Source organism: Corylus avellana, chromosome 1 (genome assembly GCF_965113065.1).
Source record: "Corylus avellana chromosome 1, dhCorAvel1.hap1.2, whole genome shotgun sequence".
NCBI lineage: Eukaryota > Viridiplantae > Streptophyta > Magnoliopsida > Fagales > Betulaceae > Corylus > Corylus avellana.
The window spans coordinates 24559937-24632025 of NC_142490.1; the positions used below are offsets into that span (position 1 = coordinate 24559937).

General features: G+C 35.1%; 5 protein-coding genes and 1 long non-coding RNA gene across 6 annotated transcripts; 2 read left to right on the forward strand and 4 right to left on the reverse strand.

Annotated features, from left to right (window-relative positions):
- Positions 1 to 8972: 8972 nt before the first annotated feature.
- On the reverse strand, positions 8973 to 9497 carry LOC132169532 (pectinesterase inhibitor-like). The gene has a single exon (XM_059580556.1). It carries the CDS (start codon positions 9495 to 9497, stop codon positions 8973 to 8975), a length of 525 nt encoding a protein of 174 aa, XP_059436539.1.
- Positions 9498 to 28048: 18551 nt separating this feature from the next.
- On the forward strand, positions 28049 to 29530 carry LOC148588157 (uncharacterized). Its single transcript, XR_015909816.1, has 2 exons — positions 28049 to 28132; positions 29251 to 29530. It is a non-coding gene; the product is annotated as an uncharacterized LOC148588157 (long non-coding RNA).
- A 2446-nt stretch (positions 29531 to 31976) lies between these two features.
- On the reverse strand, positions 31977 to 32741 carry LOC132162362 (phenylalanine N-monooxygenase-like). The gene has a single exon (XM_059572602.2). The coding sequence runs from the start codon at positions 32739 to 32741 to the stop codon at positions 31977 to 31979; it is 765 nt and encodes a 254-aa protein (XP_059428585.2).
- Positions 32742 to 45865: 13124 nt separating this feature from the next.
- Positions 45866 to 46864, forward strand: LOC148588158 (uncharacterized). The gene has a single exon (XM_088514428.1). The coding sequence runs from the start codon at positions 45866 to 45868 to the stop codon at positions 46862 to 46864; it is 999 nt and encodes a 332-aa protein (XP_088370554.1).
- A 4187-nt stretch (positions 46865 to 51051) lies between these two features.
- LOC148588159 (uncharacterized) lies at positions 51052 to 51576 on the reverse strand. The gene has a single exon (XM_088514870.1). It carries the CDS (start codon positions 51574 to 51576, stop codon positions 51052 to 51054), a length of 525 nt encoding a protein of 174 aa, XP_088370996.1.
- A 10456-nt stretch (positions 51577 to 62032) lies between these two features.
- LOC132173083 (pectinesterase inhibitor-like) lies at positions 62033 to 62608 on the reverse strand. The gene has a single exon (XM_059584658.2). It carries the CDS (start codon positions 62562 to 62564, stop codon positions 62034 to 62036), a length of 531 nt encoding a protein of 176 aa, XP_059440641.2. The 5' UTR covers positions 62565 to 62608; the 3' UTR covers position 62033.
- Between the last annotated feature and the right edge of the window lie 9481 nt (positions 62609 to 72089).

A 72089-nucleotide genomic window follows, 5' to 3' on the forward strand; every position in this document is an offset into this window, starting at 1 on the left:
AAAAGTAATTGCTAATAAGGTCAAAGTATTTGTAAGGACTTTTGAACTTTTATGGACGAAAAATGTCATGGCTAAAAAACTTTTTTTATGTTTTTTTTGCAGTCGTAAAAGGTGACACAGTAAAACATGATAGCTAAAAGAATATATGAAAGGATATATAAAAGGATACAATAAAAATGAGGAAAAGAGAACCAAAAACAAAAAGTTGAAGAAATGGCACAACCTCCCTAATACTTTGATATTTTAGAAATATTTATTCATGGAAAAGATAATTACAGTATCAGAATAGGAGATGAAGGATGGTCTTTACAACAGTGTTTTTTAATTTGAGTTTCTTTCCTTTTTTTAACATTAATTTGAGTTTCTTGTTAGACACTAATGTTAATTTTACCATAGATAAGTGTTTTTTTTTTTTAGGAAAACTGCTGGATCAGGTGTTTGGCCACCTATCTAAATACTAATTGGTATTCAGTGAGGGAAGTCAACTTTTTATGGCATTCAAAAATGCACCCCGCATGAAATGTTTTAAGAGTCGTCCAAGTCAACAAAGTGACATTGTTGCACCGCAACAGAAACTTTCATCTATTTTCGAACAACCCAAAAGGCCAATACATTATTTATTTTGAGACAAAGGGAGAAATACATTCCTATGCTTGATTTGTGTATGGTTTTCAATATAAGAACTCTATTTACAGGAAGACGATTCATAGCCTTCATAAAAACGAGCATGCTCTAGCTTGATATGGCTGCCTTGGCCTTTCTTTTCATTGCTCCTTTCCATGCTCTTGATCCTTTGCCGATGACAGGGATGTTACAAGATATTGCACTGTTCAAAGTCTTTGTCTAATTTTATAATTTTTTTTTTTTCACTGAACAGGTTATGGTGGGGCTGGATATGTCACATCTTGTATTCATGTTTTTAAGGGTTAACTACTTTATTAGTACTTCGGTTTACACGTTTTTATTTAGCTCTTTCTGTGTGATACCTCACCTATAGGAAAATGCAAAATCGATACCTTGTTAATTTTCGTCAGTCTAAATTAACAAAATTCCACGTCATCGCCACGTGTCACTCCTAAAATATGCCACATGTCACCCCAGACCAGCCTTGGGGGTGGCTGGCAAACCCCATTAGCCAAAATGGGGTGGCCGGCCACCACATAGAACTTTCAACTTTTTAATTTTTTTAGGTTTAGTTTATTTTATTATTTTTATTTTTTATGACACGTGGCATATTTTGGGAGTGACACATGGTGATGATGTTGAATTCTGTTAATTTAGACTGACGAAAACTAACGAAGTATCAATTTTGCATTTTCCCATAGGTAAGGTATCACATTTGGCTGTTTTGAAAACATAAGAAGGAAAAAAAATAAAAACGTGTAAACCGGTGTACTAATAAAGTAGTTAACCCTCTTTTTAATTTAATGTAAATTATATTTTGTTCAAAGAAAGTGTGGAATGCTTGTATGATATAGAAGTTTAATAGCAAATTTGACATTAGCAATTATATAAACAAAACCAAAAATTTAATAAATAAATTAAATATTAGGGTTAAATGCATTTTTAGTACTTGCGCTTTAACGTCTTTATTTTTTCTCACCTATGGTTCATTTTGTATTATAGATGATACCTCATTTATGGATAGATATTGAGATGGTACCACCGCCCATCTTCCGTTAATAAAACTAACGAACTTTCACATCAAAACAATCACAATGTGACATGAGTCATATGCATCTACAAAAATCGTGTTTTTTACTGACCAACCATTTCTGACGTGTCAATGGTACTGACACGTCAAAAAACCCTTCTAACATGTAATTTTTGATGTGTCTCAACGGTTAAGAGGGCGCATGTCAAAAAATTCAAGTTTTTGACGTGGCATTTTCACCACGTCAAAAATTTTTGATGTGTCAAAAACTGGAACGTCAAAAAAAAAAAAAAAATTTGACGTTCCAGTTTTACCACGTCATAATTTTTTTTGACGTGTCACACCATTTGGCACATCAAATATATATATATATATATATTTTCATTTATATATTTTCTGAATTATTTGGGTTTATACTAAAATTTACGTATTAACCTGATATCCAATACATTCAATATATGTCCAATATACATTCAATTTATTCAATATACATCAAGTATCCAATATCCAATACATTCAATTCAATTCAATCCAATCCAATACATCAAACATATCCAATACATCCAAGTAATCAAATACATCTAATTAATCAAATACATCCAATTAATCCAATACATTAAGCATGTCCAATACATCAAACATTTCCAATACATCCAATTAATCAAATACATCAAATATATCCAACCCCATTTCAAACATATCCAATACATCCAATTAATCAAATACATCAAATATATCCAACCCCATTTCAAACATATCCAATACATCCAATTAATCCAATACATCCAACCCAATACACATATAAAATTCCAATTCAATTTGCATATGCATACAATACATATGAAATTCCAACACAAATTAATTAAACAAAATTCCAACACATATACTACGTTCCAACACAACACAACACAAAACAAAACAAATATATACATCGAAAATACGTTCCAACACTACAAATATCTACATCGAAAATACGTTCCAACACAACACAAAACAAATATATAATCAAACTATTTCTATACTATCTGCTACAAATATACAACACATATAAGTTCCAACTAGTCTCAACAAACATATAGTTTGATCTAACCATATACATAGCAAATAGTAACAAAATATATATAAAACTTAACAAACAGTGTTGAGAAACCACGTGCTCAGTCCAGGTCAACATAGTCATCTCCCAACGCTTAATCTGCATTACCTGCAAATGGGTTGTGAACCAATGATAATCAATAAAAAAATTCAAAGCACAGATATACAGTGATGCAAATATATGTTAGTTTTAAAATGAACCACAGAAACAATGTGTTGCTAACTGAGACTTTTGTTGAGACACAATTCTAATAGTTAAAGTGATTGATGCGGGCTATAGTCATGTTAACTGAAGAATAACAAAAATAACACGAATATAACATTACCTCTGTCGGGCGCGGATCCAGAGGTCGACGCGAGCATGGCCTCAAGCTGACGGAAATGGGCCTCAAAGATGGCATCTTTCTCTACTATCTGAGTTTTTTGTTCTTCAATCTGTTTGGTCATCTCATCCATCGCATGTCTTTGTTGTGTCTACTCCTCTTCAAGTTCTCTAATCATATCCATCATCTGTGAGAACGAGGAGTTTCTAGGGTTCTGCGACTGTGTCTGGGACGATATATAGTATGAATGTATGTTGTCCCGCACCGGTAGAACATTCGGACCCACCTGTCGGACCCTGCCAGCGTACTCAACCTTATTTCCGTGCATCTGAGCATACACATCATTCGGGGTCCACCATACCGTCCCTTTAGTCACGCTCGACGTCAATGCCGGGTTAGTGGATATCAATTCCTTCATCCTCTCATGTACGTTAAATAACAAGTTAATATCTCATATAAAGAAGGTTAATCATAAATAATTTATCAAGTAATTGCACATCTCTCCCTGACCACATCATTTGAATAGTCACCGTCCTTCTTCGTGTGTGTCGAGATGTAAGCTTGCGCTCGAGTAAGAGTACTGCCCAAAGATAAGGCTTGCATATATATATATATCATCAAAAAAAAAAAACATAAACATACGGTTAGATACGTATATATATCTATATATATGCGGTAAATAACACAAATACTTCTTCATGTGTCGCCCTAGCAAAGCTCATCGACCCGGTGCAATGAGGTGTGTTGTTTTTCGCTCGCATTGCCTTCATGTAGGCAGCATACTCCTACATAAATACCATTTTTAATATGTCAGTCCTAACACAATTACAATTAATGAAACTACACTACACAATTACAATTAATGAAACTAAACTCGTGACCTACCTGATTCTTCGGGTCACACCATTTATCCAACAACACATCCAAGTCATAGGCGTTGTATTTCGAAACGGCATCTTGACCCATTCTCGCCTTCACGGTGTTAGGAGTATCTCCCGGCTGAATTTTTATCGCGTCTTTCACTAAGTGTCTCCAACTCGTTAGCTTCACGCCCATATCTCAGAACGCGTCATTTTTTATCGCATCGAGATTGTACTCAAGCGGGATGTAGAAGTCCGCCTGCACAAGTTAGAAAAGTAAGGCGTATAATTCACTCATTAACAGTGTTTAACATAATGAAATACACAAGCTAAAATATAACATATATTTTAACCATACCATCAAAGCGTCCCATATATCCTCTTTCGTACAGGGCGGTACTTCCGTCCAATCGTCTCGTAATCTAACATAATTCCAACTCCTTATGATGTTGCCGGTCGTCCTTCGAAATTTTATCCCGCTAAATCCTACGGGCTGCCATGCTCTATTGTACTCGCACACGACCTTTTTCCCAATAGGGGGACATCCCACGTCTTGTTCGATGGTTTAATGGTCACCACTTGAATATGGGTGTGCCCGTACGTCTCGACCGATGCCTAACACATTAATAATTACCGATGTTAATTATTTGGAATTCAATAGTAACTACATAACTTACATACGTATTCAATATTGGTATTTGAAGCATATATACTTACTTATTGTCCAGAGCTGGCGACTGCCCAACACTTCTGGAGCAAGGTCATCAGGCTGCGAGTCATGCATGGCACCTATCCCATCATCCACGTCCGCCGGTCCCTGTGTCTCGTTATCCTCCGGTTGCGATGGCTCACTGTAGTTCAAACTTGTGTTCTTGTGGGGAGGGAATAACTGCTCTACATGGCCATGTGAACATATCCCTAACTCGCTCATCGTAGGCGGCAGACTAGGCATATGATACTCTTGCTCCTTGTCGTATGGAGACAGCTGAGACTTATACCCCATCTGGGACCCTTCCACATGCTCTGGAAGTACTGGTCTATACCCCTAGTCATCTACCTGTGAGGACCTCCGTCGTCCACTCTTCCCCTTGATACTCATATCAACCTGTGAAACGCGTCACGCACCTAATTAATTATGTATACAATAAATAAAATATACATTACAATTACCAATCAATGTAGAAAGAAATAACAAAAAAGAAGTCAATTAATGTGAATTACATATATAATTTTATTTTTTTGAACCACATACTTTGGTTACTGGGACCCTAATTAAATAAAATAAATCTAGGTTAGTTAGTTAGTTGTTATTTTTTTTAGTGCATTTATTTAATTACATCGTTTCAATTTTTTGCTTCTTTTTTTTTTAACAAATAAACACTTACATTTAGCTTTAATTATAACATCTACATAATCTAAATTTGCAAAACCTAAACAAAGTTAAGGATATTTAAATGCATTTGTTATACATGGGGACCCTAGATAAAATAGATCTAGCTAGCTAGCTAGGTTATTTGTTGTTATTTTATTTTATTATTTTTTTTTTTTTCGTTTTTTATGACATTTACATAATCTAAATTTGTAAGACCTAAATGAATTTTTTATATATGGGGATCCTAGATAAAATAGATCTAGCTAGCTAGGTTATTTGTTTTTTTTTTTTTTTTTTTTTTTGTTTCTTATAACATTTATGATTTTGTTATATATGAGGACCATAGATAAAATAAATCTAGCTAGCTATGTTATTTGTTTTCTTTTGTTTTTTCCTTTGTTTTTTTTTTTTTAAAAAAAAAACATTTACATATTTATTCTAAATTTTCAAAATCTAAACAAAAATTAAAGTCCAAAATGGATATGCATTTGTTATTTGTTGTTGTTGTTGTTGTTGTTGTTTTTTTTTTTTTTTGGGTTTTGGTTTAAGCAAGTTTTGAGGTTTTTTGGTTTTGATAACGTGCATTTACAAAACCTGCACAATAAACCTAAACCTACACAAATTTTAGGTCTAAATCTAAATACAAAAACTTGTACAAAAAAAACCTAATTTCAAAAAATTTACGTACGTAATTTTGCATGCATGCATGCATGTATGCAAATACATTAAATAATATTCCCACCATACAAAACATATATCTCAAACAAATAAATTAATTAGCTAATATAACTACATCAATAATATATAATAATATACACTGTAAATTATATATTTATTTAATTTATTTAATAACGCACTGTATATATATATATATTCCTGATTTGGAGAGGCCGGAGAATCGCCGAAGGGAGGGCTCGTGACGGTCGGAGGGAGGAGTGGCGGTGACGGCCAGTGAGAGAGAGAACCACTGAGAGAGAGAGCGAGTGAGAGAGAGAACGGCCGGTAGCGAGCTAGCTAGTGAGAGAGAGAATGCGGGTGAGAGAAAGAAATGTGGAAGGGAGGGCTGTGTGAAAAACGGCCGACGGTGAAAAAAAAGTGGCAGAGGGGAGGGCTGTGGCGCGCGCGGGGGAGAGAAAGAAAGAGAGGGAGGAAAAAAAAAAAAAAAAAAAAAAGGAAAAAGGAGAACCCAGCTAGCAGCTGGATGTGCACCTTCCCGAGGAACTTCTTGACGTGTCAACACAGGACACATCAAGAAGTTCTTGACGTGCCACATGTGGCACGTCAAGAATTATAAGCCTGTATTTTATTATATTTTATATTTTCTGTTCACATCTCTTATAATATATACTTTCCTCCAACAATATTTTGTTTCTTTATTCACTTTTAATATGTTTTTTTCGCAGTCCAAGTTCTTCATTTCTCCTTGCCTAATATGGAAAGAATATAATTTTTTTTTTTAAAAAAAAAAAATACTACATTAACTCTCATTTTATAAGGTTAAGTATTTAAATTATTTTATTATTAACATATAGTTTAATTGCATAACAGCTATATATATAAGGAGTGCTACATATCCCAGATTTTCTTCTCAAAAGTTAATTCTCAAATGATGTGTCACCATTTTATGACGTGTCCACATGTGACACATCAAGAAATTATTAAAAGATAAATTTTGAATTTTGAATTTATATCATTTTTTTTTCTCTTATATAATACATTATATAAAATCCATAATACATAATATACTTAAAACTAATTAGAGAACAAATAAATTAATATTCTAGATGTACAAGTTATAAAATCCATTTTTTCGTGAGGGCTCAATAATTCACTCACCGAGAATCAGATTGAGCTTCCAGGCATTTCCACCGTAGGATCAATGAAAAATTGAGATAAGTGAAGGACTCGCCGAACACATATTTTGTGTTGGCCGGGTTCATGTAGGGTTTGCGGGTCTTATAAAATAAATGTATTATGTATGTCATATTTTTTAAAAATTAATATGGCTATCATATTAATATTACTATAATGATTTATGCATAATGATATCATATCATATTAATATGGCTATCATTTCATTTCATACTAATATTAGTGAAATGTTTGATTTATATATGCATGATAATATTAATTTATACAATACGTATATACCAATTAAAATTAATTTACTACCTAATTAATTATACAATATGTATAATTAATTATACAATAATATGCATGATAATAAATTTTTGACGTGTTAATGGAACACGTCAAAAATTTTTTACGTGCCTTTTCTGCATGTCAATAAATTTTTGACGTGGGATTTACACATGTCAAAAATTATTGACGTGTCATAATGGCACATCAAAAATTATTGACGTGGCATTTAGACACGTCAAAATTTTTTGACATAAATACTATATTGACATGTTTATTTAGCCACGTCAAAAATTATTGACGTGACAAGCATGAGTTACTGTTTGCCACGTCAATATAGTCCCTAATTTTTGTAGTGTGCCCCAACAAAAAATTAAAAAAAAATAAAAAATAAAAAATAAAAAATAAAAAAAAAGGTGGCTCGAGCAACGCATTTGGGAAAAATGGGGTTGGCTGACCACCCCCATTTTGCCCTAAGGGGTGGCTTGAGAAACACCTGGCCGGTTTGAGGGTGGGTGGGCCACTAGCAACTTGCAAAATGGGGGTTGTCGAAACCAACTCCAATAGTTTTCGGGTGGCTCGACCACTCCTGTTTGTCTTGAAGTAGTTTCAGACACCCCAGACCGGCCGTATGGGGGTGGCCGAACCACCCCCATGACTTTTAGGGTGGTTTAGCCGCCCCCATGGGTAGCCCTCATACAAAAACATTTTGGTTTAGGACTTTTAGTGGTGGCCGAACCACCCCTAAAGATGTTAAAACTTATGTACCAAAAAGGCATTTAACCCTAAAAATTATTAGTAATGACTTCAAGGTTGTTAATAAGCTATCATCAGCCTGATAATAAGCAACAACTTTACATCCTTAATGATAAATTTTGTTTTGAGTACTGAAACTATTGTCAACGACCCTAAACATTATCAGCAATGACAAAAGTCGTAGTTGTTGGATCGGGCATTTGACCATCTTATCTGAAAACTAATTGGTGTCTAGTGAGGGAAGCCAAATTTTTTTATGGCATTTGAAATCACACCCCGCAATGCATGTTCTAAGAGCCATTCAAGTGAGCAGAGTGGCATTTTTATACCTCAACAATCACTCACTCAACATGACTCTCCTGCGACTCGAATCCATGACCTTGGCTTTGATACCATTTGTTGGATCGGCCCTTTGACCATCTCATCTGAAAATCAATTGGTGTCTAATGAAAGAAGCCAAAGCCTTTTAAAACATTTGAAATCGCACCTCGCAAGGCATGTTCTAAGAGCCATTCAAGTGAACAGAGCGGTATTGTTTTACCTCAACGATCGTTAATAACGTCAAAGCATTACCTAAGACTTATTAGCAATAAAAGTCATTAGCGACCGCTTGTGTACTTTTAACGACGAGTCATGCTAAGGACCTATATTTTTGTAGAATAAAAATCAAGAGAAAGGAGAACCAAAAACAAAATGTTAAAAGAAATGGAACAACCTCCATAATACTAATAATTTAGAAATATTAATTATTCATGGAAAGATAATTATAGTGATCAAAAAAGGAGATGTAGAATGGTCTTTACATCATTGGAAAACCTGGATAGCAATGTATTTTTTTCAGTCAACTCTGGTATGTCAAACCTGCTACAATAAACAGCATTCTGATTAAGATAATCCACACTTTGGAATGCCTTATCATACTTCCCCTGGTCAAAAGATGGGAGACCCTGCTCTTTAATTTTGTAGAGGCTTATGTTATAACCATTGAAACACGCTGAGCGCTCTGCCCATGTTAAATAGCCAGATGCATGGTTCAGCAAGTAATAGGCCACTCCTGCAGTCTCATTTGTTTTGGCTAAACTTAATTCCAAGGCAATCCTAGAAAGGCCCTTAAGATCGGCAGTCGAAGTCCGAGGATCCGACTCCAAAGTTGAGGTGCAAACGTCGGGAAAGGCGCTGCTGCTGCAAGTTTTGGTTATTAGGGCCTTGCCAGTCTCTTCGGCAGCTGTCCCACATTGAAAAATTGCTACTAAGATCACAAGGAGGGGGAGAGAAACACCAAGTTGTTTAATGCCCATTTTTCCTGCACAATGAAGAGCTTATTGCGAGTTTCTTAATTTGCCCGTCTTTTTATACTATCAATGTGAACTAATTGTGGCTCCTTGACCATATTTGTGGTCAGTTTTTTTGGCCCAATTATTGTGGGAAATAAATACAGCACTTTAAGAAAATCCTAATCATTTTTTCTTTAATTAGCTTATATCCACACCTACCTTGTTGCTATTTTTCATTATTCCAATATATTTAACTGACATGACATGCTCAATCTACTTTTAGATCAATCTTAATTAAAAAAAGAAAACAAATTTAATGGTGGATTGAGCATGCCTTATCAACTAAATATGCTAAAAAATTACTGAAATAACGCAAAATGGCATTTCTCTTCCTTGACATTGTAGATATTAGTAGGCCCACAACCAACAACAACAAAACTCCCCAACCACCAACAAAACAAGACCACATGGCTCTGGTGATGCCCCAAAATTTAAAAAACCCTAAAAGAAATGCAACCTTTTGAAAAACAATCGTTAGCATTAACCACTTTCATAATGCAACTATTACTTGCGAATGTTTTAAAAACTTTTTATTTGAAAAGCAACCAAAAATCTAAATTTTAGATTTTGATCGAACCTTCAACCCTAAACCATCGAACGTTCGACCTTAACCCTAGCACGGACGTTCAAGCCTGGACCACACGAACGTTCGACCTGTAATGTTAAAACCGTTGGCTAATAGTACACTGAACGTTCAATGATAGTTTAAAAAGCAATTTTAACCCATTATCGACATTTTTAGCATTTTGCACACCCCTTGTAATATCCGAAAACTTAAGGGACTTCATCATTTCCATAGTTGCAAAAAAAAAATAATAATAATAATAATTCTAAAAAAAATTGCCTGATGTGTGGTGGGGGATGACTCAACCCCACCAAAACCTCTCTGTTTTTTTTTTTTTTTTGGAAAGTCCACATACCCCCCTCAAACTTTAACCCAATTGACAATGTCCCCCCAAACTTTTAGTTGTGGCAATGTCCTCCAAACTACCAAAAATTGTCAATGTTCAACCTAATGGCGAAACTACCCTTAGTAAAATAAATACTAAAAATACTAAAACTTCTAAAAACAACGTAAAACTTAAAATATATATATATATATATATATATATATATATATATATATATATATATATAATAATAATAATAATAATAATAATAATAATAATAAATTAAAAAAAAATTATTTTTTTATAAATATTGAAAATTTTCTCTCTTTTTTTTTTCAAAATTTTGTTTTATAATTTTTTTTTTAAAATAAAACTTCTGTTTTTAAAAAAAATTAAAAAATTTCGTTTAAAAAAATTAAAAATTTTCGTTTTTTGAAATAAAATTAGAAAAATATTTGTTTTCTAAAATAAAAATTCCCCTTTTTTTTTAAAAAAAAATATATGTTCAAAAAAAAAAATCGTTTTTTAAATTATAATTTTCGTTTTTTATAAAAAAAATTATTTATTTTTTGAATTTATAGGAGTATTTTTGTCTTATTGAGAAATTTATAAGAGTATTTTTATCTTAGGAAAATATAAAAAAGCCTCACAAACTACCAGCCATTTACAATATAGCCCCCAATGTTCAAAAGATACTAAAGTAGCCCCCAAACTACTAAAATGTATCAAAAAGACCACTTATTTTTTTATATTCCTATAACACCCATATTCTTGTAACAAATAAAATAATAAAATAATTGTAAAAAAAACACAATCAAATATTTTTTGAAAGAAATAAATAATTAATCAATGTAATTGGCCTAAATTACAAATTGCTTCATGCCGTATTAAAGTAAAATGAATTTGGTAGTTTGGTGGCCTACTTTAGTACTCTCTTTTTTTTTTTTGGAATATCTTAAGAACCATATCTTTGATTTTACTTTAATACAATATGAAGCAATTTGTAATTTAAGCCAACTTCATAGTTTGGGGGGCTTTTTTATATTTTTTCCTTTTATCTTTTTGTTAAACTTAAAGCATTCCCAGCAACTACTCGATCATTTTGCCTAAATTTAAGGATTCAAATTACTTTTTTTTTTTTTGACATGTCTGTACAAGAGGGGGGATGGGGATTCAAACTAGTAACCTCCGCTTCATTAGGCGTGGTCCCAGCCAATTAAGCTACCTCTTGAGGATGGATTCAAATTACTTTTTACTTCCCTATGCCAATTTGCTCCCCAATAACTTCCCTAAATGCTTCCTTATATCATTAAAATATTATATTTTTATTTTACTTTTTTTATATTTTATTCCTTTAATTTATACTTTCTCTCTCCCTCATATTTTCTTCTTTCTTTCCGATGCAGCAACCCATTTCTTCTTCTTATGATTTCTTCCTTTTCTTCTCCTCCCAGCAAGGAAACTAATGTCCTCACTCCTGTCCCTATGATCCTCTTGCACCCAACCACCTCAAATTTCTTCAATTTCCAACACCCCTTCACAATAGCTATCAACCCCATGTCGTCCAAGTCCGCCAAGTTCTTTATCGACAGCGACTCCAGCCCTTCGCACAGCGTGACCCCATCCAACTGTGACCTAATCGGCGTGCACACGTCTTGATGCCTTGTGTCATTGATTTGATTTATGGGTTTCTTTGGTTTGATTTAATTTATGGGTTTCCAATTTTCGCTGCCCACTGCACGACGACGGTGGCTTAACCACCGTTCTTCAGTCTCTCTCTCGGCTTGAACAGAACGCTCACCATTCTCTCTCAATCTCGAACTTTCTCTCTTTTCAGTCTCCTCTCTACCTTGTGTAGAACATGGATGAAAGTTGAGAGGTTGAAGAAGATGGAGTTTTTGGAGAGAGAGGTGTGTTGAGCAATGTTTTGCAGAGAGATGGCGTGTTGACAGGAAAGAGAAAGAGTTTTTTTTTTCAATTTAATAAACCTTTGGATCACTACAGTTGAACCCAATGTTTTGGTTTCAAGTGTAGCATCATGGTTTAAGGAACCATATAGAGAATTTGCTGTGGGATCTTTTTTGCTATTTTTTAACATATTTCCTAAACTTAGGGAACAGACTCCCTTAACTGAGAATGCTCTTAGGGTGGACATTAACACTATTAGGTAGTTTAGAGGGTACATTAATTGTCACGATTGAAGGCTGGGTTTTAATCAAAAACTCAACTATCTTCGGCTGTTAGCATTAGATAAGAAGAAAAGAAAGAAAGAAATAGAATAGGCGAGAGAAAGTAACCCAGAAGAAAAGAGGGGGAAGGAAAAGGGAGAAGAGAAAAAGAAAAAGAAAAGGAGAGAGGAGAGAGGAGAACCAAGAGAGAGACAAAGTAGAGGAGAAACAGGGGAGAAAAGAGGGAGTAGAGAAAAGAGAAAGAAAGAAGAGTGAGAAGGAAATCGGTTGAGGTAAAAGCCTCTTCTTCCACGGTGAAGATTTTCTTGTCTTTAATGTATTTGATGACTTTATAAAGCAATCTTAGTGTATTTTGGTGTTTTGGCCATGGGAAAGAGTGGGTGTTCAAAATTTCTTTGGGATTTTTTATTTCTTATGTTTTGGGTGCTTTTCTTTTGGGAGATCTAGTGGAGAGATACCGATTGGGAGTGACTCCTTGATGATTTTGAAATATACAGTAGATGTAGAACTGAAATTCTGCCTTGGGTGATTGGAATTTGAGTCTATACTTGTTGGTATTTATCTGATTGTGTTGGGTTGTCACTTTGGGCCTTTGGGGGTTTCACGTGACCTGAACATAGGCTAGATGATTTTCCTTTGCTCTGTCGACAGTATTATGAAAAGGAAACCACATACACTTTTAAGGGCTTTACACACTTGAGTTTAACTGAGGATGATTGAACATGATGAAGAGGAAGGAAAAAGGACATCAATATAAAATGAGAAGAGAAGAAAAAGATAAAAACATGGAAAAGAAGGAATGTCTTTTATTGTGGACGTGTAGAAAAAGAAGGATTGAGGAAAAATAAGAGAATGGGCTTAAAAGCAAAGTGAAAGGTTGATTTTTAGGAAGTTATTGTTTAAAGAACATGCATTTTGTTAGTTTTTTTTTTAATTGAATGAGGGGAAAGGGTTACAAGGGATATTTAATTGTTAGTTTAGGTATTGATATTTAATTGTTTTGCTTTGAAGGACAAGCAACATAGATTGAGGCGTGATAATCTCCACAATAGTTGTGCATAAAATTGAAATGAGTAGAACTGATTAATCAAGGTTTTAATGAATTCAACACACCCAAATGCAAGGTTTTTAAAATAAAATATGTAAACTCTAAATAAAGTGTATTTGGGTGTATATACGGTTAAATTATCAGTTATCTCAAAAATTTAAGCTGGTAGAAATAGATAAATTTAGTCACTTAATCGTTAGTTTAACACTCCCCCTCACGTGTGGACTCAGACTTCCTTTTAGTAGGTGATGCCTAACACGTGAAATATTTAATTTAAATGGAGGACGAATTGACAGAATCAAGGTTCGATCTCAGGACCTTTGGCTTCGATACCATGTTAAATTACCACTTATCTCAAAAGTTTAAGCTTATAGGAAGAGATAAATTTAATTACTTAATCATTAGTTTAACATATACATGTGCATATATCATATTATCATTGATTCTCAAAAGAAATGTGAAATTTTAAATAAATCATGCAATGATGCATAATGTGATTATTGATATGTTGGTGCATTCATGAGATTTATATGTAAAAGTTATATATGCGAATTGCATAGATTGATCTGAAAAGGCATTCGTTTACCAATGTGACATATGATAATTTTATGATGAAATATGACATTGAGTTTCAAGAAGTGGATTTTGGCACGTTATTTATGATTTATGAAAGATTAATATTGACTGTGAGCACCTTGATTATTATTTGAAACTCCCTTTGGCATAGTAAGAGTTATAAGCTTGGTACCGAAGCTAATCCTTATATAAGGACATCGACGTACAGTTGGGTCCCAAATTTTGGGATCATGCAACCATGTGTGCTTTAGAGGAGAAGCAACATGGCAATTGGTCATGGGTGGATCCCTTATGGAAATTATACGGGCAATCCCATGGCCAGAGACTCCAAGGGTGCCACTTCTTCTTTCCTTAGAAGAGGTTTCAGTCCCAATATGGGGACCGCACAACCCAGTTAGACGGGGCGAAAACATTTGACAACCATTGTATGACATTGGCAGATGGTTTTAATATATTTTGAATCATTGCATTATCTTTATTGCTCACAGTAAGAATGATTACCTATGTGTACAATTGATTTTCATGGTTACCGAATGTCATAAAATATAATACTTCATATCTTGTTTTGGAAAATATTGAGATTTGTTCTGTTAAGTTATGTGCATAGTTTCAACTAGTAAATGACTCGACATCACTCCCTTGATTAATTATTTCTACTTACTGAGGTTGTTCATAATATTATATTTACACTTTTTCAGAGATAGCAAAGGCTTAATAGCAGTTATCCCGAGGAAAATTGAGGATTTTGAAGCTTAGCAAAAGACTGCTCATCCAGTGAAGAACTAGGCAAAACGTTAGTTTGAAAAATCCTATGCCTTTTATAATTTAATCAAGTGGACGAAGCATTCTTGAATGGCTAGCTGATGATTTATAGAACATATTAAAGAATACAGATGCCATGGTTAACCTATGGGAAATTTTAAAGACAGATATTTGTGGAAGTGTTATAAAGAGACAAATAGGCTTTATGAACCATTGCAGGATCGGGGCATTACACCCCTCCCCTATAAATAAGACCATCCTTCAATCCTCAAACCTCACCCATCACCCCTACACCTCAACCCTAAACCTAGAGTGAGAAAGAGATTATAGAGAGCGGAAGAGATTTTGAAGTTGTTGGCCATTTTCAAGTTAAACCCCTTTGTACTAAGTTGGATTTCATGTTGTTCTTATAATTTTCATGCTTGAGTCCAAACGTTCGACCATGAGCCCGAATGTTTGGACAATGTCCAGAATGGGCAATAGGGTTTTATGACCCTTTCTATAGTTTGCCTCTCGTTAGGAGTCTATGTGTTTTCAATAGATTTTCTAGTAACACTAGAATATGTTTCAATATAGCAGGAACTTATGATTTCAGAGGATTTGAACGAACGTACGCGGTAAGAAAATACTTATGACTGCTTTCCATAAAAGCCTGTGATATGTCAGGTGACTGAGCATGTGTATGGTATGAGCCTATTTACTTTTCATAAAATTGGGTATGTCTAATTAAACGACTAACGATATGCATCGTATGATACACAGGTATCTACGGCATAATAGTCATGGATTTACTATATAAGCTTGATTCTATGGTCAAAGAATGTGTGTATGTTATATGGGTCTTGAATTCAATGATTGTTCGTGACCGGTGCAATCATGTTTGATTGGCAGGTCACTATAGATAATAAGTTATCAGCAACAAATTATCGTTGATCGGCGACAGCATCTCGTTCTAAGTTTTGAAGTTATTAGAGATGACCCTAAACATTATCATCAATGACAGTCATCGATGATATGGTCAAAGTATTTGCAAAGACTTTAGAACTTTTAGCTACCACAATGTCATGGCTAAATAACTTCTTCTTTTTCTTTTTCTTTTTTTTTTTTCTTTTTTTTGTTTTGTTTTGTTTTGTTTTGTTTTTTTTTTTTTTTTTTTTTTTTTTTTTTTGCAGTCGTAAAGGATGGCGTAGTAAAACCCGATAGCTAGAGGAATATGTGGAAGGATAAAATAAAAATCAGGAAAAGAGAACAAAAAAATAAATAAATAAAGAAATGGCACATCCTCCATAATACTTTGATATTTTAGAAATATTTATTCATGTAAAAGATAATTACAGTGATCAGAATAGGAGATGTATGATGGTCTTTACATCAGTGGTAAACCTGGATAGCATTGTATTTTTTTCAGCTAACTCTGGTCTGCAAATGGCTCTATCTATTATTCATTGTGAAGGCAAAGAAAAGATGATGCCAGTGAATCAACTGATTGACTTGTAATGTTGTTTTGTTTAGCCAATGAGAAAGATGATTGGAGAAAGGCTTTCTAAGAAGTCCTTAAGGTGTGTAGTCTGTATTGGCTTAGGATTTCATCCTTTGTCTTTTACCATTAGAATCATCTACTAAATCATGCATCTTAAAACTTGTATGATTATGATTTTTTACTTCATTTTTCATTCATCATTTTGTTTTGTGAACCTTTTGCAAAGAATACCTTCAAAATATGATAAGGATTCTCAGCAGGAAATTGCTAGTAAGTGTAATTCATTATGCATCTTGTTTTCTGTTCTAATATATAAAAGGTGAAAATTCCGAGCACTTATCTCTACATGTCTGCCTTCTTGATTCAAATTTCTCACTGTTAACAATTGTTGTGCATTCTACTCATTTAAAAATTTTATTGCCTTTTATTTGAGTTTCTTGTTATGCACTAATGCTGTAATTATCCTATATAATTGTTTTTTTAGGAAAACTGTTGGATCAGGCGTTTGACAAACTCATCTAACAACTAATTGGTGTTCAGTGAAGGAAGCCAAAGCCTTTTATGGCATTCAAAAGCACATCCCGCAATGAATGTTTTAAGAGCCATCCAAATTAGCAAAGTGGCATTATTGTACCTTTACAGAAACTTTCATCTATTTTGGAACAACCCAAAAGGCCAGCATATTAGTAATATATTCCTATGCTTGATTTGTGTATGGTTTTGAATAAAATTAAACTTTTTTTTTTTTTTTTTTTTTTTTTTTGAGTGGGAAGTATTTACAGGAAGACGATTGATCATAGGCTTAATAAAAACGAGCATGCTCTTGATATGGCTGCCTTTGCCTTTCTTTTCACTGCTCCTTTGCAAGCTTTTATTATTATTATTATTATTATTATTTTCACTGAACAGGTTATGGCCTGCATGCCTGGATATGTTAAATAAGGTGTAGTGATGAGTGTAATTTATGTTACATCTTGTATTCATATTTTTAATATAATAAATTATATTTTTTTCAAAGAAAGTGTTGAATACATGTATGATATAGGATTTTAATAGCAAATTTGACATTAGCAATTATATAAACAAAAACCAAAAATTTAATAAACTAATTAAATATTAGGGTTAAATGCATTTTTAGTACATGCGCTTTACGTCTTTATTTTTTCCCACCTATGTTTCATTTTGTATTATAGATGATACCTCATTTATGGCTAGATATGAAGATGCATGGTACCATCCTCCATCTTCCATTAATAAAACTAATGGATTTCCACATCAAAACAATCACAATGTTACACTTGTCATATGCCCCAACAAAAAATTAAAAAGTCGCAAAATAATTAAAAATAGAAATATTTTAAAAAAAAAAATTTTAAAAGGTGGTTCGAGTAACCCCTTTTCGGCAAAATGGGGCTGGTCTAAGTGGTGGCAGGAGCAACCCCTCACCAAACCCCAAGGGTCCTTGGGAGTGGTTCGACCACTTGCAACTTGCAAAATAAGGAATGTCCAAACCACCAGCAATAGCTTTGAGGTGGCTCAACCACCCCCGTTTGGTAGGGAGGGGTTTCAGATACCCCAGGCCAGCCGATCTGAGGGTGGCCAATTGGGGTGGTTCGGCCTCCCCCACGGATAAAACAAACAAAAAAATTTAGGGTTTAGGACTTTTAGTGGTGGCTGAACCACCCCTAAAGGCCTTAAAACTCATGTACCATAAATGCATTTAACCTTCAAAATGATTAGCAACGACTTCAAGGTTGTTAATAAGCTATCACCGGCCTGATAATAAGTGACAAATTTACATCGTTACTGATAAATTTCATTTTGAGTTCTGAAACTAATATCAACGATCCTAAACATTATCAACAATGACAAAAGTCCTCGCTATTGGATCGGGCCTTTGACCTTCTCATTTGAAAACTAATTGGTGTCCTGTGAAGGAAGTCAAAGCCTTTTATGGCTTTTGAAATATCATCCCACAATGGATGTTCTAAGAGTCATTCAAATAAGCAGAGCAGCATTATTGCACCTAGGGGTGTTATGTGAGCAAGCCGCTCGCGAGCAAGCTCGGGATCGGCTCGTATAAGCTCGGCTCGTGCTCGACTCGATTATTAAATGAAACGTTTTGTGAACACAAATCCTAGCTCGAATATTAAATGAAGCAAGCTCGGCTCGACTCGGTTAGGCTCGTGAACAAGCTCGTATAAGCTCGTGTGTGTGTGTGTCTATATATATATATAAACTAAGTAATACATAATTAATTATAAATCTCATAATTATTAAAATCTTAAAATTGCATTTATATTTAAGCGTTAGAAAATGAAAAATTTAGACCCTTCGTGATCAAAGAGAGAGAGAGAGAGCAATCATTAAAAAGAGCCCGATTCAATTAGAGCAGACCCAAACGAAAGAAAGAAGAATCAAGCAGAAACTATTGAGGGAGATTGCGAAAGGCAGAAACTATTGAAGAATCAAACAGACCCAAACACTATCACTACCTGTCTGGTGAGCGAGAGTGAGAGAGTGGGAAATGAGAGTTCAGGTGGAAGATGCGCTATGACTAGTAAGGGAGATTGAGAGAGAGACATTGAAAAAATATTTTTTTGTTGGGGGCGTTGTCTCAATGCAATCTGATGTCCCACATTGTTAAGAAAACATCAATCCCCAAGTTTGCTTATCTATAAAAGGATGCATATCCTCTCCCTTTGAAACCAAATGCATTGTTGTATTGACTCAGGCTCCATACTCGACTAATCAGGCTAAGCAAATGCTCATATGCAAACTAACTTCTTAAGCCGTTTAAGAGTACTTAAAGTTTTTTTTTTTTTTTTTAAACAAAAACATTAAATATAAGAGCTAGCTCACGAGCTGGCTCGGCTCGACTTATTATTAGCTCGAGCTCGATTTTTTTGGCTCGCCCTTGAGCTCGAGCTCGAGCTCGAGTAAAATTTAAACGAACTAAGCCTGAACAAAGGAAGCTCACTCAAGCTCGGCTCGTTTACACCCCTAATTGCACCTCAACAATCACTAATAAGGTCAAAGCATTTCCAATGACTTATCAGCAACAAAAGTCATTAGCGACCACTTTTGTACCTTTAACCGCGAGTCATGCTAAAGAGCTATATTTTTGGAGAATAAAAATCAAGAGAAAGAAGAACCAGAAAAAACAAAAAGTTAAGGAAATAACACAGCCTCCATGATACTGATTGTAACAATCTGATATAGCGGAAAAACTGTAATTATCAATACAAAAAAAATACTGTTAAAATACTTTTCTTTATACAAAAATACCCAAAGCTATGTCGTACCAGGCATTTATACAAATCTATCCGACAGTCTAAACTCTAGACAAAACTTAACCAACTTGGAATCTCTGTACATCTCAATATGAATCTCTAATCACAACTGCATAATTACCTTGATTTTCCATTCCTGCAAGCACTACAAAAACTGTGAAGTAGTGAGTCAATTGATTTCCGACAATATAAATCATTGTTGAATCATATATATATAGCAAAATGCTAGACAAGTTATAAAACCACAAAAATCCGTATTATTGGATATCAATATCATACTCAGTAAGTAAGAATACTTACAGTGGATTACATGAATGGATCATCAAAGGTAATTACTTGAAACCCGTTCTGCTGCAGTTGGTCCATACCCATAACAATCCCTTCACTGACTTTCTCTCTCTCTCTCTCTCTCTCTCTCTCTCTCGCCTAAACTCTCTTTCTTCCTCTTCAGCTCTCTGTCTTAAATTTCCCATCTCACTCTCGGTTTCTCTTGTGTTCTTTCTTTCTTGTAGCGCTTGGTCTCGCCCTTTCTCTCTCTGTTCTGAGTAAACACTCTTAGAAAGAAGAAAGACCGAGTAAAAAGCGGAAGAAGGAAGAATATATGCAAGAGATGGGAGAGGAGATGAGTGGTGAAAATTGTGAAGGAGAAGAGCTCTATTTATAGGAGAAAATCAAACACTATTCTACCTTCAATTTACAATTATACCCTCATTTTACTATTTCACCAACCCTATACTATTCCACCAACCCTATACTATTCTACCAACCCTATACTATTTCACCAACCCTATACTATTCTACCTTCTTATTCTACCATCCTTATACCTACCATTTACTATCCTATTATATCACCAATTATTACAATCATACTCCAAATTATACCAATCAATCATCAATTATCATATCTCTTAAATCTCCCAATAAAATAATCAATATAAAATCATCATCATGATATAATAACCTCAAATCAATATTCATTCCAATAATATTCATAAGATCTAATAAGTTCCTCAAGAATAAATATTATTACCTAATATCATCAATAAATATCTCAACCTCAAAGTAAATGCCATTACCTAATATGAATATTAATATAATCATAGCATCAATTTAATATCTCTAAAATAAGACTTTAAAAATCTGAGGTGCTACAATCTTCCCTCCTTATTAGAATTTCGTCCTCGAAATTAAAGACCATAAATTACCACCTATCTTCAAATTGAGCAACCCAAATTAAAAACAAATCATACTTGAACCATAACTTACTCAAGTTACTATAAAAAAATTTTAAATTCAATCTGTTCATAAATCATAACATATTCCATACCCAGGCGATGTGAGACTCTACAAGCACTCTTCTTGGGCACCAGTGTCACCGTTGGCAATCCTCAGGGAATTTCTTCATTCTCGACCCTTAACTTTTGGCCCTTATACATTTCATTGTGTCTTAACTGACACCATTATAATATAACCCACTTTTGGCATCACCAACGTGTGTCCACTAGCGACCCTCATAGGCTTGTGCACACTCCCACCATCTCAGGCTGGGTAATGTTTTGATACCATTTGTAACATCCCAGGGAAAAACGCTAGCCACATCTGCGCTATTACCCCAAAAGGACTAGTCAATTTGGAGCTTCCCTAGAATTCATTATAAAACCCAGTTTCACCTAGTAACTAAGCAATGTGGGACTTAGCACCCATGACCATCTCTATAAACTACCCACTCAATGTGGGCTTCTTCTCATCATGCAGTGCTTCAATACCACATGACCTGGCGTTACTAGGTGGCTCTGATACCATTTTGTAACAATCTGATATAGCGGAAAAACTGTAATTATCAATACAAAAAAAATACTGTTAAAATACTTTTCTTTATACAAAAATACCCAAAGCTATGTCGTACCAGGCATTTATACAAATCTATCCGACAGTCTAAACTCTAGACAAAACTTAACCAACTTGGAATCTCTGTACATCTCAATATGAATCTCTAATCACAACTGCATAATTACCTTGATTTTCCATTCCTGCAAGCACTACAAAAACTGTGAAGTAGTGAGTCAATTGATTTCCGACAATATAAATCATTGTTGAATCATATATATATAGCAAAATGCTAGACAAGTTATAAAACCACAAAAATCCGTATTATTGGATATCAATATCATACTCAGTAAGTAAGAATACTTACAGTGGATTACATGAATGGATCATCAAAGGTAATTACTTGAAACTCGTTCTGCTGCAGTTGGTCCATACCCATAACAATCCCTTCACTGACTTTCTCTCTCTCTCTCTCTCTCTCTCTCTCTCGCCTAAACTCTCTTTCTTCCTCTTCAGCTCTCTGTCTTAAATTTCCCATCTCACTCTCGGTTTCTCTTGTGTTCTTTCTTTCTTGTAGCGCTTGGTCTCGCCCTTTCTCTCTCTGTTCTGAGTAAACACTCTTAGAAAGAAGAAAGACCGAGTAAAAAGCGGAAGAAGGAAGAATATATGCAAGAGATGGGAGAGGAGATGAGTGGTGAAAATTGTGAAGGAGAAGAGCTCTATTTATAGGAGAAAATCAAACACTATTCTACCTTCAATTTACAATTATACCCTCATTTTACTATTTCACCAACCCTATACTATTCCACCAACCCTATACTATTCCACCAACCCTATACTATTCTACCAACCCTATACTATTTCACCAACCCTATACTATTCTACCTTCTTATTCTACCATCCTTATACCTACCATTTACTATCCTATTATATCACCAATTATTACAATCATACTCCAAATTATACCAATCAATCATCAATTATCATATCTCTTAAATCTCCCAATAAAATAATCAATATAAAATCATCATCATGATATAATAACCTCAAATCAATATTCATTCCAATAATATTCATAAGATCTAATAAGTTCCTCAAGAATAAATATTATTACCTAATATCATCAATAAATATCTCAACCTCAAAGTAAATGCCATTACCTAATATGAATATTAATATAATCATAGCATCAATTTAATATCTCTAAAATAAGACTTTAAAAATCTGGGGTGCTACACTGATATTTTAGACATATTTATTCATGGAAAAGATAATTACAGTGATTAGAAAAGGAGATGTAGAATTGTCTTTACATCATCAGAAAACCCGGATAGCAATGTATTTTTTTCAGCCAACTCTGTTATGTTAAACTGGCTACAAATTACAATAAACAGCTCTCTTATTAAGATCATCCACAATTTGATATGCCTTATCGTACTTCCCCTGGTCAAAAGATGGGAGACCCTGCTCTTTCATTTTGGAGATGCTCATGTTATAACTACGAAAATAAGCTGAGTGCTCTGCCCACACTACAAAAATCGTGTGTTTTTTTTTTACCAACCATTTCTGATGTGTCAATGGCACTGACACGTCAGAAAACCCTTCTGACGTGTTATTTTTGACGTGCCTCAACGGTTAAAAGGACGGATGTCAAAAAATTCAAGTTTTTGACGTGGCATTTTCACCATGCCAAAAATTTTTGACGTGTCAGAAACTGGAACGTCAAAAAAAAAAAAAAAATTTGACGTTCCAGTTTTACCACGTCAAAAAAATTATTGACGTGTCACACTGTTTGACACGTCAAAAATATTTTTTTTTTCATTTATATATTTTCTGAATTATTCGGGTTTATACCCAGATTTACGTATTAACCTGATATCCAATACATTTAATATATATATCCAATATATCCAATATATATCCAATACATTCAATGTATATTCAATATACATTCAATTTAATACATTCAATCCAATACATTTAATATACATTCAATATCCAATATCCAATATCCAATACATTCAATTCAATTTAATATTTACATTTACATTATCCAATACATTCAACTCAATTCAATCCAATATCTACATTTAAATTATCCAATACATTCAATTCAATCCAATATCTATATTTATATTATCCAATACATTCAATTCAATCCAATATCTACATTTACGTCCACTATCCAATTAATCCAATACGTCCAATTAATCTAATTAATCAAATACATCCAATACATCAAACATCTCCAATACATCAAACATATTGAATACATCTAATTAATCAAATACATCCAATTAATCCAATATATCAAACATATCCAATACATCCAATTAATCAAATACATCAAACATATCCAACCCCATTTCAAACATATCCAATACATCCAATTAATCCAATACATCAAACATATCCAATACATCAAATTAATCCAATACATCAAACATATCCAACCCCATTTCAAACATATCCAATACATCTAATTAATCCAATACATCAAACATATCTAACCTCATTTCAAGCATATCCAATATATCAAACATATCCTATACGTCAAACATATCCAATACATCCAATTAATCCAATACATCGAACATATCTAATACATCCAACCCAATGCACATATAAAATTTCAATTCAATTTGCATATACATCCAATACATATGAAATTCCAACACAGATTAATTAAACAAAATTCCAACACATATACTACGTTCCAACACAACACAAAACAAAACAAATATATACATCGAAAATATATTCCAACACTACAAATATTTACATCGAAAATATGTTCCAACACAACACAAAACAAATATACAATCAAACTATCTCTATTCTATCTACTACAAATATACAATCAAAGACAAATATACAACACTATAAGTTCCAACTAGTCTCAACAAACAGATAGTTTGATCTAACTATATACATCAACATATAGTAACAAAATGTATATAAAACTTAACAAACAGCGATGAGAAACCACGTGCTCAGTCCAAGTCAACCTAGTCATCCCCCAACGCCTTATATGCATTACCTGCAAATGAGTTGTGAACTAATGATAATCAATAAAAAAAATTCAAAACGCAGATATATAGTGATGCAAATATACGTTAGTTATAAAATGAACCACGGGAACAATGCGTTACTAATTGAGACTTTTGTGGAGACACAATTCTAACAGTTAAAGTGATCAATGCAGGCTATAGTCATGTTAATCGAAGAATAACAAAAATAACACAAATATAGCATTACCACTTTCGGGCGTGGATCCAAAGGTCGACGCAAGCATGGCCTCAAGTTGGCAGAAACGGGCCTCAAAGATGGCATCTTTCTCTGCTATCTGAGCTTTTTGTTCTTCAATCTGTTTGGCCATCTCATCCATCGCACGTCTTCGTTGTGTCCGCTCCCCTTTAAGTTCTTTAATCTTATCCGTCATCTGTGAGAACGAGGAGTTCCCAGGGTTCTGCGACCGTGCCTGGGACGATGTATAGTACGATTGTATGCTTCCCCGCACCAGTAGAACATTTGGACCCACCTGTCAGACCCTGCCAGCGTACTCAAATTTATTTCTGTGCGCCTGAGCATACGGCTCATTCGGTGTCCACCGTACCGTCCCTTCAGTCACGCTCGACATAAATGCCGGGTCAGTAGGTATCAATTCCTCCATCCTCTCATGTACGTTAAGTAACAAGTTAGTATCTTATATAAAGAAAGTTAATCATCAATAATTTATCAAAATATATATCGGTGAGTACTTACACATCTCTCCCTAACCACATCATTTGGATAGTCACCATCCTTCTTCGTGTGTGTCGAGATGTAAGCTCGCGCTCGAGTAGGAGTAGTGCCCAAAGATAAGGTCTGCATAAAAATAAAAAAAATAAAAATCATCAAAAAAAAAAAAAAAACATAAACATACGGTTAGATACGTATATATATCTATATATATGTGGTAAATAAGACAAATACCTCTTAATGTGTCGCCCTAGCAAAGCTCATCGACCGGTGCAGTGAAGTGTGTTGTTTTTTGCTCGTAATGCCTTCATATAGGCAGCATACTCCTACACAAATATCATTCTTAATATGTCAGCCCTAACACAATTACAATTAGAGTAATGATAGAGGTTACGCGGCGTGCGTGAACAGTAACACACGCCGCTGACGTGGCATGTGCCACGTCGTAACCCCTATTTAAAAAAAAAAAAAAAAAAATTTCAAAACCAAGCGTCAAAACCAATCCCCGCAATACCCATTTTTCATTTCCCCCCATTTTCTTCCCAAACCCATTTTCTCCCCCCAACCGGCACATTGGTTCTCCCCCACCGTGCGTCTCCCCACCTTCACCGCCGCCAACGAACCCATCTATCAGCTCCCGCCGGTTCTAGTTCTCCCCCACGAGACTTTTCTTCCCAAACCCGTTTTCTTATGGCAACGAACCCGTCTTTCGGGTGTTTCACATTTTGACAATTTTTTTTTTCTTTGGAGTTTAGCTGGGCTGTTCGTGATGTGAGGGTGGTGAGCTCCACTAGCGGGGCCACGCAGGTGTCCCCGAAGACGTCCCTGCAGAGCTGGATGAAACAGATAAGGCGAGGATCCATAAAACTATACATGGATTTTTGTTTGTATGTTTTTCTCTGCACAAAACATGAATTTATAGCCCAGCTTCTCTCTGCACCCAACACCACAATCTTTGGGTTTTTCATTTTTTGTGTGTTTTTAGCTCAAATCTCTGTTTTAGTAATGAACTCTAGTCTCTTGCCTACTATGCACACCTTGTGTTCGGCAAAATGCCTAACCAACATTTTTGAGATATGAATTTCAATTTATGTTTTAAAATGCTCTTGCTAAATACCTATGGTGTTTAGTGGTGCAGGGGACTCAGCCGCATTTGTTATTCTGGTTAATATTTGGAGGGTTTTTCTTAAACTAATGCTATCCCTAGCCATTAGTATAGCTTGAGCCACTGTTTCCAACTTTCCATCTGATCCCATAGGCTGGTGTTACGGTTTAAACTCTGAGATTCCTTTTCCCCAAAAGCCAAATTTGCTAATGCTTCAAATTGACTTTATGGTCTTAGAAACTAATTGTAGTGCTGATGTTGTAAACTGCCCTCTTATTAGAGCTTGAATGGTATGTAAGGAAAGCCCCTTTTTTTTCAACGACTTAGACGTCAGTTTTAATCCATGGCCAAAGAGTTCCCTGCTTCTTGCTTTGTGGCCTGTATAGTAGAGTAAATTAAAGTAGATTCACATGGTATCCTTTCCTCAATCAAATTACATGCTGAGTATTTTCACTCAATACCTTGTGCTATTTTGCTTTCTTGGAGACATGATTGTCAATCCCTCTTGCTAACACAAAAACTTCATGACTATTGAGAATGGTTTTGGGCTTAGTAATATTTGATTTTGTTGTTTCTATGTGATTATAAGAATGCTGTTTTTTTTTATTATTATGCGACTGAATTTGTTGTTGTCCTAAACTGTGAAAAAACTGAAAAATCCCTAGACTGTTGATGGTTGGAGATGATGTAATCACTGTATTTTTGGGTTATGACATTACCATTGAAATTTATAGACCATAGGATGAATCCATCAGAAAAATTCTTCAATTCTTGATGAAGATGGCAGATTTGGTGTAAATACTGAAAACTTGTTGATGAAAATTAGCAACAAGAAATCAAGATAGAAAGAAATAAAAGCAAGATGATATAAAATGGACGAGGTCAAAAGTTAAAGAGAACAATCTTGTGGCAAACTGAGCAAAATCTAAAAGACTCAGTTGACCACATTGAATCAATGTCATCTAACAATTTATCTCAAGTCACATCTCTAAATGATGTATTTCAAACACTTCCTACTTCACGTCCCTTTTCCTTAGTCCATATAAAACTCTTCCCTATTTGCTAGACATCTCATTTTCCTTGAAGAAATATGTCTTGCTGCCTATCTCTGGAATTTTTATGAATTGTTTTATTCTATAGTTTAGAACATTGGTCTTGTAAATGGAAGAAGTTAGAACCAGTGTACAGAACCATTGTGTATTTTACTGGTAATTCTTTGCAACACATAAATATGAACAAATGCATAATATTCACTGTACTTTTTATATTTTCTTTCCATGTTCCGTCATATATATCTCGATCTTTGGCTGGCAGCTATGACAATGAAGTTGTAGCTATATTTGCTTGATCTTTACTTTTTACCTCTATATAAAGGTTAGTTTTTGTTAAATTCCAGTATGCTCTTTTAGATTTTTGTGGTGTTGTATTTACTTCTAAAAAGAAGCTGTCTCTTTTAAAAAAAATAATATGGCATAGTTTTCCAATTAATAGTTTTGGCATTTTGATTTGTTTTACAGAAAAACAAAAAAAAAAAAAAAGTTTTTTTTTTAAAAAATGGTAGGGTATACTTGGCTGGTTAATGTTTTCCCACTGATGTTTTGTTGCTGACTACAAATATGTTCTTCAAGACACTGAATACGGGATCCCTCTTCTATGCCACTTTGAATGCCATAGCATACTTTTACATGGTAAGCGGCTCACCCTAATGCTATTTGAGTCATTCTCTATGTTCACCATATTTATTTTTGTTTGCAAAAATGTTATTTCTTTCAGGTTTGCTCTTGTTTAAAGGCTAGTTTTTGTTAAATTCCAGTATGCTCTTTTAGATCTTTGTCGTGTTGTATTTACTTCTAAAAATAAGCTGTCTCTTTAAAAATAATAAGCGAAAAGATCAAACAGATTAGTATTGTGCTTTGATTTTAATATTTTTAGCCCGTGCAGTTGCAAGTGGACTTGACTTTTCTTCTGTTGAGATAGTTTCCGTAAAGCTACCTGGTATTAGAACTATGTTTTGTTTGGGGTTAGTGATGGTTTACTTCATTGTACCTTGCTTTGGATGCTCAAAATCATTAAAGAATACACAAACAAAAACAAAAACAAAAAAAGATAGTAGAAAATTTTGAACGTTTGTGTATTGTTAATGCTTACTAAAACATGCAGCACTTCTAAATATGATACTTGATTCAATAGAAATGTGGTGTGTCATGTACAGTCCATCATAATTGTTTACTTTTGATCAAAATCGGAGGTAACCCCTTGAATTTATTTCCTTACCCCCCCATTAAGGAAATAAAGTGTTTTAGTGTTTTATTGGTTTGACATGTATGGATGCAAATTTGTTTGCAGGTTGGCCAAACAAGGTATTGTATTAGATTTTTCTAGTGTACCTTCTTTGGTTACTCTATCAACTAAGACGGTTATATATAGATATTATTGCATTTGTTTGCATTTCTCACTATGATGATGAATGTCTCTATGATGTTTCTTAGAAATAAGTTTTTTTTTTTGGAGCCTAGATGAAAATGTTTCTAGTGGGTACCATACGACTGAATTGGGGCCAAATCCTGACTTATGTGGTGTTCAGACGTAATATTTCTAAGTTTGTTTTTGCAGAATCTATGCATGTTTGTAATGCTTATGTATATTTTGCATAATGATACTGAAGATGAACTGAGACTCTAGTATTGTGCTAGTTGGTGTTTTTTAATTAGCTTGTACATATGAATAGAATATGTCTGCATTATCAAATAGCAAAAATTACATTTGTGTGGGCATTGATCTCTAATTGTTTGATGTGTATGATCAGGAGGCATACCGAGATGTTGAAGCAATTTAGAGTGTGGCCATACAAGGAAGGACTATTGTTGCTCTTTTAATTTTTCACTTAAATTTGATTGTATCGTTGTTTGTTAGTGAATGAATCCGTTCACCCCTCTTTGATGTAATTGCTTATTTTGAGAAGAATATACAATCGTCTTCCAAGAGTTGTTGAGGGTAAATTAGAAACAATATGACCAAAATTTTTGCATAGGATCAGAATTCTAAAGTTTATTGGCCATAAATAGTATATTATTTTATGAAAATAGTATGCTTTTCTTTAAAGGGAAAAATGGGTGGTTTTTCGATCTTAGTTATGAGTTCATGTTGCACAAAGAAAGTGGATTTTTTCTTGTATGCATGAAGAAATTTTAATTTTCATGACTTAACATGACTAGAAGGCAGTCTCTTAGCACAATACTGTCAATACATATTGGGTGATGGAAAGATTGTGGAATGAAAAGAAGGTTTCATCAAGTAAATTCACGCTCCAGGAGCTCTTGCTTCCTAGAAACTGAAGCACAACTCACTTGTTGGATACATTTCAAACACAGTAATGCCTACCCATATTCAATGTATTTCCAAAGCAAACCTAAATTGTAATTTTGACAATATATCGTGTACTTGAATTTGACAGTAGGACTTTTGACAATATTCTATTGAGATGCCACAAGTAAAAAAATTCACTAGCTTGAACTTTTCTTAATACAAAAGACTAGTCTAGGTGCTAATACAAAACATTTTCCCCAATCACATACACATATATACAAAGAGTATTACACAACGAAACTACTTTCGATTAAAAAGAAAACTTTGTTGTGTGCTTCTAGGCTACATGAAAAGGCGGAATGCCGACAGCTCAAACTCTCCAAGAAGCTTGTTGTCATCAGCCATTCCACGCTCGCCCTGTAGTACCTTGATCCTCACCTAAGTTTGGTTGTCAGCTGTCGTGGAGAAAACCTACAATAATAGAAGCATCATTCAAGAACTTAGCATCCTCAATAATAAAAATATGTAAAGTAGACCGTTAAAAAAGAAAATCCACAAAACAAAAATGGTTCAGTAAAACCAAAGGCCAGCCAAAATTAAAAGCTTTATCACAACCAAGCCAACCATGGCTTCAACGAATGGATTCCCCTATGAGGATTTAAGAAGTAACTAAGATGAGAAAATCAATTTGCAATCTAACATCTCCCCTTCTAATGCATAATCATATCAACACGACAACTCTAAACATTGTCAATTAATGAAGTAAATCATCCAGTGCATAGTAGTCTTGCTTAACTAAAATCATAGGAAGAAAAAAACACTAGATCAAGCCACACACTACTTGCTCTATCTCTTCGACTTAATACAGTTACGCAATGCAACAGAAGCTGGTCAAAGATGTAGTTTTATCTAAAAAGATTAAAAAGCCCATACTATGAAATACAATTACCTCTGGCAGTTGAAATCATAAACATTGACACAGCAGATCACACAAATACAGGATTCCTAACAGAATTCCAAAGAATACACAAGCATGCCCTCCTAAATATGAATTTTGCAATATCAAGGATTTGCATAACAAACAAGAATAATAACCCCTCACTAAAGTCAGAAACTATCTAAAAAAACATTATTATAATTTGTGGTTGTTAAGGCGACACGATGACTTAAAATGAACATTCCCACACAATTTAGTTCTCACTCTCTGAGCAGATTCTACAACCCTCTTCACTTCTTCAAGTAAATTATAATCTACACAGAATATTCCAAAACAGAAAAGTATTTGTATAAACATGTAAGAAAAGTAGCAACCTTCATCAATCAAGTTATAACATACTCACTAAGATTTTAAGAAAATAACAAAGAATTATTTCAACCCGTTTAGAGACAAAATAATGAGCTTCTCCAAGCAAATTATAAGCCACCCATGAAAATGTATCCAAGCCTATAAAAAGGGTATTGAATCTGACACTAAAGGAGCAATAGTGCCAACCAAAGTGCCAATCCTTCCATTGTAGCTCTCCTATAGGACGCAAACAAACTGATTCTGCATAATGTCGAAACCAAAAATAAATTTGATTAAAGGCGTCAACAAGGAAAATCAAAATAAGTAAAGCATCATCACCATGCTTTCCGTCACAAACATAGATTATGAATAAATAAAAATAAAAAAATAAAAAATCAGAATACAAGAACCCAAGTACATGTTGATTTACGTTTTAAATATATCAAATACTGAAAATTAACACCAAACCAATTAAACAAAGCCCCCAAAATAAAAAATCTTATTCTCTTTTCATTCACCGAATCCATTACGCATTAACAAAAGAAGGGATTTTGGCAATCCTGATTATCAGATTTTGCGATTTTAAAAATTATTCTTACTTTAAAGGGGAAAATGCATTTTACCTCCCTGAAGTTTCAGGAGTTTTTCAATTTGAACCCCAAAGTTTGAAAATTGACAATATACCCCCCTGAAGTTTCAAAAAGTTTTAATTTGAACCCTCCGTTAATAGTTTCCGTCTAAATGGATGGAAGTGGTCCCACGTGCGCCTCACGTGACATATTAAGCCATTTTCTTCCAATTTTGCCCTCAATCTAGATATCAAAATTACGAGATTACCCTCAAAGGTTTTTCTTCTAAACTCACGTACTGCACCTTCTCTTCTTCCCAAAGTAAAAAAACTTTCTCTTCCACTCTCTCTAACACACACTGAAAAACATTTCTCAGGCCAGCCGCAGGGTTCTGGCAGTTATACGGGTTGAGGTTACTATGGCTGTTATTAAAATACCCAACTTTTCTTGTCGTCCCGTTTCTGGTTTGTTGTTGGCTTTCTGTTTGGTTCTCGAAAAAGAATGAGAGAGGAGAAAATGCAAAATTGCCGTGATTTGAGCTTTGATCTCCTCTACTGATAGAGCTAGTTCCCCGTTGGAATTCTTTGCCAAAATGAAAGCGTCAAGCAAGTCCTCAGCCTCCTTCTTCTTCCCATCACTCCATTGCTCGCCTCTCTCATCGATGATCGGTTCTTCATAGCTGCTAACAATTCTCATAGCCTCACTCACTATCTTCTCATGACCATCTAAGTCTAGCGCTCTTAAGCATGGGATGTAATCCGACACAGCAAATGCATAAATATGATTGAGTAAGCTCCAAAGTGAAGTGAACTGGTTACAAACGAACCGAACAAGATTGTCGGCTTCTTCCGTCCATTTATTAAGTAGCCAGTGAAGTGTTTTGGAGTTGATTATATTGGAAGCCACCACCTTTCTCATCTTCTTCCATTGATCTTTCATAAGGCCATGTATCCACCGGAATGTTGGCTTGTTTGGGCCTGGTGGGAGTGGCCTTTGCTCACTGTTTCTATGGAATTTTGACTTGAATTTGAGAAGAAAGATGGAAAGGAACGTAGTAAGAAAGATGAAGATAATGGTTAAGGGAACATAGTCATTTTCTAAGGTGGAGTAACCATGCAAATATCCCCAGTTGGCCATGATATGCCAACGTACGGCTCTTTCTCTTTCTCTAATTAGCTCGAAAAAATGAGAAGGTATGAGAAATAGAAAGAGGCATTGGCATATATATAGCAAAGCTTAGAGAATGACACTTTCACATGCATGTCAGTAAGCCGTGGGGTGATGGAGCATGCATGCATGTTTCTAGTTTTCTTAATTGGTTTTGTTAACGTGGTATGCCTTGAAACCAATCACAGCAAGTCAAATGCACCAATTATCAACAATAATAATTAATTAGCTCCAAATTCTTTACCCTCTAGCTTGTTGAAGAAAAAGAAGTGCAATCACAGAGTATGAAATGAAATCCACACTCCTCTGTTCTACCCTGTTTCTGCAACCAAAAGCAGAGTGATTCTTTGTCATCAATGGATCATGTGCTAGGAACTATGGGGTGTCATTATTTACATGCCTCAGAAAGATTATTAGTTTTCAAGTAAAATAATGTTGTTGTTGGTATGAATGTGATCTTCTTGGACCATGTGCTTGGACTGGAAACTTTATCCCCTAGAACCGGATCATCAAGAAGAAAGCATTGGTCCATTGGTGGGTTAGCGAGGGGTTCTTATCCTCCAAGACTGGCGAGGAGAAGGAGAACGATTTGTTCCAAGAATTTATCGACAAAGGCATCATCGAGTGCATTTCCAAAAAGCGCAGACCAAGCTTAGAACTTTACAAGATGCACCCGTTAATTCGGAACGCTGTAATTCAGCTTGCGAAAGAAAAACGATACATTGGCTTTCACCTAAATGGAAATCCAATTGCAGATTTATCTGACAAGAGTAATGCGAGGAGGGGAACAAATGGAAATCAAACTGCAGATGTCTCTGACAAGAAGATTCAGAGTGGATGCCTGGCAACAACACAAGATGGATATTCGTCACTTCGGGAGTTGACTTATGGCTTCCGTCTGAAGGAGGAGAATGTTCAAACTCTGTTTAACGTAAACGAGCCTTACGTTGATTTACGTTGATTTGGAGCTACTCTGTCATTTCTGGGCTTGCAATGGGCATGGAAGGGATTTCTTCTCAAGCGTACGGGGCCAAGCAATGGCTGGCATCTCATGGAGGCATTTTGGTTATCTAATTAAGCATTTGGAAGCATTTCCTCTCACAGCCAGAACCTAGCGGCTGGCCTGAGAAATTTTTTTCAATGTGTGTTAGAGAGAGTGCAAGAGAGAAATTTTTTACTTGGGAACGAAACTCTCTTCTTATTGTCGTGCAGTACGTAAGTGCAGAAGAAAAGCCTTTGAGGGTAATCTCATAATTTTGATATCTAGATTGAGGGCAAAATTGGAAGAAAACGGCTTAATATGTCACGTGAGGCGCACGTGGGACCACTTCCATCCATTTAGACGGAAAATATTAACGGAGGGTTCAAATTGAAACTTTTTGAAACTTCAGGGGGGTACATTGCCAATTTTCAAACTTTGGGGTTCAAATTGAAAAACTCCTGAAACTTCAGGGGGGTAAAATGCATTTTCCCCTACTTTAAATTATGTTCGTGAACTTTTACAAATCATATATTTGACCAGTGTCAAGCACCACCAAACCATTCTACCGCTTTCCCCACCTCCACCATTTTTGTTACATCTTATTAGATTTTTAGTCCTAATTTCTTGAGAACACAAACTAGAAGATTCTTTGAATGGGTCTCACCAATTATGCATCTTTTCAATAAAACTTTCTGCACAAACAACATATATTTAAATCCAATGATTTACCTTTATTCTTCCACCTCTCTCCTTTACTCACTTGTTCAAGATTTTTTTATTTTTCTAAGCATGTAGTTATCCCAAAAACCCATTCGAATAGTCTTAATTTCTGTCTTTGTTTAATTCTGTAACAAGTCAATCTTAGTTCTATGACCGGTTCTTTGTTAGTCAGGCTTTTCATTCTCTTTCTTCCGCTCATTCACTTTCTTCTTCAGGTTCTTCCACCTGCTTTGATACCACTGTGTCAAAACAGCTGCCTTCTAAACATTGTTGATGTTTCAAGCAAAATTATTGAGTTTTAATTTTTTTGGTAGGCTGCATGGGCTTGTGTTTGAAACCAGCGAAAATCCTTTCTTCTGATCAAAGCACTAGAATTTAGAGACTCCACCTTGGCCTTTTCTTTTATTAGTAAAATTCAGGGGCAAACTTACTTGTTGCTTTGGGGGGACGAATGTCCCCCCAAAGTTTTTAAAATTTCCCCCAACGTATATGGTTTTTTCAAGTTTGTCCCTCTAAAATATTATATTTGTCCCCCCAAATAATATTTTTGTTCCAATTTGCTCTCCTCTAGTCCTCTTGGCTCTTCCAGCAGAGAAACCTACAAAGCTCCTAGTCTTTTTATGAGGTCATAGACAAGATAGCATAACAGGCTGCAAGTGCAGTGACAGCTTTTCTTAAGTTGCAGAGAGAAGTACAAAACTTTTAAAAAACAATTCACAAAAAATCTAACTTTGTAACTAGTTTTCAAAAATAGAAGTTTTTAGATAGGAATATTTAACAAAAGCTAACCTTTATATAGAGGTAAAAAGTAAAGATCAAGCAAATATAGCTACAGCTTCATTGTCATAGCTGCCAGCCAAAGATCGAGATATATATGACGGAACCTGGAAAGAAAATATAAAAAGTACAGTGAATATTATGCATTTGTTCATATTTATGTGTTGCAAAGAATTACCAGTAAAATACACAATGGTTCTGTACACTGGTTCTAACTTCTTCCATTTACAAGACCAATGTTCTAACCTATAGAATAAAACAATTCATAAAAATTCCAGAGATAGGCAGCAAGACATATTTCTTCAAGGAAAATGAGATGTCTAGCAAATAGGGAAGAGTTTTATATGGACTAAGGAAAAGGGACGTGAAGTAGGAAGTGTTTGAAATACATCATTTAGAGATGTGACTTGAGATAAATTGTTAGATGACATTGATTCAATGGGGTCAACTGAGTCTTTTAGATTTTGTTCAGTTTGCCACAAGATTGTTCTCTTTAACTTTTGACCTCGTCCATTTTATATCATCTTGCTTTTATTTCTTTCTATCTTGATTTCTTGTTGATAATTTTCATCAACAGGTTTTCAGTATTTACACCAAATCTGCCATCTTCATCAAGAATTGAAGAATTTTTCTGATGGATTCATCCTATGGTCTATAAATTTCAATGGTAATGTCATAACCCAAAAATACAGTGATTACATCATCTCCAACCATCAACAGTCTAGGGATTTTTCAGTTTTTTCACAGTTTAGGACAACAACAAATTCAGTCGCATAATAAAAAAAAAACAGCATTCTTATAATCACATAGAAACAACAAAATCAAATATTACTAAACCCAAAACCATTCTCAATAGTCATGAAGTTTTTGTGTTAGCAAGAGGGATTGACAATCATGTCTCCAAGAAAGCAAAATAGCACAAGGTATTGAGTGAAAATACTCAGCATGTAATTTGATTGAGGAAAGGATACCATGTGAATCTACTTTAATTTACTCTACTATACAGGCCACAAAGCAAGAAGCAGGGAACTCTTTGGCCATGGATTAAAACTGACGTTTAAGTCGTTGAAAAAATAGGGGCTTTCCTTACATACCATTCAAGCTCTAATAAGAGGGCAGTTTACAACATCAGCTCTACAATTAGTTTCTAAGACCATAAAGTCAATTTGAAGCATTAGCAAATTTGGCTTTTGGGGAAAAGGAATCTCAGAGTTTAAACTGTAACACCAGCCTATGGGATCAGATGGAAAGTTGGAAACAGTGGCTCAAGCTATACTAATGGCTAGGGATAGCATTAGTTTAAGAAAAACCCTCCAAATATTAACCAGAATAACAAATGCGGCTGAGTCCCCTGCACCACTAAACACCATAGGTATTTAGCAAGAGCATTTTAAAACATAAATTGAAATTCATATCTCAAAAATGTTGGTTAGGCATTTTGCCGAACACAAGGTGTGCATAGTAGGCAAGAGACTAGAGTTCATTACTAAAACAGAGATTTGAGCTAAAAACACACAAAAAATGGAAAACCCAAAGATTGTGGTGTTGGGTGCAAAGAGAAGCTAGGCTATAAATTCATGTTTTGTGCAGAGAAAAACATACAAACAAAAATCCATGTATAGTTTTATGAATCCTTGCCTTATCTGTTTCATCCAGCTCTGCAGGGACGTCTTCGGGGACGCCTGCGTGGCCCCGCTAGTGGAGCTCACCACCCTCACATCACGAACAGCCCAGCTAAACTCCAAAGAAAAAAAAAATTGTCAAAATGTGAAACACCCGAAAGACGGGTTCGTTGCCACAAGAAAACGGGTTTGGGAAGAAAAGTCTCGTGGGGGAGAACTAGAACCGGTGGGAGCTGATAGACGGGTTCGTTGGCGGCGGTGACGGTGGGGAGACGCACGGTGGGAGGGAGGAGTCACGCTGGCGCCGGTGGGGGAGAACCAATGTGCCAGTTGGGGGGAGAAAATAGGTTTGGGAAGAAAATGGGGGGAAATGAAAAATGGGTATCGCGGGGATTGGTTTTGACGCTTGGTTTTGAAATTTTTTTTTTTTTTTTTAAATAGGGGTTACAGCATGGCACATGCCACGTCAGTAGCGTGCGTTACTGTTCACGCACGCCGCGTAACCTCTATCACTACTCTTACAATTAATGAAACTACACTCGTAACCTACCTGATTCTTCGGGTCGCACCATTTATCCAACAACACATCCAAGTTGTAGGCGTCATATTTTGAAACGGCATCTTGACCCATTCTCGCCTTCACGATGTCAGGAGTATCACCCGGCTGAATTTTTATCGCGTCTTTCACTAAGTTTCTCTAACTCTTCAGCTTCACGCCCATATCTCAGAACGCGTCCTTTTTTATCGCATCGAGATTATACTTAGGTAGGATGTAGAAGTCTGCCTGCACAAGTTAAAAAAGTAAGGCGTATAATTCACACATTAACAACGTTTGACATAATGAAATACACATGCTAAAATATAACAGATAGTTTAACCATACCATCAAGGCGTCCCATATATCCTCCTTTGTACGGGGCAGTACCTCCGTCCAGTCGTCCCGTAATCTAACATAATTCTCGCTCCTTATGATGTTACCGGTCGTCCTTTGAAATTCATCCCACTAAATCCTACGGGCTGCCACGCTCTATTGTACTCGCACACGACCTTTTGCCCAGTGGGAATATCCCACGTCTTGTTCGATGGTTTCATGGTCACCACTTAAATATGCATGGGTGCGCCCGTCTCGGCCGATGCCTAACACATTAATAATTACCGATGTTAATTATTTGGAATTCAATAGTGTTAGTTTACATTGGTTGGCTCATTCGGTTTACATGTATGGAGTTTAGGAAGCTATTTCCAGAAACCAGAAACAAGTTTTTGAAGGAGGGGTCCGGACCGCCAGAAGCAGGGTCCGGACCCCATTTCCAGAAACAAGTTTTTTCAAGCAGGGTCCGGACCGCCAGAAGCAGGGTCCGGACCCCATTTCCAGAAACTTGATTTTTCGAGCAGGGTCCGGACCGCCAGAAGCAGGGTCCGGACCCCATTTCCAGAAACTTTTTTCAAGCAGGGTCCGGACCGCCAGAAGCAGGGTCCGGACCCCATTTCCAGAAACTTGATTTTATGAGGCCTGTCCGGACCCCAGATCTTCCCTGTCCGGACATGGCTGATTTATTAGGTTTATTTGTCGATTTAAGCTACGTGAGCTTGCTATTTACAACTACGTATTTTATTTAGCAAAATTAGGGTGCTTTGATAGAGAGAATTTGTTCTAGATTATTGTTGAAGAGAAAATACGTGAAGCCAATCGGAGTTCCGGTGAAAGGAAATCTTTTAGAAGAATCGTGCCAGATGTTCTGGAAAGGGCTACTGAGGTAGAAGTCAAGTGGGTCACTTGTCGTGTGCAAGGAAGAGTCAAAGGTTTTGTTATTCTTCTTGTATTCCTTATTCTTCTATATAGTGAATTGATTTCCTGGGTTTGGCTGCCCCGGAGAGGTTTTACATTTAGAGAGTTCTCTAAATGGTTTCTTCTTCGTAACCAAATTTCTGTGTTCTTGATTGCATATTTCATATCAGTATTTGGTTGATCGTTTAACTGCTAAGTTAGATCTGCGTTCTGGTTATTTTCTGTTAAACACCTAGAAGTGTGAGTAGGTGATAATTGGAGTCGTTTTAGAATTTTCAATTGGTATCAAAGCGGGTTCACTCTGTGAAGGAATTATTTTTCCTGAGTGTGATCCAAGACTCCATATCAAATGTCTCTTACGGTTGCTCCTAATTCTCTTCCCGTCTTTGATGGAACAAATTATACGCTTTGGAAAATTCGTATGAGAGCTTATTTTAAATCCATTAATGTTTGGCATATTATTGAATCTGGATGGACACGTCCAGACAAAGCAATAGCTGAATGGACAACGGAAGAAAAAACTAATGCTACTGCGAATGACAAAGCTATAAATGCTATTTACATCTCTGTTTCTAATGAGGAATTTTCTAGAATTTCTAGATGTGAAATAGCTAAGGAAGCTTGGGAAACGTTAGAAATCACACATGAAGGAACTAAGGTTGTTAGAACTTCAAAAATTCAAATGTTGGTTTCTCAGTTTGAGGAGATTAGAATGCAGGAAGATGAAACTTTTCATGAATTCTATTCAAAGCTTAGTGCCATTAGAAACTCTACCATTAATTTGGGAAAGAAAATGGATGATGCTAAAGTAGTGAAAAAAATCTTAAGATCCTTGCCTGAGAGGTTTATTCCCCAAATTGCTGCTATACAACAGAGCAAAGACTTAGACAATATGAGAGTAGAAGAACTTGTAGGTTCCCTTCAGACTTTTGAACTGATTCTACCCAAACTCAAGAAAACTAAAAACATTGCTCTTAAAGCAAAAAATGTTAAAGTCAATTCTTGTGGGTCGTCTGATGAGGATTCTGGGGATGATGAAGAATTTGCCCTGTTTGCTAAAAAATTTAGAAAATTTTTTAGACCCGTGAAAGGAAGGTTTAAAAATCGTGACTCAAAAACTCTTGTGAAACCTAAAGGTGAGTTTAGGAATAATCCACGCAAGAACTTAGAGAATGATCAGAAAAATAAGTTCTCTAGGGGACGAAAATGTCATGAATGTGGGGGTAGGGGTCATATTCGAATTGAATGTGCTAATCTGAAAAAAAATCCAAAGGTAAAGCTTTCAATGTCACTCAGAGTGATGAATCTGATGATGAAAAATCCGAAGAAGATGTTGAAGGAGGAGTAAATTATTTAGCTTTTACTGCTTCTTATGATAATTATTATGAGACTGTTAACTCACCTCACATGATAAATGAATCTGAAATTGAATCTGATGATGAGGTGGATTTACAAACTGCTTATAATAACTTGTTTGTGGAATGTGATAAATTGAACAAGCTGAATAGGAAAAATCTGAAAGAAGCTGAACTTGAGAAAGAAAGATTAATGAAATCTATGGATGAATGTTTAGCTATTCGAAACACTTTGACTTCTGAAAATCTCATGCTGATTGCTAAAGTGAAATCTCTGGAAAAGAACTTGAATGATTCGAATGATCATTTAAAGAAGTTTTCTAGTGATAAATTGAATCAAATGTTAGGAAATCAGAAACATTCACATGATAGGACTGGATTGGGTTTTAATAAACATGTTAATGCATCTTCTTCAAATGTTGCAACCCCTTCAAAAATCATGTTTGTGAAACCTAAAATGAAAAATGTGGAAATTGAAAATTCTTGCTTACCTCAAGAAAGTTCAGAAGATGTGACCAAGAAAAATAAATTGAAATTCAAAGTTCCAGTAAGGACTAACTTCATTCCTACTTGTTTTCACTGTGGTGTCAAAGGTCATACTCGACCAAACTGTTTTCAAATTAGGGCTCAACAACCATGGTCTCAGAAGAATTTCCCTAGAATAGATGAACCTGGAATTGGAAATCAACTAAAAGTTTTAACTGCTCAAGTGAAACTTATTAGTGAAAAGTTAGTTGTTTTGTCAAATTATGTTGATATAAAAGATATGTCTAATTTAATTGACAAAAATGTGCAAGTTCCTCCTCAAAAGGAACAGGTCTGGGTTAAAAAGAAGGATCATCTATGTCTTGTTGCTCATACTGCCTTAAGTGTGCTTAACTCGTGTTTGTGGTTTCTGGATAGTGGTTGTTCAAAACATATGACAGGTGATAAGTCTCTATTCAAAGAGCTTAAAGAAGGCAAAGGAGGTGGAAGCATCACTTATGGAGATGGCAGCAAATCGAAGGTGATTGGTCAAGGAATTGTGGAAATTTCCGGTGCCCCTACTCCACAAGAAGTACTGTATGTTGAAGGTCTCCGGGCAAATTTATTGAGCATCAGTCAATTTTGTGATTATGATTTAGTGGTCCAGTTTTCCAAGAAAGAATGCAGCATATTTGACTCTCAAGGAAAATGGTTGATGGGAGGAAAGTGCACTGCTGACAATTGCTATTGTCTCTCCTCAAATTCCCAAATAAAATGCAATAAGGCAACCCTGGACACTGGAGAATTGTGGCATCAACGGTTGGGGCATCTAAATTTTCATGATCTGGTCAGAATTTCTAAGACAGAAGCCATAGCTGATCTACCAAAAATTCATCAGGCTGATAAAGGAAAGTGTGGCCCATGCCAATTGGGGAAACAAACTAGAACTCCTCACAAAAAGATCTCAGGTATTGTTACCTCTCGAAACTTAGAGCTTCTTCACATGGATCTCATGGGCCCTACACGGACAGCTAGTTTGGGAGGCAAGAAATACATTATGGTGATCGTTGATGACTTCTCTCGATACACATGGGTAATTCTGTTAAGAGAAAAATCTGAAGCCTTTGCACAAGCTCAGATCTTGTTTCAGAAAATCCAAAATGAACAAGACTGTCTCATCAAGCGGATCCGAAGCGATCATGGCAGAGAATTCGAGAATTCAAGTTTTGAAGATTATTGTGCTCAGCAAGGTATCAAACAAGAATTTTCATCCCCCATAACTCCTCAACAAAATGGAGTAGTTGAATGGAAAAATCGAGTCATACAAGAAATGGCTAGAGTTATGATACATGCTAAGGATTTGGCACAACATTTTTGGGGAGAAGCAATCCATACAGCATGCCATATTGTTAATCGAGTTTTTCTCAGACCTACAACTACCAAGACACCATATGAGCTATGGCGAGGAAAGAAACCCACTGTCAAATATTTTAGGGTGTTTGGAAGTACCTGTTACATTCTTCGTGATAGAGAAAACTTGGGGAAGTTTGATGCAAAGAGTGACGAAGGAATTTTTCTTGGATACTCTAATACAAGTCGAGCCAGTTGTGTGTATAACAAAAGAACCAAGACAGTAATGGAATCAGTAAATGTTGTCATCGATGATGAAACTACCAATGAGCATTTTGCAGAAGAAGAGCTTCAGGTTGAGGGGGAGCAAGTTGATATGTCTGATAAAACTCATGAACCTCTCAGTCCGAACAGCTCAGCAGTCCGTACTTCAATACCTTCAGATACTGAAGACATGACTCCTTCACCAGTTCCACACTTGAACTCTCATGCACCATCCTCCAGAGTCAAACTTAATCATCCTAGAGAAAATTTGCTGGGAAACGTTAATGAAGGACTACGTCTACGAAACAGGGTGGTCAATCAAGTCACTTATTCGTGTTATCTCTCTCAGTTTGAACCAAAGAAGGTTAATGAGGCATTAGAAGATGAGAGTTGGGTGGCAGCTATGCATGATGAACTCAATCAGTTTGTTAGGAATGATGTCTGGAAATTGGTTCCAAAACCAAAAGATCAGAATATCATTGGCACTAAATGGATCTTTAAGAATAAATCTGACGAGCATGGTACAGTGGTAAGAAACAAAGCTCGATTGGTTGCTCAAGGATACACTCAGGTTGAAGGAGTGGATTTAGATGAGACATTCGCACCAGTAGCCAGATTGGAATCTATCAGAATTTTGTTGAGCATCTCATGTCATCTCCAGATCAAATTGTATCAGATGGACATCAAGAGTGCTTTTCTTAATGGCATTCTTCAAGAAGAAGTATATGTAGCTCAGCCAAAAGGGTTTCAGGATCCTACTTATCCGGATCATGTTTACAAGTTGAAAAAGGCGCTTTAGGGATTGAAACAAGCTCCGAGAGCTTGGTATGAACGTCTGACAACATACCTTCTTGCACATGGGTTCATCCGAGGACAGGCTGACCGTACATTGTTCATTCGTAGGAAAGGCAGTCAACTTCTCATTGTCCAAATTTATGTATATGACATTATCTTTGGCTCTACGGTTGACTCACAGGCTCATCAATTTTCTACAGAAATGAAGCAAGAATTTGAAATGAGTATGATTGGTGAACTGACCTATTTTCTAGGTTTTCAAGTTCAACAATCCAACAAAGGCATCTTTGTGTCTCAACCAAAGTATGCCAAAGATCTTGTGAAGAGATTTGGGTTGGATGGAAAAAGTCATGCTCGCACACCCATGAGTACGAGTATTAAGCTGAGTGCAGATGTAGCTGGAAAAACCGTTGACCAAACTTTATACAGAAGCATGATAGGCTGTCTCCTTTATCTTACAGCTAGTCGACCAGATATATCTTTCAGTGTGGGTGTATGTGCTCGATTCCAAGCTAATCCAAAGGAATCCCATCTGACAGCTGTTAAACGGATCCTTAGGTATATAAATGGCACAATCAATTTTGGAATTTATTTCTCTACTAATACAAATCTTGAACTTGCAGGATATTCTTATGCTGACTGGGCTGGAAATGCTGATGATCGAAAGAGTACATCAGGCGGATGTTTTTACGTGGGAACGAATCTGGTCGCTTGGATGAGTAAGAAACAAAACTCCATCTCTCTTTCTACTGCTGAAGCCGAATTTATAGCTGCTGGGAGCTGCTGTACACAGCTCATCTGGATGAAACAACTTCTTGCAGACTATGGATTTGATCAAGGAAAAATGATTGTCTACTGTGACAATACGAGTGCCATCAACATCTCAAAGAATCCGGTTCAACATTCACGCACGAAACACATTGACATTCGTCATCATTTCATTCGTGACTTGGTCGAGACCCATGTGGTATCTCTTGAATTTATGCCTACTGAACACCAATTAGCTGACCTATTTACAAAACCCCTAGATGGATCTAGGTTTGAGTATCTCAGGAATGCTATTGGTGTATGCGATCTCTCATGATTGTATACATAGAACATGCCTAGAAATTGCACATATTGATACTTGTCTATAGCTGTTCTAGGGCAATTTTTTTTGTTGTTTTGTTTTTGTTTGATTTGTTTTTATTATCTTTACTTCTTTTATTTTATTTATTTATTTTTTTTAATTGTTGGATATTCAGTTACTCATGTCTTGTGCTCAAATGAATATTTCACATATGAGTGGGGTCAATATTTCTGCAATTTACATCTATTACTCCATATGTTTCTGATATACTTTGTTTTTCTGAAGACTGTTAAAGGAGTAAAAGTCAGTTTTTGTCTCATGTCCCAAATTATGCACTTTTTGCCCCCATTAGGTTTAGATTTTTGTTATGTGTTTGGAAATTTGGAGCAAACATTTTGTTTGGAAGATAGGCAGTGTAGAATCTTGCCACTTGACCAACTCGTTAGTTGAACCTAGCTCCTAAAAATTCCACCATTTTCCAAAAAAAAAAAAAAAAAAAAAGGGCATAAAATAAGCTCAGATGATTTCATTTTGCTTCTGTCTGTCCCTAAAGAAAGAATCAGTGATCAAATCATTGCGGAAATAGATGATTACTAAAGGACATGGTAAAAGAAAATGATCAATCTCAGGGGGAGTGTATCGGATGAGGGAATCTAGGTCCTAACATTATAAGGTTTTACTGTGGTTTGCATCAGACTGCTGGTCTTCATTTACAAAATGTCTGCCTAGATTTACCTTTCATTGATGAAATCTTAGTTAATGGGAGTATTCACACACTACACCATCACATGAGATCTCTGATAATTGCTTACTTGACCGAATTCACAGAATAAGGTTGTGTCTTGCATATGATGTAAGTGTATATTTTTGACCACTCCGAATTGTTAAGATTTCATAAGAACACTCATGGGTTATTAGATATCTAAACAATTCTGTTTGTTTTATGTTTTTTTTCTATTTTTCTTCAAAAAAAAAAAATTAATTAATTAATTAATTAATTAATTAATTAATTTGTTTGTTTTTAGTTTATTTTTATTGTTGCGGTCCGGACACTGTGCTTACATGTCCGGACACGCAAACAACTTTGGTTGTATCGCCGGTTCCTTAAAAACCTTGCAGTCCAATTTTTTTCATATTTCGTACTCAGCCGAATCATTTTCTTCTCTCAATTTTTTTGTGTTCTTTCGTTTGATTCTCTGTGTGTCCATCTCCTCTAACTACATTCAACATTCAACAATCCACGGTATGTTCTTATTTCTCCTTTATTTTTTTCAGTTTTTGTGCTCAAATCAAAACTTGGGATGAATATGTTTGGTGTTGAATTTGAAACTCCGATTTGCTGTTGTGGTTAATTAGAGTTGATCTTTCTATCTCCTTCACATAAGTGTACTCAAATACATTACCTATGATGTATTTAGGACTCGGTTCCTCTTCTTGCCATGTGTTTGTTCATGCTCACATCTATATGCCCATCTTGTGTTTGATAAAATGCCTCAAAGAATCAAATATCCATGTGTGCTCCATTTTCTTTCAATCACATTGATCTACTTCACTGTTATTGGTATTTCAATATTGATTGGCATAGCACTAGGAACAGTTTGTTTCAAATTCATGGATTGTTCACGGATGATTTTTCTTGCCCATAACGTGTTTGATTAAATGTCTCAAAGACTCAGTTTTGAAATTGTGTTCCATTTTTTTTCATTACCATGTTTTATTTCAAGATATTTAGTTTTTAGATGTTGGTTGCAAAGTTTCAAGATATATACATGAAATTTTTTTCGAGTGTGGGATCACATTGGATCACTTGTTTCATCTCAAAAATTATTTTTCCAAGATACTTTCTTCCATGATTTTAGATATTCGTTTTTTTTTTTCTTTTTCTTCTTTGATATGACTGCAGAAAATGGTGTATCCAATTTCAGAATCAACACCAAGGAGAAAGCGCACTCGTGAAGAAAAATCAGTCCTACAAGATAAGATTTTGACTCGCAAAATTGTGATCGAGCGTGGAGTAGAACAAAATGATCTTCAAGTGGAACCATTTCGATTCATTCATGACATCTTCCAGGAAAATCAATGGACCTCCTTGTTCATTCCTGTTAATGCCTACACTAGGTTAGTTCGGGAATTCTACTACAACATCGACGACATTGACTTAGTTGGTCCCCCGTCATTCAAGACCAAGGTCTCCGGGAAAACTCTCAATATCACTACTGAGCTGATCAGTGAGGTTACTGGGATACCACTGACAAATGAGAAGCCACTTCCATTTCTGGAAGATGATCCACAACCAACAAAAGCTGAAATCATGGCTGTTCTAAATCCAAGTCGGCAGATTGTATGGGATGAAGACCTGAACAAAATTCCGATTGGCCATGTACGGGCTCCAGAGAGGCTCTTAACTCGGATTGTACTGCAGAATATTTGGCCAATCTCTCGACATAGTCATGTGACTATCGAACGAGCAATGATGATTTATGGCATCATTACTCGTGCTGAATTTTGTTTATGCACTCATCTAGTGTTGACTATGATCGAGCTCCATGAAGATCACTCGATTGCATTACCATATGGCGGTCTCATTACAAAGATTTTGCATGCCACTTTGCCAAAAATTGCTGCAAATGAACATTTGGAAGCCCCTGAAGGTTACTTTGGAAAAGCAACTGTGATGAAGTCAAATGCACAACTTCGGCTTCACGCTCCAGATGCGCAGGCGCCTTCACTTGCTCATGATTCTCCAGCTGCGTCCTCCTCGGGATCCTCAGACATGTCAAGTCAATTAACTAAAATAATTGACTTACTTCAAACTCAAGGCCAAAGCATTGAAGCTATCAACACTCGTCTAACGAATTTGGAGAAAGATGTGAAGTCCATCAAGGAAAGCTTTTGGCAAGAATAATTTGTCCCTCCTGTTTGTGTTTGTTTCTGGCAAGAATAATTTTTGTTGTCTGGTTAAAACTTGGTTGTTGGTTTTCTTATTCAAAACTCTAGTTTGTTTTGCTTCCTTTGTCCTTCCGAGACAAAAAGGGGGAGTTATTTTATTTTGATTTTCATGCGCTACAATTAATTCTATTTTTGTTCCCGAATGGCCAAAGGGGAAGTTTATTAGTTTACATTGGTTGGCTCATTCGATTTACATGTATGGAGTTTAGGAAGCTATTTCCAGAAACCAGAAACAAGTTTTTGAAGGAGGGGTCCGGACCGCCAGAAGCAGGGTCCGGACCCCATTTCCAGAAACAAGTTTTTTCAAGCAGGGTCCGGACCGCCAGAAGCAGGGTCTGGACCCCATTTCCAGAAACTTGATTTTTCAAGCAGAGTCCGAACCGCCAAAAGCAGGGTCCGGACCCCATTTCCAGAAACTTGATTTTATGAGGCCTGTCCGGACCCCAGATCTTCCCTGTCCGGACATGGCTGATTTATTAGGTTTATTTGTCTATTTAAGCTACGTGAGTTTGCTATTTACAACTACGTATTTTATTTAGCAAAATTAGGGTGCTTTGATAGAGAGAATTTGTTCTAGATTATTGTTGAAGAGAAAATACGTGAAGCCAATCGGAGTTCCGGTGAAAGGAAATCTTTTAGAAGAATCGTGCCAGATGTTCTGGAAAGGGCTACTGAGGTAGAAGTCAAGTGGGTCACTTGTCGTGTGCAAGGAAGAGTCAAAGGTTTTGTTATTCTTCTTGTATTCCTTATTCTTCTATATAGTGAATTGATTTCCTGGGTTTGGCTGCCCCGAAGAGGTTTTACATTTAGAGAGTTCTCTAAATGGTTTCCTCTTCATAACCAAATTTCTGTGTTCTTGATTGCATATTTCATATCAGTATTTGGTTGATCGTTTAACTGCTAAGTTAGATCTGCGTTCTGGTTATTTTCTATTAAACACCTAGAAGTGTGAGTAGGTGATAATTGGAGTCGTTTTAGAATTTTCAAATAGTAACTACATAACTTATATACGAATTCAATATTAGTATTTGAAGCATATATACTTACTTATTGTCCAGAGCTGGCGACTGCCCAACACTTCTGGAGCAGGGTCATCGGGCTGTGAGTCATGCGTGGCACCTATCCCATCATCCACGTCTGTCGGTCCCTTTGTCTCGCTATCCTTCAGTTGCGATGGCTCACTATAGTTCAAACATGTGTTCTCATCGAGGGGGAATAACCACTCTACATGGCCATGTGAACATATTCCTAACTCGCTTATCGTAGGCAGCGGACTAGGCGCATGATACTCTCACTCTGTGTCGTATGGAGACGGTTGAGATTGATACCCCATCTAGGACCCTTCCATATGCTTTGGAAGTACTAATCTATACCCCTGATCGTCTACCTGTGGGGACCTCCATCGTCTACTCTTCCCGAGGACCATTCTTGATGTGTCAACATAAGACATGTCAAGAATTAAGTTTCTTGATGTGTCCACATGTGACACGTCAAGAACTTATTTCAAGAAATTTTTGACGTGTCACATGTGGACACATCAAGAAATTATTGAAAGATAAATTTTTAAATTTTGAATTTATATCATTTTTTTTCTCTTATATAACACATTATAAATACAATATACTTAAAACTAATTAGAGAACGAATAAATTAATATTCTAAATGTACAGATAATAAAATCCATTTTTTCGTGAGGGCTCAATAATCCACTCACCGAGAATTAGATTGAGCTTCCAGGCATTTCCATCGTAGGATCAATGAACAATTGAGATAAGTGAAGGACTCGCCAAACACATATTTTGTGTTGGCCGGGTTCATGTAGGGTTTGCGGGTCTTATAAAATAAATGTATTCTGTATGTCCTATTTTTAAAAAATTAATATGGCTATCATATTAATATTACTAGAATGATTTATGAATGATAATATTACTAGAATGATTTATGTCAGAATATTACTAGAATGATTTATGCATGATAATATCATATCATATTAATATGGCTATCATTTCATTTCATATTAATATTAATGAAATGTTTGATTTATATATGCATGATAATATTAATTGGTATACAATACGTATATACCAATTAATTTATACCAATATGATAAAATGTTTGATTTATGCATGATAATATTAATTTATACAATATCTATATAGCAACTAAAATTAATTTACTACCTAATTTTTTTAATACATATTGTATAATTAATTATACAATATGCATGATAATAATTTTTTGACGTGTGGAATAATGGCACGTCAAAAAATTTTGACGCGTTAAAAATAACACGTCAAAAATTTTTGACATGCCTTTTCGGCACGTCAATAATTATTGACGTGTCATAATGACACGTCAAAAATTATTGATGTGGCATTTAGACACGTCAAAAATTTTTGACATGCCATTATGACACGTCAAAAAATTTTGACGTGCCACTATGACACGTCAAAAATTTTTGACATGTTGAAATCCGCCACGTCAATAAACACATTATTGACGTGTTTATTTAGCCACGTCAAAAATTATTGACGTGGCAAACATGAGTTACTGTTTGCCACGTCAATAAAGTCTCTGATTTTTGTAGTGCCATATTGCAAAGCTAGATCCTTGCTGCATCAAGTCATCGACCACTCTTGCAGCCTCAGTTGTTTTGGCTAGGCTCAACTCCAAGGCAATCCTAGAAAGAACCTTAAGATATGCACTCGAACTCCGAGGATCCGACTCTGAAGTTGCAGTGCAAACGTCGGGAGAGGTGGTGCCGCCACAAGTTTTGGTTATTAGGGCCTTGCTCGTCTCATCAGCGGCCATCCCACATTGAAAAATTGCTACAAGATCACAAGGAGAGGGAGAGAAACACCAAGTTGTTTAATTCCCATTTTCCCTGCACAATGGAAGAGCTTCTTGCAAGTTTCCTACTTTCAAGTTTCCTACTTTGTCCATCTTTTTATACTGTCAATGTGAACTAATTGTGGTTGCTTGCTTTGACCATATTTGTGGTCTGTATTTTTTTTTTTTTTTTTTGGCCTAATTATGGCGGGCAAGAAATACAGCAGTTTAAGGAAATCCCTTTATCTTTAATTAGCTAATATCCACACCTACCTTCATGCTATTTTTCATTCTTTCGGTATATTCAACGGACAAGGCGTACTCAATCTACCTTTGAATTAATCTTAATTAAAAAATAAAATAAAAAATTCAATGGTAGATTAAGCATGTCTTATCAACTAAATATGCTAAAAATATACTGAAAGAACGCAAAATAACATTTCTCTTCTTCACACTGTAGATCTTAATTGGCCCACATAAAAAAACCAAAGAAAAGGAGAAAACTTGAAAGATGAGCAAAGCAGTATTGTTGCACCTCAATAATCCATTGTTTAACATGATGCTCCCTTGACTCAAACCCTTGACTCTGATACTATTTGTTGGATTAAGCCTTTGACCTTCTAACTTGAATAGTACTAATTGTTATCCAGTGAGAGAAGCCAAAACTTTTTATGGCTTTCAAAAGCGCGCATCGCAAAACATGTTCTAAAGACATCCATGTGAGTAGAATAACATTATTGCACCTCAACGCAACGTATCAAATAGTGTGTGGAGTAAGGTGTAATTTATGTCCATGTTTGGTTACCATGCTTGAACATATATACTTCTTGCATGTATTCATATTTTTAATCGAATGTAAATTATATATATATTGCTCAAAGAAAGGGTGGAATACTTGTATCATGTAGGAGTTTAATAACATATTTGACATTAGCAGTTATATAAACAAAAAATAAAATAATAAAATAAATGAAGTATTATTAGCGATGACTTTATGTTGTTGTTGATAACTTATTATCAGCGACCACATTTCATTTTGAGTTCTTAAGCTATTACCAATGACCCTAAACATTATAAGCAATGACTTTTGTATTTGCAAGGACTTATCAACAACAAGAAGTCGTTACTAAAAGTCATTAGTGATGACTTTCGGACTTTTAATAACGAGTCATACTAAAGACCTATTTTTTAAAAAATAAAAATCAAGAAAAAGGAGAACAAAAAACAAAAAGTTAAAGAAATGGCACAACTTCCATAATAGTAATACTTTGATATTTTAGAAATATTTATTCACGGAAAAGATAATTACAGTGATCAGAAAAGGAGATGTAAAATGGTCTTTACATCAGTGGAAAACTTGGATAGAAATGTATTTTTTTCAGTCAACTCTGGTATGTTAAAGGTGCTACAATGAACAGCTTCCTGATTAAGAACATCCACACTTTGATATGCCTTATCATACTTCCCCTGGTCAAAAGATGGGATACCCTCCTCTTTAATTTTGGAGATGCTCATGTTATAACCATCGAAACAGGCTGAGCGCTCTGCCCATGTCGCATAGCCAGATGCATGTTGCAGCAAGTCATAGGCCACTCCTGCAGTCTCTGTTGTTTTGGCTACGCTCAACTCCAAGGCAATCCTAGAAAGGCCCTTAAGATCTGCACTCAAACTCCGAGGATCCGACTCCAAAGTTGCGGTGCAAACATCGGGAGAGGCGGTGCCACCACAAGTTTTGGTTATTAGGGCCTTGCCCGTCTCATCGGCAGCCGTCCCACATTGAAAAATTGCTACTAAGATCGCAAGGAGAGGGAGAGAAACACCAAGTTGTTTAATGCCCATTTTTCCTGCACAATGGAAGAGCTTATTGCAAGTTTCTTTTTATACTATCAATGTGAACTAATTGTGGTTGCTTGCTTTGACCATATTTGTGGTCAGTTTTTTTTTGGCCTAATTATAGTGGGCAAGAAATACAGCAGTTTAAGGAAAACCTAATCTTTTTTCTTTAATTAGCTTATATCCACACCTGCCTTCATACTATTTTTCTTTTTTTCTTTTTTCAGTATATTCAACCGACAAGGCATACTCAATCTACCTTTAGATTAATCTTAATTAAAATAAAAAATGAAAAATTCAATGGTAGATTGAACATGCCTTATCAACTAAATATACTAGAAAAATACTGAAAAAACGCAAAATAGCATTTCTCTTCTTCACACTATAGATCTTAATAGGCCCACCAAAACAAAACCACAAATATATATATATAAGAAAAAAAACCCAAAAAAATAAGAAAACTTGAAAGATGATGTGTATATATACATATATGAACCAGAGCCAGAGGGTGGGGAAATAAAGCTGAAACCCCTCTTCAGACTTCAACAATGGCAATACTTTTCCCAGTACTTTTCTAAGCTCACCCTTCTCACCATCCTCTCCATTTTCTTCACAGTACTTTCCCCAGTCTCACAGATAAATGAAAAGAAACAAAACCCACTTAAAAGCCAAAGAAACCAATTTTCTCATTGTCTTCGATTCTTGATGTTCTTTCTTACAGCTAAATCTCCACAATACTACCACTAGGAATCACAAAAATCAAGCAGCAAAAAGTACAAAATCAAGACACACAACCCAACCCTTTGTGGGTGTGAACATTGGCACCAATTAATGTCTACAATCTACAAATCGATTGTCCGAGTGAGTCTTACCTGAAATCTAAATGTAAAAAGTAAACTAGTGTGGGGGCCGTTGTTTAGTCAGTTCAAAATTTTCTTTCTAAAGTAAAATTTTTTTGACAAATAGTAGAGACCACGACCCTACTGTTTCAATGTCCTCTTGTTGTGATTTTATGGCCTTGGGATGGTTCGGCCACCTCTCCGTTTGGCTAAAGGGATAGCTTGACCACCTTTTGTTTTATATTTTTTTTATTTTAATAGAAAATTTGGTTTTTTATTATTTTTTAATATTTGTAAGCTTTTATTGTGACGCGTGTCAAAATAAGATCAATGCTTGTGTGGCACATTATCGAATTTTGTCAATGCTCTGGGAAGCCATCTACTTATAAGAGCTTACAACACGGAAAGGCCAACACATGTTTAACTTGAGACGAAGGCAGTAATGTTACATTCATTCTGCTTGATTTGTATATGGTTTTGAATATAAGATTTTATTTTTATTTTATTTTTTTGCTTGGAAACTATTTACAAAGAAGACGATTTATACCTTTCAAAAAAAAAAAAAAAAAGAAGACGATTCATAGCCTTAAAAAAAACAAGCATGCTCTTGATATTCCTATGATAGCAATATTGCTTGCATGTTCATATCCTTTTGGTGCCTCTAGATAGCAATATAACTTTATGCTGGCTGACATTTCGTTTCAAGTTCTGAAGCTATTACCAATGACCCTAAGCATTGCCAGCAACGACGTTTGTCATTGCTAATAAGGTCAAAGTATTTACGATGACTTATGAGCAACAAAAGTCATTAGCGACGATTATTGAACTTTTATCGACGAGTCATGCTAAATGCCTACACTACAAAAAATAAGGACTTTATTGACGTGGCAAACAGTAATTCATGTTTGCCACATCAATAATTTTTTACGTGTCTTTTGTTTTGATGTGGCATTATGACACGTCAAAAATTTTTGACTTGTCATAATGGCATGTCATGTTATTTTTAACACGTCAAAAATTTTTGACGTGCCTTTATTCCACACGTCAATAATTATAATTAGGTAGTAAATTAATTATACAATATGTATTAAAAAAATTAGATAGTAAATTAATTTTAATTGGTATGAAAAATTAATTTTATCATATTAGTATAAATTAATTGGTATATACGTATTTTATATCAATTAATATTATCATGCATATGAATCAAACATTTCATTAATATTAATTTGAAATGAAATGAAATAAAATGATAGCCATATTAATATGATATGATAGTATCATGCATAAATCATTCTAGTAATTCTAGTAATATTCTAGCATAAATCATTCTAATAATATCATCATGCATAAATCATTCTAGTAATATTAATATGACAGCCATATTAATTTTTAAAAAATAGGACATACAGAATACATTTATTTTATAAGACCCGCAAACCCCACATGAACCCAGTCAACACAAAATATGTGTTCGGTGAGTGAATTATTGAGCGCTCACGAAAAAAAGGATTTTATTATCTGTATATCTAAAATATTAATTTATTTATTCTTTAATTAGTTTTAAGTATGTTGTATGTATAATGTGTTATATAAGAGAAAAAAAAAATAATATAAGAGAAAAAAAAATGATATATATTAAAATTTAAAAATTAAAAATTTATTTTGCAATTCTTGACGTGTCACATGTGGACACGTCAAGAAAATTCATTCATGTGGCACGTCAAGAACTTCTTGACGTGTCCTGTGTTGACACGTCAAGAAGTACACCTCAGGAAGGCGTGAATCCAGCTACTGCTGGGTTCTCCTTCTTTTTCTTTTTTTCTTCTTTCTTTTTCCCTCCCTCTCTTTCTTTCTCCCCCACGCGCGCCACAGCCCTCCCCTCCGCCACTTTTTTTTCACTGCCGATTGTATCTAGCTCCGTCTCCTTCACAGTCACACGCATTCTCTCACACGCGTTCTCTCTCTCACTAGCTAGCTCGCTACCGGCCGGCCGTTCTCTCTCTCACCCTCTCTCTCTCAGTGGTTCTCTCTCTCACCAACTGTCACCGCAGCTCCTCCCTCCGGCCATCACGAGCCCTCCCTCTGGTGATTCTCCATCCTCTCATGTGTTCTCCGGCCTCTCCAAATTAGGTATATATATATTAATTGATTTATTTATTTATATATTATATAAATCAATAAATTATATAAATAAATAATTTACAGTGTATATTATTATATATTATTGATGTAATTATATTAGCACATTAATTTTACATGTTAGCTAATTAATTTATTTGTTGGAGATATATGTTTCGTATGGTGGGAATATCGTTTAATGTATTTGCATATATGCATGCATACAAAGTTATGTACATAAATTTTTTGAAAGTAGGTTTTTTTGTGCAGGTTTTTGCATTTAGATTTAGACCTAAATTTTGTGTAGGTTTACAAATGCACGTTATCAAAACAAAAACAAAAAAAAAAAAACCAAAAATTTGCTTAAACCAAAATAATAATAATAATAATAATAATAATAACAAATGCATTGGATATGGTCATTAATTTTTGTTTAGATTTTGAAATTTAGAATAAGTATGTAAATGTTAAAAAACAAAAACAAATAACATAGCTAGCTGGATTTATTTTATCTACGGTCCCCATATATAACAAATGCATAAATGTTATAATAAAAAAATTTAAAAAAATTAAAAAAAAAAAAAAAAAAAAAAAAAATCAACAACAACAACAACAAATAACCTAGCTAGCTAGATCTATTTTATCTAGGGTCCCCATATATAAAAAATTCATTTAGGTCTTACAAATTTAAATTATGTAAATGTCATAAAAAACGAAGAAAAAAAATTACAACATATAACCTAGCTAGCTAGCTAGATCTATTTTATCTAGGGTCCCCATGTATAACAAATACATTTAAATTTGGACCTTAATTTTGTTTAGGTTTTGCAAATTTAGATTATGTAGATGTTATAATTAAAACTAAATATATGTATTTATTTGTTAAAAATAAACAAAAAATTGAAACAATGTAATTAAAGAAATACACTAAAAAAAAAATAACAACTAACTAACTAACCTAAGGTTCCAATAACTAAAGCTATGGACAAGAGTTGGATGACAAAGTCTAGAGGTACGAGGAAATACAGAGACGAGTGTAGATTATTCGTGGACTTCGCAGTTATGAACTGTACAATCCATGATGGAAAAATTCACTGCCCCTGTAAGGCATGTCGTAATAAGCAGCGTCACCCGCCGGGTTTCGTATTTGACCACTTGACAGAGGATAAAGGAATAATGACTGCATACAGAAACTGGTACTATCACGGTGAGAAGCCTGTACGATCTCCTGTTGCAGTCTCTAATTTGACTACCATGATCACAGATGCGGGTATAAGCACAGAACAAGGTGAAAACATGCACGCAATGTTGCGTGATCTATTCGGCATGCACGGTGTCATGGAAGACAATTGTGAGCCTGAAGTGGTGGTGCAGGGGAATAAAGAAACTGTGAATGAAGAAGCTGCTGAAGATGACGTATTAAAGTACTACAACCTGCTTAAGAAGACAGAAAAGTCACTTCATGATAGGACCAAACATAGCAAGCTTAGTGCTACTGTACATCTGTACAACTTGAAGTGTGTTGGCAGACTTAGTAACGTGATATTCTCATCTTTCCTTGAGTTCATCAATCAGATGCTGCATGTGAGTGATTAAGCTTTGCCAATTAATACATATGAGGCGAAAAAGTTTCTAAGGGACATGGGACTCAGGTATGAGAAAATTCCGGCATGTCGTAATGATTGTATGTTATTCTGGAAGAACAATAAGGATTTAGATTCATGTACCATTTGTGGAGTATCTAAGTGGAAGAATGAAATTCATTTGGATGAGGATGGTCAACCCATATCATCAACTAAGAAACGCCCGGTCAAGGTGTTGCGGTGGTTTTCACTCATACCGTGACTACAAAGGTTGTTTATGTCAGAGCATACTACCCCCTATATAAGGTGGCATGCAGAAGGACAAACTAAGGGCAGTGTATTGAGGCATCCAGCCGATGGTGAAGCATGGAGGGCATTCGACAATTTACATCCAGACTTCTCAGTGGACAGCAGGAACATGAGCACATCCCACAGCACTTGGCCTATAATGCTTATACCGTACAACTTGCCTCCTTGGACGTGCATGAAACAAACGTCATTTATACTATCCCTAATTATCCCGGGCCCAAAGTCACCTGGAATGGATATAAATGTCTACCTTCAACCCTTAATTGAGGAGTTACAGGAACTATGGACTGTAAGTGTACGCACATTTGACGTCTCCAAGAAAAAGAACTTTGTGTTGCGAGCATAGTTGATGTGGACAATTAATGACTTCCCGGCATACGCAGATTTGTCCTGGTGGCCTAACAGGGGTGAGAAGGCATGTCCCTATTATATGCACTCGACAAGGTCCAGAAGTTTAAAACATGACAAGAAATCTTGTTATATGCAGCACAGGCAATACTTGCCCATGGATCATCCGTGGAGGAGGAACAAAAGAACATTTGACGGCAAGCAAGAACTAGGTTGCCGTATTGGAAAGATAACTTATTGCAACACAACCTTGATGTCATACACATTGAGAAAAATGTGATGGACAACATACTTTGCACAATACTGGACATTCCAGGGAAAACGAAGGACAACTTCCAAGCCCGCACAGACTTGCAAGAAATGGGGTTGAGACATACACTTCATCCATACACGGGCGAGGATGGTCAAACATATATGCCCCTAGCTTGCCAAACGATGTCTAAGGACGAGAAAACACATTTTTTGAAAGTGCTTCGAAATGTAACGGTGCCAGACGGATATACCTCGAACATTTCCCGATATGTACGACTTAATAATCATACAATATCTAGTTTGAAGAGCCATACAGTCTTGTCATTATGCAACAACTTCTCCCTATTGCATTGCGTGGATCACTGTCAGGTAACGTGGTTAGACCACTTGTTGGGATGTCTGCATTCTTCAGGGGCCTATGTTCAACGTCATTAACACAAGAGGATATGGACCGACTAAAGAGTGACATTTGTATCACTTTGTGCCAGATGGAACAAGTCTTCCCCCCCAATATTTTTTACCGTAATGGTTCACTTGGTCATGCATCTTGTCCGTGAATGCCAACTCGGTGGACCGGTACAATATAGGTGGATGTATCTAGCAGAGAGGTAAAATAACTTTATCATTATTCATCAATTTAATTTCCCTCCATTATAAAACCGTCACTAACTGTAACGAATGAATTATGTTTATACATAGGAGCCTTGGAGGGTTCAAATCTAATGTGCACAATAAAGCGGTTCCTAAGGCCTGCATTGCGGAGGGCTATATAGCAACTGAGTTGGTGGCGTTCTGCTCAAGGTATTTAGATAACGCACCAACATTTCACAATAGGGCTCAAAGAAACCCGGATGTTCAAAGGGGGCGGGAATACGAGTCATCCTCGACTGTGTCACATTGACATAGATTCACCGATACATTATGTTTAACTCGGACGAGTTCCTTCAACTACAGACGTAAGTCGTGTTAGTAGTCTATGTAAGTTAAATATCACCTTGCACCCTTAGTTGTGAATTATAATATAACTAATTTCGTATTGTAGGGTGCACATGGATACACTGAGGCGATCATGCGATAGGGGACGAACGACAAAGGATCAGTTGGAAACCCTACATAATGAGCTATTCTGCAATTAGTACCGTGACTACGTAAGACTACTGTGATGTTTAACTATTACAGTCCGATTATATTCACTTATGGTTCATAACAACTAACAAAACTAACTTCTTTATGGTCAATTGTACGTAATATACTCGCAAGTCGATCGATTGGACGATCGACGCAAGAAGGAAATAGGTGACAAACTGGTAATGCATTGTACAAGGTCGAAGGAGACAGGTATGAGATATAACAAATATGTGATTAACGGGAAGCTATTTCACACTCTTGCATTCGACGCCGAAAAAAGGAAGTAGAACAGCGGCGTGTACATGCCGACTGTTGATGGCGAAACGTACTGTGGGATGCTAACGGAAGTAATTGAGGTGGAATACTTCGACAGGACCAAGTACGTTATGTTCAAGTGTTATTGGGCAGACAATACGAGGGATAGGGGGTACAAGGTAGACGAGTATGGCATGATGCTTGTCAGCTTCAAAAACCTTGTCCACTGGGGTCAGTAAATTACTAATGAGCCATATATGCTAATGTCACAAGTTGACCAAGTCTTTTACGTCGAAGATGAAAGGGACCCTGATTGGGCTTGTGTTGTAAAGACTAAGCCTAGAAACGTATACGACGTTGGTCAGGGTGAAGGTCCTGATGATGAATGTGCCAACTACCACGAGTGTGAGCCGCTCCTATTGACCAACAATAATGAAGTGGATCCGGAGGATGACATTGACTACGTCCGACCAGACTTAGATCTAATATAATGGTATGTGGTTCAAAAAAATAAAATTATATATGTAGTTCACATTAATTAACTTGTTTTCTGTTATTTCTTTCTACATTGATTGGTAATTGTGGTGCATATTTTATCTATTGTATACATAATTAATTGGGTGCGTGATATATTTCACAGGTTGATATGAGTACCAGGGGGAAGAGTAGACGATGGAGGTCCCCACAGGTAAACGACCAAGGGTATAGACCAGTACTTCCAGAGCATATGGAAGGGTCCCAGATGGAGTATCAGTCTCAGCCGTCTCCATACGACACGGAGCCAGAGTTTCATATGTCTTGTCTGCCACCTACGATATGCGAGTTAGGAATATGTTCACATGGCCATGTAGAGCAGTTATTCCCCCCCAACGAAAACACATGTTTAAACTACAATGAGCCATCGCAACCGGAGGACAGCGAGACACAGGGACCGACGAATGTGGATGATGGGATAGGTGCCACGCATGACTCGCAGCCCGATGACCCTGCTCTAGATGTGTTGGGCAGTCGCCAACTCCAGACAATAAGTAAGTATATATGCTTCAAATACCAATATTAAATACGTATATAAGTTATGTAGTTACTATTGAATTCCAATTAATTAACATCGGTAATTATTAATATGTTAGGCATCGGTCGAGACGGGCGCACCCATATCCAAGTGGCGACCATTAAACCATCAAATAAGACGTGGGGTGTTCCCATTGGGCAAAAGGTCGTGTGCGAGTACAATAGAGTGTAGCAGCCCGTAGGATTTAGCGGAATGAAATTTTGGAGGACGACCGACAACATCGTAAGGAGCAAAAATTATGTTAAATTGCGGGACGACTGGACCGAGATACCGCCCCGTACGAAGGAGGATATATAGGACGCATTGACGGTATGGTTAAACTATCTATTATATTTTAGCATGCGTATTTCATTATGTCAAACGCTGTTAATGCGTGAATTATACACCTTACTTTTTTAACTTGTGTAGGCGGACTTTTACATCCCGCTTGAGTACAATCTCGATGCGATTAAAAAAGACGCGTTCCGAAATATGGGCGTGAAGCTGAAGAGTTAGAGACACTCAATGAAAGATGCAATAAAAATTTAGCCGGGCGATACTCCTGACATTGTGAAGGCGAGAATCGGTCAAGATGCCATTTTGAAATACAACGCCTACGACTTGGATATGTTGTTGGATAAATGGAGCGACCCGAAGAATCAGGTACGTCACGAGTATAGTTTCATTAATTGTAATTGTGTAGTTTCATTAATTGTAATTGTGTTAGGGCTGACATATTAAGAATTGTATTTGTGTAGGAGTATGCTGCCTACATGAAGGCATTGCGAGCAAAAAACAACACACCTCACTGCATCGGGTCGATGAGCTTTGCTAGGGCGACACATGAAAGGTATTTGTCTTATTTACCGCATATATATAAATATATATACGTATCTAGCCGTATGTTTATGTTTTTTTTTTATTTGTTTGATGATTTTTTTTTTTATGCAGACCTTATCTTTGGGCACTACTCCTACTCGAGCACAAGCTTATATCTCGACACACACGAAGAAGGATGATGACTATCCAAATGATGTGATCAGGGAGAGATGTGTAAGTACTCACTGATATATATTTTGATAAATTATTTATAATTAACCTTCTTTATATGAGATACTAACTTGTTATTTAACGTACATGAGAGGATAAAGGAATTGATACCCACTAACCCAACATTGACGTTGAACGTGACTGAAGGGACAGTACAGTGGACACTGAATGACGCGTATGCTCAGGCGCATGGAAATAAGTCTGAGTATGCTGGCAGGGTCCGACAGGTGGGTCCGAATGTTCTACAAGTGTGGGGCAGCATACATTCGTACTATACACCGTCCTAGGCACGGTCCCAGAACCCTGAGAAGTCCTCGTTCTCACAAATGACGAATAGGATTAGAGAACTTGAAGAGGAGCAGACACAACAAAGACGTGCGATGGATGAGATGACCAAACAGATTGAAGAACAAAAATTTCAGATAACAGAGAAAGATGCCATCTTTGAGGCCCGTTTCCACCAGCTTGAGGCCATGCTCGCGTCAACCTCTGGATCCGCGTCCGACAGAGGCAATGCTATATTTGTGTTGTTTTTGTTATTCTTCGGTTAACATGACTATAGCCCGCATCGATCACTTTAACTGTTAGAATTGTGTCTCCACAAAATTCTCAGTTAGCAACTCATTGTTCCCGTGGTTCATTTTAAAACTAACGTATATTTGAATCACTGTATATCTGTGTTTTGGATTTTTTTTTTTTTTATTGATTATCATTGGTTCACAACTCATTTGCAGGTAATGCGAGCTAGGCGTTGGGGGATGACTATGTTGACTTGGACTGAGCACGTGGTTTCTCATCGCTATTTGTATATATATTTTGTTACTATTTGTTGATGTATATAGTTAGATCAAACTATATGTTTGTTGAGACTAGTTGAAACAGAGATAGTTTGATTGTATTTTTTTTTTTTTTGTTGTGTTGGAACGTATTTTCGATGTATATATTTGTTTTGTTTTGTATTGTGTTGGAACGTAGTATATGTGTTGGAATTTTGTTTAATTAATTTGTGTTGGAATTTCATATGTATTGGATGTATATGCAAATTGAATTGGGATTTTATATGTGTATTGGGTTGGATGTATTGGATATGTTTGATGTATTGCATATGTTTGATGTATTGGATATGTTTGAAATGGGGTTGGAAATGTTTGATGCATTGGATTAATTGGATGTATTGGATATGTTTGAAATGTGGTTGTATATGTTTGATGTATTTGATTAATTGAATGTATTGGATATGTTTGATGTATTGGATTAATTGGATGTATTGGATATGTTTGATGTATTGGAGATGTTGGATATATTGGAAGTATTGGATTAATTGGATATTGGATGTAAATGTAGATATTGGATTGAATTGAATGTATTGGATAATTTAAATGTAGATATTGGATTGGATTGATTTTTGTAGTGCTAGTTATATCTTTGTAAAATAAAAATCAAGAGAAAGGAGAACGAAAAACAAAAAGTTAAAGAAATGGCACAACCTCCATAATACTTTATTCATGGAAAAGATAATTGCAATGATCAGAAAAGGAGATGTAAAATGGTCTTTACATCAGTGGAAAACCTGGATAACAATGTATTTTTTTCAGTCAACTCTGGTATGTTGAAGGTGCTACAATGAGCAGCTTCTTGATTAAGAAGATCCACACTTTGATATGCCTTATCATACTTCCCCTGGTCAAAAGATGGGAGACCCTCCTGTTTAATTTTGTTGATGCTCATGTTATAACCATGGAAACAGGCTGAGCGCTCTGCCCATGTTGCATAGCCAGATGCATGGTTCAGCAAGTAATAGGCCACTCCTGCTGTCTCATTTGTTTTGGCTATGCTCAACTCCAAGGCAATCCTAGAAAGGCCCTTGAGATCCGCACTCGAACTCCGAGGATCCGACTCCAAAGTTGTGGTGCAAACGTCGGGAAAGGCGGTGCCACCACAAGTTTTGGTTATTAGGGCCTTCCCAGTCTCGTTGGCAGCCGTCCCACATTGAAAAATTGCTACTGAGATTACAAGGAGAGGGAGAAAAAGAGAAACACCAAGTTGTTTGATGCCCATTTTTCCTGCACAATAGAAGAGCTTCTTCTTTTTTTGCTTTCTAATTTATGGAAGAGCTTATTGCTTGAGCTTGTAAGTTTAATTTCTTTGCCCATCTTTTTATACTATCAATGCGAACTAATTGTGGCTGCTTAATTGCTTTGACCATATTTGTGGTCAGCTTCTTTGGCCTAATTATATAGTGGGCAAGAAATTAATACAGCACTTACGACTTAAGGAAAGCCTAATTTTTTTCTTTAATTAGTTTGTATTCACACTTGTTTCATGCTATTTTGCATTTTTTTTCGGTATATATTTAGCTGGTGAGGCATGCTTAATTTACCTTTAGATTATTTTTAACATATATATATATATATATATATATATATATATATGTTAAAAATATACTGAGATGATGCAGCATTTCTCTTCGTCAAATGTCCTACCCCTATCAACCCACAAAAATTCCAAGTGTTTCAACGGTCTGTGGCGCAAGTACCGGAAAAATTCGAAGATTTGAAGTCAATCAACAATATCGACAAAAAAAAATATAACGTTATAAACCAAATTTTTATTTTTTAATTATTTGATAATTTCAATTAATTTTTTGAATTATTTTAATAATGTTATATAGTACATCCCATCTTTCTGCTATGCCATTGAGATGACTAAACGTTATTTTTTGAATTATTTTTTAATAACGACTAAACGTTAGTCGAAATTGACAAGTCAATAAAGTGATATAATTGTAAGATAAAAATGTAGAAGAAATATACTTGTCAATCAAGATAATCCTCTCAAAATATTTACCAACAACATTGTTCATACTCATACACTTTTGTTTCCATCTGTATTTTTAAAAACAAAAACAAAAAACTTTAACAAACAATTAAAATATAAAATATTTTAAAAAAATTTCATAAAAATAAAAAATAAATAAATAACCCTATAAAATGCATTAAGAAATAAAACTAATATTTTTCAATGGTCTACGAGACTACGAAGCCGGCCAGTCATGAGGTAGAAGTTGTGCTGTCGGTATACGTTACCATCTACAATGTGTCTTGACTGACTTTTTGGGTAAATTCTCCAAGCAATAAAAAGAAGGAAAGAAAAATTAAAAAATTAAATTAAATTAAATTAAATAAAAATAAAAATAAAAACATGTTAGGAGAGACTTGATTCGGAGTTGAAGATGAGTGACGTGGGAAACCTACGACCGTCCGTCAGCTTTTCCCTCTAAAGTCAAGGATAGATGGCGTATACAATATAATAAATTAATCTTTAAGTTCCATAAACACTTTAAATGGAAATTCCCATTTAAACATATTGATGATAGACTTTACTATTATGAATTCCTTAAGTAAATGATTCAAAATAAAAATTTAAATACCAAAATACATAGAGTAAGGTTCTATTAGTATAGAAAGAATTTGCATCAAATTCTGATTTTTTATTTTAGTTTTTTTAATTTTTTTTTTTTTTTTTTTTTGTAGAAAACATGGATATTTTTGAAAATTACAACAAAATGATAATTTAATATATCTAAGTATCACACATGTCGGTTCGTGAGATAAATTAATAACTAATAGTTCAAGAGGGCAAAGTATTTTTATCCCTATCACAAAAATAAACAAAAAAAAACAAGGTCACGTGCCAAACGCGACCTCTTTCACATTTCTGAGGAGATTGCTCCTATTTTTTAATAAAAAGAAATATAATTAAATAAACCAATTTATGGTTTAACCTAATTTCTTGTGTTCATATTCTATTTAACACGTGTGAAATTTCCAGGTTGAAAAAATTGGAATGGTTTTTATTTGATTTAGGCCAGCTTTGACGAGAGACGCAAGATGTTGGAAAGTCAAAAAGAAATTTCTTTGTTGGAAAGTCATATGTGCTTCAAGATCGACCGCGTTAGGCGAAACTACACTCGAAATCCTTTGCATTATTAAATTAAAGGTCAAAAATCAAATGATGGTCACTCAAATTATCTCCCCTCATCATGGAAATAAAACTCTATAAAGACTTTGAGGTTAGCATCTTAGGTTTAGTCAAGCTCTCCTTGAAGGGGAGACCTCTTTTTGTTAGGAATTTTTATTCCAAATATAAGATCTAGAACAAATTGAGAGCAATCTAAACGTTAGTCAAAAAGGCTAAAAATTCAATTTTTTTTTTTTTTTATATGAAGATTTCTCAATTTCAACGTTTGTTTGTGTTGGTTTTTAAATTGTCAAATTTAGTGACAAAATACATTTAATACAAAAAACAGGGTGTTTTTTGATGTAGCAAACAGTAATACATTTTTTGCCACACCAATAATTATTAACATGGTTACAGTGACACGTCAATAAAATTTTTATTGACGTGGCGCATTTCCACACGTTAATAATTATTGACATGTAAAAATGGCACGTCCATAAATAGTGACGTGTCATTTTGACACGTCAATAATTATGGACGTGTCATTTTGACACGTCAATAATTATTAGCGCATCATTATTTTACACATCAAAAATTAATTAATTAATAATATTAATTATTTGTACCTATATTAATTAAGTAACAAATTTTAATTAATTGGTTAACAAAATTAGATAACAATATTAATTGGTACCTATATTAAGTAACAAAATTTAATTGGTATATGTATAACTGGTATATGTCGTCATATATTAAGAACCCATTAAAATTTTATAAAACTAATTAATGCTCTTGTCTCTTATATAGTTATATGCAATGCTTTCACTATATATAGTTATTATATGTGCTTTGAATTCTTTAATTTATGGTTATTAATTAATATTAGGTAACAAAATATATATGGTCATTAACTAATAATAAAAATTATGCAATGCTTTCACTATATATGGTTATTATATATATGTGCTTTATATTCTTTAATTTATGGCTATTAATTAATAGTAGGTAACAAAATATATATATATAGTTATTAATTAAAGTGATATAGTATTAATACATATCATGTTTTTAATAGTGTAGGAATATTAATACATATATGTATTATCTTAGTTTTAAGAATATGGTATTTTAAAAAAAATAAGTGATCATATAATTTTTTTCTCTTATTATTTTCAATATATTTTCTTGACATGTCAAATGTAACTCGTCAATAATTTCTTGACGTGTCACATTTTGACATGTCAATAATTATTGACGTGTGAAAACGACACGTCAATAATTATTGACGTGCCATTATTTCACACGTCAAAAATTAATTAATTAATAATATTAATTATTTGTTTAAAAAAAATATTAGATAACAAAATTTAATTGGTATATATATATATATATATATATATATATATATATATATAATTGGTATATGGTTATTAATTAGTATTAGGTAACAAAATATATATGGCTATTAATTAATAATAAAAATTATGCAATGCTTTCACTATATATGGTTATTATATATATGTGCTTTATATTCTTTAATTTATGGTTATTAATTAATAGTAGGTAACAGAATATATATGGTTATTAATTAATAATAAAAATTATGCAATTTTTTTATTATATATATATATATATATATATATGTGTGTGTGTGTGTGTGTCAGTAGGGGTGTAAACGAGCCGAACTTGAGCGAGCTTCCCTTGTTCAAGCTTGGCTCGTTTAAATTTTACTCGAGCTCGAGCTCGAGTCGAGCTCAAGGGCGAGCCAAAAAAATCGAACTCGAGCTAATAATAAGTCGAGCCGAGCCAGCTCGCGAGCTGGCTCTTATATTTAATGTTTTTGTTTTAAAATTTTTTTTTAACTTCAAGTACTCTTAAACGGCTTAAGAAGTTAGTTTGCATATGAGTATTTGCTTAGCCTGGCTAGTCGAGTATGAAGCCTGAGTCAATACAGCAAGGCATTTGGTTTCAAAGAGAGAGGATATGCATCCTTTTATAGATAAGCAAACTTGGAGATTGATGTTTTCTTAACAATGTGGGACAAAGTTAACAGGTTGCATTCAAACTGCATTGGGACAACGCTCCCTACAAAAAAAATATTTTTTTAACGTCTCTCTCTCAATCCCCCTTACCAGTCACAACGGATCTTCCACCTGAACTCTCATTTCCCACTCTCTCACTCTCACTCACCAGACATGTAGTGATAGTGTTTGGGTCTGTTTGATTCATCAATAGTTTATGCCTTTTGCAATTTCCCTCAATAGTTTCTGCTTGATTCTTCTTCCTTTCGTTTGGATCTGCTCTAATTGAATCGAAGTCTTTTTAATGATTGCTCTTTCTCTCTTTCATCACGAAGGGTCTAGAATTTTTTATTCTCTAACGCTTAAATATAAATGCAATTTTAAGGTTTTAATAATTATGAGATTTATAATTAATTATCTATTACTTAGTTTATATATATATACATATACACACACACACACTCGAGCTTATACGAGCTATTCACGAGCTTAGCCGAGTCGAGCCGAGCTTGCTTCGTTTAATATTCGAGCCAGGATTTGTGTTCATGAAGTACTTCATTTAATATTCGAGTCGAGCACGAGCCGAGCTTATGCGAGCCGAACCCGAGCTTGCTCGCGAGACGCTTCGCTCACTTAACAGCCCTATGTGTGTGTGTGTGTGTGTGGGCGCGCGCTTAATTTGTATTCTTTAATTTATTTGAAAATAATTAATATTAGGTAACAAAATATATATGGTTATTAATTAATAATAAAAATTATACAATGTTTTCTTTATATGATGACTTTTTAGACGTATCACATGTGGTACGTCAAGAAATTTTTGACGTGCCACATGTGACAAGTCAATAATTTATTGACATGTCAACTGTAGACACATCAATAAACCTCATCGAGAAGGCGCGAGCCCAGCTAGACCCCTTTTTCTTTTTTTTCCCTTTTCCCTCCTCTTTTTCCTTCTCCTCCCGCGTACGCCCACAGCCTTCCTTTTCAAATAAGTTTGATGGGGTTTGTTTTGTCATTTTTTTTGTTTTCTTTTTCTTTTCCTCTTCTAGATTGAGATCTCTTCCTTATTTCTGATTGTCTTTCGGTTCTTATATATATATATATATATAATGTGAAGAAGAAAGAAAAATGGAGAGAGAAGGGAAGGGGTCTGAATATTTAGGTATTTTAAGGTATAAATGCTTGGATTTTAATTATTCTAAATCTATTGGTCTCGTATATAGAAGTTTTTTTTTTTTTTTTTGTTAAATTTGCTAACCCACTTTTAGATTTGTTCTTCAACATTATTTGGGGCTTTGAAGTATTTTAGGAATTTATACCGGATGTTTAGAGATCGGAGTACTTGTGTAGTGAATTCATGATGAGATTTTGGGAATTTTCATTCAATAGTTAGATATATATGGGTGTTCAACATTTGTAGGGATTTATATGGGTTTTAAGTTGCAACTGAATTTTTGATGATAAATTAAACATGAAATTTAATTGAAAAAAAACTTCTGGAAATTTAAAAAAATAATAATAAAAATAAATAAATAAATTATGATTTTTTTAAAAAAAATATTATTAAATTTTTTTAATATTTTTTTAAACTTTAGTGACGTGCCACTTTTTGACACGTCAATAAATTATTGATGTAGTGAAACTGCCACGTCAAAAAAAAAAAAATTGATGTGCCAATTTCTAACATGTTAGTAATTTTTGACGTGTCAAAATTGGCACATCAAAAAATTGAAATTTTTGACACCCGCCTTATTAACCTTTGACACACGTCAAAAAAGGTTTCTGACGTGTCAATATGCTTGACACGTCAGAAACTATTGGTCAACAAAAACCTGTTTTTTTGTAGTGATTCATCTACAATCAATCTATAGTGCATACATACGAGGTGTTGTGTCTAGAGAAGACTTAGAAAATATGGTTAAGCCTAACCAATCACAATAAAAGACATATATGATGTGGTTAAATTTAATTAAATCAAGAAAATGCGCAAATCGAAATTCTTTAATTAGAGTTAAAATCGGATTTGATTAAATTTCGTATCCAGCACATGTCTCAGTATTTGGATCATAACTTTCGGTTCAAAATCGGATTGAGGTGAAACTAGCGGCATTGGAAAGCTAACTCAAAATTATACAAATCTTTGTGAAATAAGATTAAATTCAGACATTTACTATACCAAAATTATCCCGCGAGATAAGGGCGAAAATTTGGACGAATCGTATTCCAACTAGTACTAGATTTTCTTCATATTTCAACTAGTACTAGGTTTTCTTTTAGTCTATATATAGAGAGCTATTATACATGAAAATTTAAGGAATTTCACATAAGAATTTCATGTACTAAGAGAGCGTTTAAGATATTGAGCGTTAAGGTTAGTCTCTCTTGGGAGTTAAAGGTTGTGCCTTCATCAACAGATCATAAACAACTGAAGTCTACCAGAGTTTTGGAAATGGCTACTGCGGTAGAAATCAAGTAGAGTTATGGAAATGGCTACTACAGTAAAAGTCAAGTGGGTCCCTTGTCTTATGCAGGGAAGTATCAACTGCAAAGGTTTTATAAGTATAAACTTCTTATAATCTTTATTCTTCTATAGTGGATTGATTTCCTAGGTTTGGCTATCCCTGAAAGGTTTTACTTTTAGCGAGTTTTCTAAAAGGTTTCCTCTTCATCACCAAAATATCTATGTCTCTTTGATTTGGGAAGTGTTAGGGAGCCAAACAAATGAACTCAGAAAAATTTTCAAACTGACTGGCAAACCGTGAGTGGCAAACATGAAAGAGAGAATTGAATTTTTTTTATTTAAAAACCCTTGCCACGTCAGTTTGAAAATTTTTCTGGGTTCATTTGTTTGGCTCCCTAACACTTCTCCTTTGATTTACTGTTTTATATATTTTGGTGAATGATTGATTGTGATTGTTTAATTTTTAATTCCGTGTATTATTTTCATACACCTATTCAACCCCCCTTCTAGGTGTCGTTTGGAGTCGTATGTAAATTTTCAGTTTGGTAAACATGCTCGTAAGTAGAAGTTCAATAATCTGGTTTGTGGAGCTCAAGAGATGCTCGACCAACCGAGGATGCTACATTAGGTTTCCATAGAAAAACTTGATACACTCAATAGATGACTTTATTGATGCAGATCATCTAAGCATTTTCTTAGATGAGGTCTCCCAATATGTTGTTTTATGAGTTTTCTTTTCAATAATAAGATTACACAATGGATGGTTTTTCTTTTGTTTCCCTACAATCTTTGATTCTTCTTGATTTGTGGTAGAGTTGTGCATTGTGTTATTGTTAAATTTGTGAACCACAACATCGTGTGATGCATTACTCGACCACCCATGAATCACATGGGATGGTTCGAACACCTCGAATTACTTAGGCCCCCAACACCCGGGGGTGGATTTTATGTTTTATTGTTATTTTTTTTTCTTTAAGTTAAACTAAGGATATTTTTGTCATTGCACATTAAAATTAAGCATGTGTGTGTCATGCGTGTGTTTTTCTATCTGATTTAATGTGCTCGCTAAAAGAAAGGTTTTTTTACCAATAATTTGTAATTGAAATGGATTGAATGTGATAGGTAGTAGTTCGTGTAAGCAACGTTTAAATGAGTGGAAGTTGAGGGGATTTAAGTGTAATTAACCCATTTTTTTTGTTATTGTTTTGTTTTGGTTTTAATTTTTTTTTTTTTTATCTAAGGAGTACAATTGTATTTTCATACCATCGAATTTACACTTTTATTTTTATTTTTATTTTTTGAAACTTCATAAAACCGCCCTAAACTTTCACTTATTTTGACATTATTCTCAAAGTTTAAATAATTTCAATTAAGGATATCAAACTTTCAATTTACTTAATTACCCATTCTGTTAGAATTTCTGTTAAATATTGTCAAAATTCTCAAAATACCCCTATTTTTTATTATAAAAATTTTGTAAAAATTCAGGTGTTTATTTTTTATAAAAAATAAATAAATAAAACACACCCGTATTTTTGGCATTTTGAAAAATAAAAAAATAAACATAAAATCTAACAGAATTGGTTAATTGAAAGAAATTAGTGTGGGGCAAAGTTAGAGAATCTTAAGCTCTTTCCACAACGACTTCCATGGATTGGATTTAGATTTGAGTCGAAGTTATTCAAAAAAAGTATGCAGAAGATGTGCCTTACGGCTTACGGAATTGCAAGGAGGTGCAGATGTGTTGTTTTTTCCGACCTATTGCATTAGAGGTCATCTTTCTCTATAATTTTCCATCATGATTAATGATATGATGTCAAATTGTATTCACAACCTCATTCAATATTTGTACCCTTTTGATGTAACAAATTCCGTTTGGCAAATTTTTTAAAAAATAAAAATAAAAATAAAAAAAAATAAAAAAATAAAAAAAAGGACCACTCTCAAATTGGCCACCGTCTACAGAAGGCTTTGGATTGTTCGGCCACCTCTAAGTAGGTCACCAAGAAGGGTGGTTCATTTTTTTTTTTTGGGGGGGGGGGGGGGGGGGGGGGGTGGGTTATATTTATTTCTATCATTATTATTGGTCCTAGTGTGGCAGATTAACCGTTTTTGTCATAATTTCAAACAGACGATTTATATTTCATTTATGCTTATGACTTGTTAGACCAATGGATCTGCGGTTAAAAGCCCATGGGCCCTAAACCCGACAAGGACTTGGAGGAGCTTCCCCGAGAAGATCTCGACGACCGAGAAGGCCTCGTGAACCGAGAAGGTTTCGGACTCGGATTCCGAGTCCACTCATCAGCACCAGGTACTAAATCCGAGACGCTTCTTCTCTGATTAAAGCAAGCAAGTGCCAAGGGTGAAACTGTCATTCTACAACTAAGGATATACAAATATTCAAATTCATTCTGGTAAATATTATCCTACATTCAAAAGAAGCTGTTATCAAACAATCCCTGCACTAACAGGATGAAATACTATTCAAATTCAAAAAGCAATCTAGTTCAAATGAAGGCCTTATCACTTCGTTCCAAGATTCCTCCCTTATCAAAATAACTGCAAATCAGATATTTAGGGATAAGAATTTCAAGATGTGCGGGAACAAATTGAACTCCATGCCTATAAATACAGCTCTCGATTCCCATCAAAGGTAAGCGCAATCTTGGCCTTGAAACTTTGATTGCTTAAACACTTTTTTCTCATTTTCTAACTTAGGCATCGGAGTACCCCTGCCGGAACACCACCGGGGGCTCTAATCCTATTTTTTCCTTCTGTGTGTAGCCTGAAACATCCACAAAGCGGTCCGCACAACCTTGAGGCATGCCACGTCACCATCCCGGAAAACTGTGCATCAACATGACCAAAGACGGACCCATGTACATGTAGATGGGGGTAGGCTATGGCCAACCCCATGTTTTGAAAATTTTCATTCAATGTGCCTTTAAATTTACATTTGGGCCAAAATTTTCATTAAAGATGGGTTACATATGAAATAATTATAAAATGTATTCTTTGTTCACTATTATATATAATAATTTTAGTATTGTTTTGCTAAATTTGTGTTATGGAGATCACACTTTACATTTTGTTGACTATTAATTATGATGTTTTTTTATATTTATTTGAATGCCA

Excerpts from the sequence above, each read along its gene's own strand:
- LOC132169532 (XM_059580556.1), bottom strand. The coding sequence starts at position 9,497 with ATGGGCATTAAACAACTTGGTGTTTCTCTCCCCCTCCTTGTGATCTTA.
- LOC148588159 (XM_088514870.1), bottom strand. The coding sequence starts at position 51,576 with ATGGGCATTAAACAACTTGGTGTTTCTCTCCCTCTCCTTGCGATCTTA.
- LOC132173083 (XM_059584658.2), bottom strand. The coding sequence starts at position 62,564 with ATGGGCATCAAACAACTTGGTGTTTCTCTTTTTCTCCCTCTCCTTGTA.
- LOC148588158 (XM_088514428.1), top strand. The coding sequence starts at position 45,866 with ATGGTGTATCCAATTTCAGAATCAACACCAAGGAGAAAGCGCACTCGT.
- LOC132162362 (XM_059572602.2), bottom strand. The coding sequence starts at position 32,741 with ATGGCCAACTGGGGATATTTGCATGGTTACTCCACCTTAGAAAATGAC.